This window comes from Malus domestica, chromosome 10 (assembly GCF_042453785.1).
Source record: "Malus domestica chromosome 10, GDT2T_hap1".
NCBI lineage: Eukaryota > Viridiplantae > Streptophyta > Magnoliopsida > Rosales > Rosaceae > Malus > Malus domestica.
The window spans coordinates 2604500-2676588 of NC_091670.1; the positions used below are offsets into that span (position 1 = coordinate 2604500).

The 72089-nt window shown below is 36.8% G+C and overlaps 6 protein-coding genes across 9 annotated transcripts in view; 5 read left to right on the plus strand and 1 right to left on the minus strand.

The window, feature by feature from the left end:
* Window positions 1–13513: 13513 nt before the first annotated feature.
* Window positions 13514–16578, plus strand: LOC103410891 (U-box domain-containing protein 28-like). The gene is made up of 2 exons (XM_008349542.4): window positions 13514–14834; window positions 15901–16578. The coding sequence occupies exons 1-2, from the start codon at window positions 13624–13626 to the stop codon at window positions 16001–16003; spliced, it is 1314 nt and encodes a 437-aa protein (XP_008347764.2). The 5' UTR covers window positions 13514–13623; the 3' UTR covers window positions 16004–16578.
* A 264-nt stretch (window positions 16579–16842) lies between these two features.
* LOC103410889 (RNA-binding protein 2-like) lies at window positions 16843–21945 on the plus strand. 2 transcript variants are annotated; one of them, XM_008349538.4, is made up of 7 exons: window positions 16843–17081; window positions 17175–17281; window positions 20150–20259; window positions 20355–20649; window positions 20750–20811; window positions 20969–21050; window positions 21626–21945. In XM_008349538.4, exons 2-7 carry the CDS (start codon window positions 17185–17187, stop codon window positions 21724–21726), a joined length of 747 nt encoding a protein of 248 aa, XP_008347760.1. In that variant the 5' UTR covers window positions 16843–17081; window positions 17175–17184; the 3' UTR covers window positions 21727–21945. The 2 variants fall into 2 exon arrangements, with proteins under 2 accessions (XP_008347760.1, XP_008347759.1); XM_008349537.4 differs by having other exon boundaries at window positions 16899–17081; window positions 17165–17281.
* Window positions 21946–23220: 1275 nt separating this feature from the next.
* LOC103410890 (RNA-binding protein 2-like) lies at window positions 23221–25176 on the plus strand. Of its 2 annotated transcripts, XM_008349539.4 has the most exons (4): window positions 23221–23479; window positions 23930–24225; window positions 24338–24493; window positions 24845–25176. In XM_008349539.4, the coding sequence occupies exons 2-4, from the start codon at window positions 24036–24038 to the stop codon at window positions 24943–24945; spliced, it is 447 nt and encodes a 148-aa protein (XP_008347761.1). In that variant the 5' UTR covers window positions 23221–23479; window positions 23930–24035; the 3' UTR covers window positions 24946–25176. The 2 variants fall into 2 exon arrangements, with proteins under 2 accessions (XP_008347761.1, XP_028965140.1); XM_029109307.2 differs by having other exon boundaries at window positions 23221–24225.
* Window positions 25177–34347: 9171 nt separating this feature from the next.
* LOC139188831 (extensin-like) lies at window positions 34348–35976 on the plus strand. The gene is made up of 2 exons (XM_070806721.1): window positions 34348–35207; window positions 35656–35976. The coding sequence occupies exon 1, from the start codon at window positions 34445–34447 to the stop codon at window positions 35177–35179; it is 735 nt and encodes a 244-aa protein (XP_070662822.1). The 5' UTR covers window positions 34348–34444; the 3' UTR covers window positions 35180–35207; window positions 35656–35976.
* Window positions 35977–50866: 14890 nt separating this feature from the next.
* Window positions 50867–52779, plus strand: LOC103441585 (extensin-3). Of its 2 annotated transcripts, XM_070806723.1 has the most exons (3): window positions 50867–51110; window positions 51162–52172; window positions 52472–52779. In XM_070806723.1, the coding sequence occupies exons 1-2, from the start codon at window positions 50867–50869 to the stop codon at window positions 52142–52144; spliced, it is 1227 nt and encodes a 408-aa protein (XP_070662824.1). In that variant the 3' UTR covers window positions 52145–52172; window positions 52472–52779. The 2 variants fall into 2 exon arrangements, with proteins under 2 accessions (XP_070662824.1, XP_070662823.1); XM_070806722.1 differs by having other exon boundaries at window positions 50867–52172.
* Window positions 52780–60971: 8192 nt separating this feature from the next.
* Window positions 60972–72089, minus strand: part of LOC103410892 (serine/threonine-protein kinase STY8-like) — a 21254-nt gene continuing 10136 nt past the window's right edge. Inside the window, exons 5-16 of the mRNA XM_029109339.2 lie at window positions 67611–67683; window positions 66580–66690; window positions 66042–66092; window positions 65827–65966; window positions 65635–65742; window positions 64862–64935; window positions 63509–63684; window positions 62709–62804; window positions 62289–62369; window positions 62134–62184; window positions 61429–61569; window positions 60972–61334 (exon numbers count right to left, since the gene is read on the minus strand). Coding sequence (XP_028965172.1) covers window positions 61305–61334; window positions 61429–61569; window positions 62134–62184; window positions 62289–62369; window positions 62709–62804; window positions 63509–63684; window positions 64862–64935; window positions 65635–65742; window positions 65827–65966; window positions 66042–66092; window positions 66580–66690; window positions 67611–67683 — 1132 coding nt within the window. The 3' untranslated portion in view covers window positions 60972–61304. The remainder of the gene's footprint in view (window positions 61335–61428; window positions 61570–62133; window positions 62185–62288; window positions 62370–62708; window positions 62805–63508; window positions 63685–64861; window positions 64936–65634; window positions 65743–65826; window positions 65967–66041; window positions 66093–66579; window positions 66691–67610; window positions 67684–72089) is intronic.

Genomic DNA, 72089 nt, shown 5'->3' on the forward strand with positions numbered 1-72089 from the left:
GAAGGAACCAGGGCCTACAACGTTTGAAAGAATGGGGAAATGGTATTTTCATGAATATTTTGTGGCTTGGAACACTTTGATCGCCGTGAACTTCATTTTACTATTGTGGTTGTTGTGGAAGAATCTGCAAGGTCATCCCAAAGATCGAGGAAGACCAAATGGAACTTGAGGACGAGTTTTCTTCGAGAATGGGAGAATGATGCGGGAGCCAAGGCTTAAAAAAACAAAAAAATAAACACAAATTGAAAACTTCTCGTTGGCATCGGAAATTCAAATAATAAAGGCATTGTAATTTATTTTAATGACATAGGAACTTGTTAAGTCATTTTTAGAGAGTTTTTTAGGAAGTTGTGGTCTATTTATACTTCTTTATCTTTAGTTCCTTTAAATATTGATGTATTAGAAGCCATTGCTAGACTTGAATGAATTAAAATATATTTTGCTTTGTGCAATTGAATTGAGTGATTTCTCCTGCCCCAATTAAGCATTTGGCTTGGTCGTATGAGTGAATCCACGATTAGCGACGTGAGCTAGCTTCGTTGCCCCTAGTTGACGAATCTCAGGTTATCTATTCCCCTCTCCTCGATACCCATGGTTCTGTCCTGTATCAAATCAAGTGCGAGATTTCTCCTCTAGATCATTGATTAAGGAGTTCATATTTCTCTGAGCTTATCATTTATAAGAAAGAGATGTTGTAACAAAGTATCCTAAAATGAAATCCTTGGTACCGAAATGATTAGTCACTTCTTCATTCAGTACAGTTTTTTTTTCTTTTCTTTTTTTTTTTTTGCTTCAAAAGGGATCATGGCTTCGCCACGGTAATCTACCTTTTTGAAGGCCAGAAAGACTCACAAAGGCATTTCAGCCTCTCTCTGGCCCATCGTGCTATTCACAAGTGCAAGGAATTGAACCCAAGAGATACCGTGTGAAATACATATCTTAAATTTATCCCCAACCACTAGACCACCCTGTGGTGGTATCATTCAGTATAGTTAATTTGATATTTAATTGATATTTCCAACTCATTTAGTTATATACTTTAGTTTAGATTAAATTTCCAAACCACGTAGTTCTTTTCCCAATTGACTTGATCTGGTCACGGATTAGTAATAGAACTTTGAAATTATTGATAATTATGTGACAGAGAAAATCCTTAAAACAGCCCGCCAGAAGATAAGTGCTAGTTAATAGAGGTAGGAGCAAACATTCATGAAATGAAATGTCAGGTTCATCAGTCTTCTCCCCCACTATAACTAATTGAGCTGTATGTTGATTAATTAAGAAGAATCAAGTAGTTAGGCCCTTCCATCATCTTCACCTACTACTATAAGTTCCAACAATTATAATACTAATCTAATTGGGCCAACAGAAAATTAATATGTAACACCTCATTCACAACGTACCATAACTAATTTAATGTGATATTCTGCATCCAATAGGAAGTTTTCAAATTGAAATCCAACTTGCTTTATATGTATAGGGTGAAAACGTCAAACATGTTTGGTGGGTTTTAAGTCAGATTTGGGTATTTTAAGTTGGGTTAGAAGGTTTATTAGTTTTCAGCCATTAGATTAATGCAACGGGCGCGTAGAGTGGTTAGTTTTCTATTACATTTTTAACTAGTTAGCGCTTGAACACTCTTGCATAATACGTAACAAATATAATGTTTGGTTCAATATCGAGGTTGAGGATGAGAATTATAAATTTTCCAGTTTGAGATATATGGTATTCGAATTAAAAGTTTTCTATCAGAATTAAAACCAGATCAAGGAAACAAGAATATAGTTGATAGCCAACTAGGTTAAGTTGGGCAGTTTTGTGTCTTAGAAGAAACGCCGACTCTCGTTCACATCCATATTGAGTTAAGAAATTAAAGTACAAAATGCCTATGAGTCGAACAAAGGAACGTTGATCTTGGGAAATTTACAACAGGACGAGAACCTGAAATCATCATTTCAAATGTGTAGGTTGTTATATATGTGCATCACATGACCTCTATGATAGCAGTGTTTATCTAGGATGCGTGAGAGTGTGCAACGGGCTAGGGCAGCTTGACCATGCCCAGTTTAATGTCAACCTAGCACAACACATCATGATTTTTTGAGGACTAGGGCAAGCATGGGACACGCCATGGCGTGAGACACGATTTTCGTTGCACGTCTCTGACGCGGGCACGAGCTCATTGTGAGCTGGACTCGTGCGAAACCCTACCTACCTCCAAACTACATGCAACTAAAACGTAGTTTGAATTATATGATATCCAAAATATCAGATTTATAGGTTTACCCTCCCTATAGCTGGATGACATCCCGACTACGGGAGAGGCAAGAATTCATTCCAGGGATTTCAAGTAATTGACCGTGTCAAGGAAGAGTTGGAGAATATTTGCCCCGGTGTAGTGTCATGTGTGGACATTCTCGTGGTGGCTGCGATAGACGCCGTTCTGATATTCACTCTTAAAATAATTAGTTCTCCGCTTCAACTTTATTTTACTTTACTTTCCACACACCATTTCTGGCTTCGTCACTGTTTGGACCTGATTTTACACATCGGCCTAAGCAATCGAGGCCGTTGAGTAAGCATGGTTCTCAACCGTTGGATAAGAAAGTTTAGATATTATTGTTAAGAGATAATATTATGATTTTTAATCATAATAATTATTTTTTTTATAAGTTATCCCGGTTTTTTATGCAAAATAAATGGGATGGAGGCAAGTAGAGTTGTGATGGGGACGTGAGCTTTGAATCATGTTGGTTTGTTTTGCTGGACATGCATGCATGGGATGTAAAGATAATGAAGTGATAGGGGATAAATCCAAACATGCCAAAACGTGTAATTTGCAAAAGAATTGTGCAATATGGAGATTCTATCCTAATGCATGGTTTTTTGGGTTTGGTTTTGTGCACGTGGCATGCGACAATGGAGATGATGGTTTTGCATGGTGATGGCAATATGGGTTTAAAGGTTTCTCATGTTTTTTTAATAAGAAGCCTAGGTGGGTTAGATCTCTAGTGAGATGTGATAAAGCCTAGGTAGGCTTTATTTATCTGAAGGATATGTGCGGCGTATTTGATACGGGATCAGGGTCAATTCCACAAAATAGAGTTGCAGTTGGACTCTACAAAATTATTTGGCCGCGTCACACAACATTTGCTCCTATAAATACAGAGATAGTGGCAACGGAAGAAAGACCCCTGCAAATCAATACAAAATTGCCCTGCGCAAATTCTCACAACTTGTGATTTTTCTTTTTCCTTTTTCGCTGACACATCTTCCGTTGGCGTCAACAGCACTGTGGAAGCAACCGGTGATATCTTAAGTCGGCATAGATAGCTCTGTCACCGTAGAATCAATCGGTCTCGCAGTATCTTCCGTTGGCATCAACAGCACTGCGGCGAGAACGGTTAATTACCTATCCAAGTCTCGGTCGAGAAGGGTTTCTGAACCCTTATTGGTCGATGTCATCTCATCAGCCTTCTCGGCGAAGTGAGGTGTTACACGTTATTACGTTCGGCATATTGAAAGCCGAATTTGATATTGAACTTCGTAAGAATAGTAACCTTGTCTTCAGGTTCGAGAGCCCAAGAGGCCGAGACGTGTTCCTTTCTCGGCCGCAATCGCAAGACGCAGAAGTCAGCCGCGCACCCAACGCAACATCAACAAATTTACTCCTTGGCCGAGCTCGGCCGACGAGTTGGCACGCCCTGCATTCACCGAAGGACGTAGTTAGCTCATTAATTATTCGGCCTGCACGCCACGTAGGCTTTGTAGTTTTTAGGGTCAACATTTTGGCACGCCCAGTGGGACCCAGTGCTAAACTACGAAGTTCACATGATCTATCTCGATCCGGCTTCAAGGGATGAGTGTTATCGCCTATTAAAGGAGCAAAAACAACTTCTCGAAAGTTTGAGAAGAATTTCTGAAAGGCAAAAGGCCGAGGGGCAAATCTCCACTCCGGCCACAACCAATATTCGGCCTAAGAAAAGTGATAATTTGGCCGAAGAACAAAGGCCACTTGTTGTTTCGGTAGAGACTGAAAATATAGTAGGCCTAGAAGAAAAAATTCAAGTCCCTAAGCTATATACAAAAATTGACTTGGAAAAAGATTCGTCAAAAGAATGCTCTAGTGACGAACGAGGCCGAAATATTGGCCTAGCCCGAGAAACTACGCCAATTGATATGATTATTGGCAATAAAGCCGATATGGAGAAATCCTGTTCGGCTAAGTTATTTGAATTAAAAGCCGAAATTATGCTTGGGGGGCTGTTTGGACTCAAATTTACACCATCGGCCCATGTAATCAAGGCCGTTGAGTGAGCATAGTTCTCGACCGTCAGATGGAAAAGTGAAGATATTTTTGTTAAAGGATAATATTATGATTTTTTATCATAATAATTATTTTTTAATGATGAATTATCTTGATTTTTTCCTGGTACAAGATGGATGAGATGTAAATGTAGTTCAATTTGATTTGGGATTCTTGGAGTTAAGACGCGTGGTGGATTGGGAGCATCAGAGCACGTTATTAAGAGTCCTAATACACTACTGCATTGTTGGCAAATGGAAATTGGCAGAGATATTAATGCTTGCATAAAGATGAAGATGTTAAATTGGAGATGGATAGCCACGTGTGAGTGGATTTGGTGGAGCCATGCATGCATATCATTATTTCAAGTCAAGATGCTTATCGGCACTAATTGGTATATGCTAATATGCTATTAATTAGCAAGAGGTGGTTGCATGTTGGTAAGTGATAACAATCTTTTTGCATGAGATTGTTATGAATGAGGACTTTGATGTTGGCGGCAGCTTTACAACACGAGCCGTCAGGATGAGGATGATACTTATAAATACAGAGTCGCAAACAACGGGTAGGACCCCTGCAAATCAATACAAAATTGCCCTGCGCAAATTCTCACAACTTGTGATTTTTCTTTTTTCCTTTTTTCGCTGACACATCTTCCGTTGGCATCAACAGCACTGTGGAAGCAACCGGTGATATCTTAAGTCGGCATAGATAGCTCTGTCACCGTAGAATCAGTCGGTCTCGCAGTATCTTCCGTTGGCATCAACAGCACTGCGGCGAGAACGATTGATTATCTATCCAAGTCTCGATCGAGAAGGATTTCTGAATCCTTGTTGGTCGAGGTCATCTCATCAGCCTTCTCGGCGAAGTGAGGTGTTACAAGTGACTACATTCGGCACGTTGAAAGCCGAATTTGATATTGAGCTTCGTAAAAATGGTAACCTTGTCTTCAGGTTCGAGAGCCCAAGAGGCCGAGACGTGTTCCTTTCTCGGCCGCAATCGCAAGACGCAGAAGTCAGTAGCGCGACCCAACGCAACATCAACAAATTTACTCCTCGGCCGAGCGCGGCCGACGAGTTGGCACGCCCTGCATTCACCGAAGGACGTAGTTAGCTCATTAATTACTCGGCCTGCGCGCCACGTAGGCTTGGTAGTTTCTAGGGTCAACATTTTGGCACGCCCAGTGGGACCCAGTGCTAATACTACGAAGTTCATATGTTATATCAAGATTCCAATCTGGCTCAACGTAGCTGATTGTACGAGCTCCTGGAGGAATTGAAAAAACATAATGAGGAATGCAAAAAATCTTTGGAAGCAGAAAAAGTTCTTCGTGGCCATAAAGAGATGCAAAAGTCATTCGCTTGCATGGTGAAAATAAAAGCTCCTGTTACCCTGCAAGGGCAATGGGTAAATGAAGACAGGGCTCGATTTAATGCCTGGCTAGATGAAGAACGTTTTCCTTACGTTTCTGATTACAGATCAATTCCATTTGAAAAATGGTTAGGTCCAAAGGCCGGGGGGCAATTTTTCGCTCCGGCCACAATCAAAATTCGGCCTCAAAAAATTGTTAAGGCGGCCGAAGAAATACTTAGGCCACCTGTTGTTTCGGTCGAGATTCAAAGTGTGGTAGGCCTAGACGAAAAAGTTGAAGTTTCTGAGCTAAAAATCGACTCAGAAAATGATTCGTCAGAAGAGTGCTCCAATGACGAACAAGACCAATACACGACTTCAAACCATAAAATCACATCGATTGATATGGTAATTGAAGACATAGGTCTAGCCGAAAAAATCACGCCAATTGATCTGATTATTGGTGATAAAGCCGATATGGAGAAATCCCGTTCGGCTAAGTTGCTCGAGTTAAAAGCCGAAATTGGTGAAATAATTATGCCCAGGGGGCATAATACTTGTTCCACACATTCGGCGGCTGAAAATGCAAAATATTTTGCCGAGTCAAAAATATTTGGGAAAAATTCTTTATTCGGCCTAGAGCGAAATCAATTTGAAAATTTTGATGCAAAAAGATCTTGGCTTGGAATAAAACATCGTTGGTCTCCTCCTGATTATGGTTCGGCCACTTTTATTTTCGTTTGCTAAAATATTAAATAAATTATTTTCTTAACTATTCGGCTTTTTAGGCCGATGCATAAACATAAAAAGGGGGTAGTATTGTTTTGACCGATTTGTGTTCGGATTTAAGATTTATTCGGCATATAACATATCATGCAGAAATTAATCATGGCATGAACTGTTCTAGCACGAAGTGTTACAATTTGGCGTCAAAGCAGGAGTTGAATCATGGCATCTGCAATTAGAGTCTCGGCCAAAAGAGTGGTTGCCGAGCCATTCAATGCACCTGGGATTGGTTTGGCCGAATATATATATATAAGAGTTTAGCCGAACTCTCGACTACCTTACAAAAGCCTCGGCCAAAGCTGCATATATATGATTCGGCCAAAACTGTATATATATATATATATATATATAGGAATTGCTTAAGGGGAGGGATCCCCATTTTTTCAAAAAAATGGGGACACACTCCCCACCGTTGGATTTGAATTAAATGAAATCCTGTGGTTGAGATTCTATGGCCTGTGTTTTAATCTCAACCACACAATTTCATTAAAGTCAATCTAACGGTGGGGAGCGTGTCCCCATTTTTTTTGAAAAAATGGGGATCCCTCCCCTTAAGCTCCCTGTATATATATATATATATATATATATATAAAGAAAATGGGGATTCTCGGCCACAACTATATATATATATATATATATATATATATTGGGGGGTTGTTTTTAATGAGGGCATTAGAGACTCGGTGGACGTCAAATCTTGGTCAAATGAGTGGGTCTGAGTTTCAATGGCCATGTGGGGTCGAGGGTTCATGATTTATCTTGGTCATGATAGATGAGTGATATTCAATTGGAGGAATTCAGCACAGTATTTTGCCGAATAAGTTTTTATTCGGCGGTGGTTTCTCCAATAATTCTCGGCCATATGTTTTTCTCGGTCACTCGGAGGTAGTCAGTCATCGGTATTATTATTGGTAAATCAGTATTATTGGATGATCAGACTTGGTGCATACAGCTGAGCTATCAGGGATAAGGCCGAGTAATCAACCGAGCTACCAAGAATTAGTCATTGCTGAGCCTTGCATATAGAATGATGGCTACGAACAATTAATTTCCTTAAATATTCGGCTTATGAGCCGAAGTTCAAGGAAATTGGGGGGCAATGTTTGGACTCAAATTTACACCATCGGCCCATGTAATCAAGGCCGTTGAGTGAGCATAGTTCTCGACCGTCAGATGGAAAAGTGAAGATATTTTTGTTAAAGGATAATATTATGATTTTTTATCATAATAATTATTTTTTAATGATGAATTATCTTGATTTTTTCCTGGTACAAGATGGATGAGATGTAAATGTAGTTCAATTTGATTTGGGATTCTTGGAGTTAAGACGCGTGGTGGATTGGGAGCATCAGAGCACGTTATTAAGAGTCCTAATACACTACTGCATTGTTGGCAAATGGAAATTGGCAGAGATATTAATGCTTGCATAAAGATGAAGATGTTAAATTGGAGATGGATAGCCACGTGTGAGTGGATTTGGTGGAGCCATGCATGCATATCATTATTTCAAGTCAAGATGCTTATCGGCACTAATTGGTATATGCTAATATGCTATTAATTAGCAAGAGGTGGTTACATGTTGGTAAGTGATAACAATCTTTTTGCATGAGATTGTTATGAATGAGGACTTTGATGTTGGCGGCAGCTTTACAACACGAGCCGTCAGGATGAGGATGATACTTATAAATACAGAGTCGCAAACAACGGGTAGGACCCCTGCAAATCAATACAAAATTGCCCTGCGCAAATTCTCACAACTTGTGATTTTTCTTTTTTCCTTTTTTCGCTGACACATCTTCCGTTGGCATCAACAGCACTGTGGAAGCAACCGGTGATATCTTAAGTCGGCATAGATAGCTCTGTCACCGTAGAATCAGTCGGTCTCGCAGTATCTTCCGTTGGCATCAACAGCACTGCGGCGAGAACGATTGATTATCTATCCAAGTCTCGGTCGAGAAGGATTTCTGAATCCTTGTTGGTCGAGGTCATCTCATCAGCCTTCTCGGCGAAGTGAGGTGTTACAAGTGACTACATTCGGCACGTTGAAAGCCGAATTTGATATTGAGCTTCGTAAAAATAGTAACCTTGTCTTCAGGTTCGAGAGCCCAAGAGGCCGAGATGTGTTCCTTTCTCGGCCGCAATCGCAAGACGCAGAAGTCAGTAGCGCGACCCAACGCAACATCAACAAATTTACTCCTCGGCCGAGCGCGGCCGACGAGTTGGCACGCCCCGCATTCACCGAAGGACGTAGTTAGCTCATTAATTACTCGGCCTGCGCGCCACGTAGGCTTGGTAGTTTCTAGGGTCAACAGGGGCATAATAATTGTTCAGCGCATTCGGCAGCTGATAAAAAATCTTTCGTCAAGTCAAACATATTTGGAGATAGTATTTTATTCGGCCTTGCAAAAATTCAAAGTGAAAGTTTTGATACAAAAAGCCTTCGGCTTGGAATAAAACATCGTTGGCCTCCTCCATTTATAGTAGGGCCACTTTTGTTTTCTTTTGCTACAAAATAAGAATAAATTATTTTCTTAACCATTCGGCTTTTTAGGCCGATGCTTAAGAAAATAAAGGGGGCAATAAGATGGTGCGGACTTAGAAAAACAAGAAAAAACAAGATGGTGTACTCGGCAGACAATTTTGGTCAAATAATGGTGTATTTGGCAGACAGTTTTGGTCGAATGAATTTGCGAGAGCATGCATGACAATTGTTCGGCAGACAGTTTTGGTCAAATGAATTTATGGGAGCATGCATGGTTGCGAAGCTTGCTCAATTCAGTTTCGATGTGCGGTTTAATATATATATATATATATATATATATATATATATATATATATATGTCAGAATGACCCATCACATGAAACAGAAAGAGAGACGCATACGGAAAAGACAAAGGAATATTCATGAAGTTATGGTAGGCTTCCATATGGGCTAACATTTTCGTTTGGTGATGTAGTGATCTGTGAATTCCTAACAGCATTATTTGGCCGAATACAAATCTTTGGCCGAATAAAACATAGTTCGGCCGAATAGAATGGGTTATATATATATATATAGGCTCTACAGCCAGTTCTTCTCGGTCTCGGCCCCATTTACTCTCGATCCCAGTATTTTTGACCGATACTAGTGTTTTCTCGACCCCGACAGTTGAGAGTTGGAGTAGTTCACGACACTGGCAGAGGGAGGTTATGACATTGGCAGAACATAGGTGATTTTAATACCGAGAGACAAAATTTGTTTCGGCAATACGACGAAGTGTTGTTGGCTACGAGCAATTAATTTCCTTAACCATTCGGCTTACGAGCCAAAGCTCACGGAAACTGGGGGGCAATGTTTGGACCTGATTTTACACATCGGCCTAAGCAATCGAGGCCGTTGAGTAAGCATGGTTCTCAACCGTTGGATAAGAAAGTTTAGATATTATTGTTAAGAGATAATATTATGATTTTTAATCATAATAATTATTTTTTTTATAAGTTATCCCGGTTTTTTATGCAAAATAAATGGGATGGAGGCAAGTAGAGTTGTGATGGGGACGTGAGCTTTGAATCAGGTTGGTTTGTTTTGCTGGACATGCATACATGGGATGTAAAGATAATGAAGTGATAGGGGATAAATCCAAACATGCCAAAACGTGTAATTTGCAAAAGAATTGTGCAATATGGAGATTCTATCCTAATGCATGGTTTTTTGGGTTTGGTTTTGTGCACGTGGCATGTGACAATGGAGATGATGGTTTTGCATGGTGATGGCAATATGGGTTTAAAGGTTTCTCATGTTTTTTTAATAAGAAGCCTAGGTGGGTTAGATCTCTAGTGAGATGTGATAAAGCCTAGGTGGGTTAGATCTCTAGTGAGATGTGATAAAGCCTAGGTAGGCTTTATTTATCTGAAGGATATGTGCGGCGTATTTGATACGGTATCAGGGTTTATCTGAAGGATATGCGCGGCATATTTGATACGGGATCAAGGTCAATTCCACAAAATAGAGTTGCAGTTGGACTCTACAAAATTATTTGGCCGCGTCACACAACATTTGCTCCTATAAATACAAAGGTAGTGGCAACGGAAGAAAGACCCCTGCAAATCAATACAAAATTGCCCTGCGCAAATTCTCACAACTTGTGATTTTTCTTTTTCCTTTTTCGCTGACACATCTTCCGTTGGCGTCAACAGCACCGTGGAAGCAACCGGTGATATCTTAAGTCGGCATAGATAGCTCTGTCACCGTAGAATCAATCGGTCTCGCAGTATCTTCCGTTAGCATCAACATCACTGCGGCGAGAACGGTTGATTACCTATCCAAGTCTCGGTCGAGAAGGGTTTCTGAACCCTTATTGGTCGAGGTCATCTCATCAGCCTTCTCGGCGAAGTGAGGTGTTACACGTTATTACGTTCGGCATATTGAAAGCCGAATTTGATATTGAACTTCGTAAGAATAGTAACCTTGTCTTCAGGTTCGAGAGCCCAAGAGGCCGAGACGTGTTCCTTTCTCGGCCGCAATCGCAAGATGCAGAAGTCAGCCGCGCACCCAACGCAACATCAACAAATTTACTCCTCGGTCGACGAGTTGGCACGCCCCGCATTCACCGAAGGACGTAGTTAGCTCATTAATTATTCGGCCTGCGCGCCACGTAGGCTTTGTAGTTTTTAGGGTCAACAGTCACATTTCAGGTGTCGGCTAACACTACTTATTTTCGGTGTCCACTTGAATATATGGGTCAGGGTGTGTCATAATGAACGCAGGCGAGCATGGATTCGCAACGGGGGTTCAAAATCAAGTAGATCCGAATTGAATCTCACAAAAACCCGACTGGATTATCATCGGGAAGACTGTAGGCTCTCGAGGATGGGTGGTTTCACCAGAAAATGGTCAAACAAGGCCGGGGACAGGGACGACGCAAAAATGGCATCATTTGGTCCTAGGGTTTCAGAATAAGAGCAGCTAGGCTCCTTGTGGCTTGCGACGCAGCTTGGCGACTCGGCTTACACGCTTCAGGTCGTGGCTCGCGCGGGAGGTTGCAGCAACCCTAATTTTCTTCTTTCTTTCTGTTCTCACACAATCATTAATTCACCACAACAACATATAAGCAAAATAATATTATAATTCGAAAAGCATAAAATTGGGTTCATGCACTATGTTGAAGATTTCATGCAATTAGAGCTGGAAAAAAAATCAAAATTGAAACCGTATTTTAGAAGTTACTTAGATTGTATGATCAAAATTTTGAGCTGTTTTGTAGCAGAAAATAGCCTCTAGATTCATAGCGCAACGTCTAGAGTGTGCTGATAACATTTTGTTTCATATTTTACTAAAAGAAAGGGAAATGGTGTGGTGATAGTGGTGGAGAAAAAGACTCGGAAAAATTGGTGTATGTTCCCTTGTGCCAATGCCTTTATTTATAGTAAACAGAAAGAAGAAGCAAACTTGCTCACCAAAAACACATAGTCTAATAGAAAAAAAAAATCATCTAAATTACATAGAAATCCTAATTCAAATCTACCAAAATTTACCGAATTATACTACATCAATATTAAATGTAACAATATTGACTATGATCCTACAGTTTTATTTGCCAGTGTATGTCTTTTAGCTAGCTTTATAATAACTTATCAATTTGAATTTTTTGTCCCAACAAGTAAGCTAATATATATTAAAAAATTAGTATGTGTACACACACAAGAGAGCCATATAGTCTTTGGTCTTATTGTCTCAAAAGTCAGAAGAGAAGACCCGAAGAACGAGCACTCCTCCATAGTCCACATTTCTCTACGGTCATATTCGGCGGACAAAATTCTATGCTCCAACGTCTTCGCTCTCCTTTTTTTTTTTTTTTTTTTTTTTTTTTTTTTTTTTTTTTTTTTTTTTTTTTTTTTTTTTTTTTTTTTTTTTTTTTTTTTTAGCAAATGATATTATTTATATTAAATGATTGAGATAACATGTCAAATTTCACACGTAACTAGCTATAATAATGTTATTTAAATTCATCTTTGACGAGAATTGAAACTAAGACCTTACTTATAAGTGAAAATTAATATCATTAACTCGTAGTACTAAATAACACTTTAATCTTTAAAATTTACAATCAAACTAGATTTTTTTTCTCCTTTCTATATCCCGTGTTCCAATTTCCACATCCACACTTACAAAGTCGTACACGATGACATAGCACCATACCCATATATGGCATTTGATGTTTCTAGTCCTCGACTAACATGAAACGTACAGTCGATTCTTTCCCTTAGTCCCACTAGTCACATGTGATTCCTATTCTTTTATAAACAACTTTTTTTTATTTATTTTTTTTCAGCCAAAGAAGTTAATTAAAATTTTCAAACTGAAAAATTATTTAATCAATTACAATAGCATAATATTCAAACTGGAATTTTTTTTTTTTTAGAGAATGATTTTCTACTCAAGAGGTGTGGGGATTGAACCATGCCACATAAGGGGTTAGCTCTTAACTAAATATCAAACTCAACTCGAATATAATACATCATCGCGATCCATATGAGCAAAACCTGAGACGACTCACTTGAAAATAGAGATAATTATCACTAAATCATAGTACTAGCTGGTCACTTTAATACAGTACTCACACTTGTAGGCTTTGGCTACACTAGCATCAATTAACTCTTGATATAACGTAATTTTACTTCTTAATATTATTCCCAATTGATTAACAAAACTACTATAACAAAAACAAATAATATAACTAAAATATGGACTTACGAAAAATAAAAGAAAATGATTTTCGTACAATTTTCCTCACTCTACGCATCTCTATTTATTTTAATCTATCGATTCTCATTTATTTCATTTAATTCAAATACTAGAAATAAAGTGGCATTAAGACTAAGAAGGTACAAATCCCATCAGCTCATGGGCATTAGTGGAATTTCGCCCTTCTTTAACTGCATTGTCCCTCCATATGCAAGTTAATTTCACGCGGATACAAACCCAATACTTAACTAAGCAACAACAGGCCCACATTTGACCAACAACTAATTTAGTCGTATTTACATACACACCCCTGTCCCACCACCACCAAGTCAAAACGACGACGTCACCTTCGTCCTCAAAAACTCCTCCAACCTCCACTTCCTTCCAAAACACAACAAACTCAAACCTCTCCGTCTGAGAAACTCTGGAGCACCAAACAATCAACTCGCCACTAAAAATGGGGAGGGAGCGGGACCATCTCTACATCACCGTTCCCAACCTCTTCCGCTGCCCCATCTCCATGGACGTCATGCGCTCCCCCGTCAGCCTCTGCACCGGCGTCACCTACGACCGCGCCAGCATCCAGCACTGGCTCGAATCCGGCCACGACACCTGCCCCGCCACCATGCAGATCCTCCAGTCCAAAGACGTCATCCCCAACCTCACCCTCCGCCGTCTCATCAACCTCTGGGCCCAGTCCCACGGCCCTTCCTCGCCGGCCTCCTCTCCCTCTCTCTCCTCCCAGCACCTCGCCTCCCTCGTTCAATTTCTCCGCAATGAGAACGAGACTGAGAAATTCAGCCAAAATATCGTAAACTCATTGTCGAAGACTGCCGATTTCGCGAGGGTCGGCGAGGAGAACCGGAGGTTTGTGGCGAATTTCGACGGCTTCGTCTCCGCCATTGTGGGGATTCTGAACAGAGAAGGCGTCGAAATCGAAGTTCTCGAATCGGTAATTAAGGTTTTGGATTCGATTTTGCCTCAAAGCGGAGTCAACGAGCAATTGAGCCGATTTATTGCGAAGAGCAACGGCAATTACCTCGCTTCAATTCGATTGGTACTGCAGAAAGGAAGCCTGAGCTCGAAGATCGAATCCGTCAAGGTTTTGGATTCGATCGCGCTCGACGCCGAGTCGAAACGATTAATCGCGGAGAAGGAAGGCTTATTGTCCGTATTCAACGATCTGTTGAGCTTGGAAACGTGTCAGGACCTATACGGCGCCGTTTTCTCATGCTTAGCATCATTGTCCGTGAATCGGTCGATTAAAGCCGAGCTCGTCCGGTTCGGACTAGTCCGAGTTGTAACGTCAACGCTGCTAAAGCCGGACACTAGCACTACCCTTGCGGAGAAGTGTTTGAAGCTGTTATCCACCATTGCCACGTGCGCCGAGGGCCGGTCGGCGATCAGCGGGGAGGAGAAGTGCGCGGAGGCGGTGGCGGAGAGGCTGATGAAGGTGTCGAGGGGGGCGACGGAGGACGGCGTGGCGGTGCTGTGGAGCGTGTGCTGCATGTTGGGGGACAAGAGGGCGAGGGAGAGCGTGGCGGGAGGAAATGTGGTGGCGAAGGTGTTGTTGGTGATGCAGAGTGGGTATGGAGAGGGGCATTTTGTGAGGAGGATGTGTGGGGATTTGGTCAAAGTTTTGAGTGTTGGGTTAGGGTTGGGGTTGAGGTATGACACCAAGACTATACATATCATGCCTTGTTAGAAATTGTTCATGATGATAATCTTGCTCATTTATTTTTTTTTTGGAAATTGTGAATTTGGATAAAAAATTTTATAGAAACAAAAAGGAAAATTCTTTTTAGTTTTGTAGTCATTGATCATCATTATGTGATTGATGTTGTATGATTAGTAGAGATATTTTTGTGTGCTGTGAACATGACCCGGTATATTAAGAATAGTATTACAATTCGTTGGAAACTTTAAAAAAAAAATTCCAAGAAATTGTATGTGCTGTGTTTCCGGAAAAATTTCTTGGGTTTGTGGGGATGTGAATATGCAAAATTATGTTGATAAGATGGCTTAAGTGATTAAAAGAATGAAGAAATAAACAACTTTTTGTTAATCTCATGTTAATCTTCTTTTTTGATTTGTTGTTTCTTTTATTGTTAATTCAGAAAAGTTTCATGATGAATTTGTTTGGACTTTGAAAAAGGATTAGGGACAAGAATCCAATCCATCGTAAAAGGGGCAAGTTTTGATATGATTTGCAAGTTATAACTTGTTAAGTAAGAGAACGTAAGGAGATCTATTGTATACTTGGGTAAATTTAATTGGTCTTAAGTTCAAATTTATTTCTAAGTAATTTTGGAGTAATTGTGATCAAATAGTTGTATGCTTTTTTTTAGAGTGGACTTACAAGTCACAGTTGTATTGCCTCAACTACGTTTTATACCAATAATACAATACCATGCAGAGAAATTTACACATAATGTTGTATATTTGGCATGAGACTATCTTAGTGAAAATGTATCCATGCCATAGAAGTCGTCCTCTCTTTTGTGGGTGAGGTAGTTCTGGGCAATGAACCTGTATGAAAAAATATGAGTTGTTGAGCTATGCACGAGTGTCAAACGTAACATGGCTTATTTTCGTATCCCTGGTAAACAAACTACAAAATCGTTGCTCTTAGAACAGTATGTGTTTAATTTCAAAAACGAGACAAAAATGATTGTAAAGAAAAAACACTAAATAAGGAGACAAATTCAGGCTAGTTTGCGTTCGAATTTTACAGGGTAAGGCAACAACTTGGCTGTAGTAGGCATCTGGTTTGCAAAAATCCAGCAGAAAACAATTGTATGGACAACAAATTGCGATGCTCCGATGCGACTCTCTAACAATGTAAAGCTGTTTTGAAGTGGTGAAGGAACAAGGGTCATGGCGCCAGATAACCGAGTTGTATCAGCAACCATTTTTATGAGCCTGCTGCCTCGGCTTCCATGCTCGATTCTGGTAACTTTGTCATCTACAACTCGGACTCAAATATCATTTGGCAGAGTTTTGATACTCCAACCGATACCATTGTATCTGGCCAGCGATTGCTGGCTAGAAAGAAGCTTGTCTCCAGCATCTCCGACACAAATCATGCAAGCGGAAGATTTAGACCTTCAATGTAGCGTGATGGGAACCTAGAGATGTACCTGGAGTGTCCAATTATATTACAACCTGATTGATCGGTATGCTTACTCAAATAGTGGGACGTACAGGGCTGGAGACAATGAGTCACTCAACGTTGATCACAATGGACAGTTATATCTCCTCAGTTACAATATAAGGAACGCTACGAATCAGAAAGAGCTGTTTGACACACACACGTATGTACCACATGATGATTGACTTTGATTGTATTACTCCAGTTATACTTCCATACTATTTATATTTAATTTTAAATTTTAAATGATTTTTAACCGCACGATATACATGAACGGACATAATTATGGGATCCTCCAAATTCCTGAGAAAAGGACGTCGAACAAGAATCTTTGGTTGCTCCATTGTCTCATTTGACGGACTGAAATAACGGAGCTAACAAACTGTAAGTACAAAGGACGAAAGTGAAAAGAAAAAGGCTAAAGGGAGGTAAGTGATAATTCGATTTAAACTAACGGGACCATGAGTGCAATCTGACTCGCTCCTTAACTTGGAAAAGCCAACCAGGGCGTTCCAAGTGTGATGATGAACACGTGCCGAAACACCATTGGATTCTGGAGGGGAACCAGTGAGGCCTCCCGCAGCAAAGCCACACAAAATGATACACAAGCGATCTGAGTCGTCGGCGAGGATCCTTTTCCGTGAAAAATCGATCGAAGAAGCAAAGGCAGGTCACTGAATAAAGAAATAAAAACACAGAAGCTGAAGCTGTTGCGGGAAAAAGCTTGACCAAATCAGGGTTCCCGAATTCGAATCGCCAACGAGGTTAACCAGATTAGGGTTTTAACAAAATTTTTAAGTTACTTTTACCATGTTGTAATTGCTTAATTTTTTTTGCTGAAATTCAGAAATTTGCAGGAAAACTGAAATGGGGGACGGCCTATGGAACCGCCAGCAGCAGCAGCAGCAGCAGCATCAACTGGGTCCCTCTGGCGGCGTGCATAAACGACCTCGTTCCGACTACGGTAACTCCTCTGTGGCCATTTCTCATAGTTTTTTTCTTTAATTAGATGAAATTGCGATTGCATTCGTTTGCATTATAGATTTAGTTGTCAAACCATTTAATTTCTGACTTCTTGTTTATAATTCGAGCGATATTATAATCTAATCGAAACTATGGGGAGAGGGGGATTCGAACTTGGGTGCAGATGGGGAGCACACTGCTCGAGCCAACTTAGCTAGGCCAAAGTCTGCTTCTTCGTGTTATAAGTGTTTTTACTTTAGTGGTTCTTGATGGGTTTCGGGTTTCAATGTAAATTATGTTTCAAAGTGGTGAAATTTATGTGAAGGGTCAAGGGTATCTAGACAAAGGATTCCAGTTCAGTTGTCTGATGACTCTGCTTGTATGTATCTCCCCTTACTCTAGTAGATATGCAGATTCTGGTTTTGTAGCTAGGTGTCTCTTTTCTTTTCTTTTATAAAAATTACAATAAATGTTTTGCTTCCATAGTTCCATGTGTACTCTTACATCTTCGGGGTCTTCTTGAAGCATATAATATAGTCTTAGCCTATCTGTTCCACTTACTACAATTGCGATCAACACTCATACTCGTATGATTCCATATAATAATGTATCTTCCACGAAAGCTTTACTAAGCATATGATTTCTGTTATTATTTTCTTTGTAACCAGATCACAGTTTTTGGCCTTCATGTTTCCTTCGGTCCATTGTTAATGATATTATTTACTGGATTTCATATTTAGAGCAACTTTTGAATGATTTCCACATTAGCGGTAGTTTTAGAAGTTACTGGTTGTTATTAAGTTATGTTCAAGGGGGGAAAACCTTGTTCGGTGTGTTTGCTAAGACCTGTGTGAAAATGGAAACTACTACAAAATCATTCAGGTTTCCAATTACATTGCAAGGTACTTAAGAATGGATCTTTTCCTGAACCCAACCAAACCCCAAACCTCTGAAATTATCAAGTAGATTCTTTCCTTTTAGTGCGGTCAGTCTTCCAATCTAATACTATTCTTCAATAATTATGGTAATAAGATCCTCCATACATATTTATAATGCAATTATGTTTATATACAAATTGATGCATATTATTGGTATACATTTTGATATAACCAAATTCCCCTTTTTTTTCATTTAGTTATTTGTTTGCTGAGTTGTTCTTGTTATAACTTCTTAGTCACTGATCAAAAGCCTAGACTTGTATATTGTATGTAGATGTTTTGATTGGTATGTTTTCTTTGTACTTTTGAACATTGGTGGCAGTTTTACTTGTTCAAATACCACCTAGTTGTTAGTAGTGATATTGTTCATTCCGCACCTTGGGTCTAACTCTGCACATTAAAGAGTAGGTTTTTACCTTGTTAATTGACGGGGCATACTCTACTTCCACCTCATGCTTCTCAATTGGTTTCTTGATTTAAGTTCTTCCATCTGCTTTTTTATTTTTTATGCCTTTTCTCTTGTTCTATAGTTGTAATATATACAGCTGAATTAGGGTCTATTTGTTAATGTTTTCTCAATGTTGTGCCTTTAAATATAGGTAAATTATGCGCTTGGTGCATTAAGTTTGTTAAACATGGGAAACATATTCTGTAAAATGATCTCAACTTTTGTTCTTCAAGTTAGGAAACAACCATTCCACTATTTATGTTGTTTTCAGGGGGATTGTGAAACATGGTGAGTAGTTAGAAACAAAAAAAGGAACCTTTCAACTGGAATAAATGTTTCTGTCATCCTCAGAGGCTCTGTTGTTGGTCCTCACTTTTCACGTATATCTGCTCTCAAAAACCTATACCAAAAAACCAAACACCCTATCGCCTCTCTCTTCCTTTCTTTCTCCATCTCTCTTTGCCTCCTCATCTCTCCCACTTTCTCTCTACACCCTCAAAACCTGCACTCCAGCCCCACTCCGAACGCCTGACCCATTCATCGAAACCAATATGTGGAACCTCTTCTCAACCTCCCCCGCCCCCGCCCCCGCAATGTTGTCGTCTCGTCTCTGATTTGAAAACATTTGGTTGTGGGTTGTTTTCAATATAATAAGTTGGACGTGAATAATTGTTAGTGATAAATTTGGATGGTAGAGTTTGGTATTATTTCAATTTAAACTGGAGTGGTCAAGAATTTGGTAGAACTTGTAAAATGGAGAAACTGAAGATGGTGAATCAGACTTGGTTTCAGTTTAAACGGGGATAGTTATACCGTACTTGTATGGGATATAGAGCGATGTTGGATGCAGCTTTATTTTATTGTATCGGTTTTGTTTTGGTGTCGGAATGGTTATACTGTACTTGTATCTGTTTCTTTATCTCGTTTTGGTGTTGCTTTATTTTTTTATTGCTTTTAAATCTGAAATGGTTATACTGCACGTGTATTGGATATAGGTCTGATGTTGGATGTTTATTGATATGAATGTTCCATTTAATAGGGCTCTAACTCACAATGGTTTTGGTTAGCTTTGATGCGGGCATGGGATAAATCAATTTCACTATTGTGCCGTTTAAAAGGGCTCTTAACTCACAATGTTTTAATATATTTGTTTGGTTCATTGATACGTCTTGTCAAAATGTGTTTACATTAGTTACGTGTTTGAACTTTGATTATAATATTTAGTTGAAAATAGTTTTTCAAAATATTGCTGCCTAATACAAATTCAGTAATTTAATTTTTTTCTCATACTAGCACTGAACACATTTTCACTGTTTTTGTTTTTAGAAACATTTTTTCAAACTATTCTACCAGATGCATTATCTAATGTTAAATTACAAGAATGTTATATCATTTTCATTTTCTGAAAGGTTTTTATGCAGATGGTTTTGTAAAACATCACCTGATAGGCTCTTACTTTTCTGTATTGTCAACCTGTCTTCAGGTCAAGAGATGCATGGTTATTTTGCGCGAGAGGATGATCTTGGTGGTCCTAGGACTGTAAAGGATAACAGATCAATCGGATCAGCATATGACCGTTATCTTCAGAATGCGGTGACTTTCTTAAGCATTTGAAACTATGCCTATTATTATTTGTGTTACATCTCTCTGTTTCTGTACTAAAACATTTGTCCTACTTGCTTCTAAAGGAAATGGCTTCGTACACTTCTGGAGAAGCGAGTACTTTTGGTGGAGCTGGAATGGGAAGGGCTGTTGGTGGTGGAATGACAGGTCCTCCAATGGCTGATCATTCTATGAGGGGCCGTCCTGGAGCTATGTCTTCTGATGTACTAACAAATGGTCGAAATATGAATCTTGCTAATCAGCTCCCAGTTGATTCAATGCCTAGGCCTGGACGTGAAACAGTTCCTTTACCTCTGGATGCATCCAGCACTTTATATGTTGAAGGACTTCCTCCTGACAGCACAAGGAGGGAAGTAGCTCGTATCCTTTATGATGCTTAAGAATTATTGCATATTGCTTTCCAATCTTATTGTTTAACTCAATAGTTTTTCCATCGCTCCTCCTTTACATAACTCTTAAGATATCTTTCGTCCTTTTGTGGGATACAAAGCAGTGAGGCTTGTGAGCAAAGAGTCCAAACACGTATGTGGGGGTGGATTATTGTAAACAATTACTTTTCTTAGTCATTCTGTTTTTCTTGATCACTCTGACTTGAGATTGTCGTTGTGCTACTTGGTTCGACTCTTGGGAAGTTTATAATCTTTCTTCACACTAATATTCCGGTTTGTCCATAATGCAGCGTGGCGGGGATCCTCTTATTCTTTGTTTTGTGGATTTTGAAAATCCAGCCTGTGCAGCAACTGCTCTGAGTGCCTTGCAAGGTGATTGCTTTTTATTGTCATCAACCTTGGTGACTATCAGTGTCAAAGAAAGCTTAATTCTTTCTTTCTGTTTTTATTTGTTTCCTTTATAGCTTCACAAGTGTTATTTTCTATCATACCTTATTCAATCATGTAAAGGGTAAATTTATGTTAAAATTCTTCCATGCATAGTAGGTGTAAAGAGGTTGAGGCAGTTCATAAAAATGTTATAGATGGCTTCTTGTGATTTAATATTGGAGTTCATAATATCTCTACACTACATATCGTGTAGAACTAGCTGGATTGCTCATTATTTTCCCATGTTTGTTGTTTTTGAAAAGCTGGAAGATGCTGACATTTGTGTTGCTGGAAGATGCTGACATTCATGTAATTCCATGCATAGTGTTTTAGTATGTGTAAAGACGTTGAGGCAGTTGAAAAAAAAAATGTTATAGATGGTTTCTTGTGATTTAAGATTGAAGTCCATAATATCTCTACACTCCCGATTGTGTAGAACTAGTATTGCTCATTATATTTTCCCGTGCTCGCGGTTTTTGAAACGCTGGAAGATGCTTACATTTGTGTTGCGTTTGCAGGTTATGAAATGGATGAACATGCTCCTGATTCTAATTACTTGCGGCTGCAGTTTTCTCGGTTCCCTGGTCCTAGGTCTGGACCTGGCCGTAACAAGAGGTGATAGGCATTAGGTGATGAGAAATATCTGTTTTTGATGTAATCAAGATTGCATTTGCTTTTAATACATTCCATATATATATATATATATATATATATATATGTATTGCTCAGGCTTGGGCACACACCAACTGTAAGCACTTCTGATGCACATTGTTGTTTCGAGGTAGTGAATCAGAAACAGTTTTATAGTTGTGCAATTAAACAGAGATCTGATTTTGCACGTCCATGGTCTACAAAATTTGTAAGTGTTTTTAGAAGTGGCAAGTTTCTCAGGCACAAACCCTTTAAAAACTAGTGTGTTTTTTTAGCATGGATTTGCAGGCTTCTGTTACATATATCATATGGTAAGTGATTTCCGCTCGCTTTTTCTCCTTGTACAACTCCTTTTTTCCTAGTTTAAGGGTTGGATAAATCAAATCAAAGGAGAATAAGTGGAAAGAAACATAAGGTGAATGCAGGAGGAGAAAATGGGAACGTGCCGATGACTACCGATCAAACTCGTCTTTTCTTGTAACTTCCAACTGCATGGAGAAAAGCAAGACACTGCGTGATGAGAATGGGCATTGCATGGTGTCATGTCTTGTGGTGTTAGAAATTTGATCCGAGTCCTTCCCATTTGGACTACAGTTAAGGACAGGCTCTACTATGTCCTCCCAATGCTAAGCACTAGGTAGTGGGCTGCCGACTAGTCTATGTGCCACTGTACATATCACATGGGCTTTCAACCCATAATCCTATCCTGCTAGAGCTTCCCCCTACCCTTCTTGAAATTAGTATACCGTCAGGTATGTTGCTGTCTCTCATATCACGTGACTAATGATTCGTTTGGAATTACTTCTTTCAGAAACACTTATACTACAAGTGTTTTTATTGTAGACACGTTAAATCTTTACAAACAATCCAAGTGTTCATTGAAAAATATTTGAAAGTGCTTCTTGAAAAAGCATTTGGCAAGTGCTCCTCTAAAGATAGTTTATACGAGTCAAAAGAATTTCTAATATTTTATCTTTATGCCAATCGCAACAGAACACATTTAGCTTTTCCAGAATCAATCCTAAACTAGTTCTAAGCAAAGAAAGGGCAATATAACATAAGGACAACGAAGAATCTCTCTAACATTAAAGGTTATGTTTGTTCGGTCACTAGACTCAAACAAAAGAGAAAAGTAGAAGTGGGCAATAAATTGGTTTTCGATTACCATCAAATTGGCACAACATTCGGCATTGTTTCGCAAAAGACTGCTTTTTTTTCTTAGCATTAGTTTTACACACACTCTAGTGTGTGGTAAAAACAAGCTAGGGTTTGGTTGGAGAACAAGTCTGAGCAGTTACATGCCATGTGGGCTGGAGGGTTTCGTTTGGTGCCATTACTCTTTTTTCTTGTTCTATCATCCTTGTCGAACTGGAAGAGAAAAAGGAGGGGAAAAGGGAGTTTAGGGCAAAAAGGATACTGAGTTTATAAACCAGGAAATGTCTAAGCAATTTGTTTGTGCCAACGTGACTGTTATCTAAATATAGCGTACTTGTGGTATAAAAGAAAAAGGCAAAAAGGGTAACTGTAAATAGTTGTTGTACTTAAGTGTAAATTGTCCCACAACTTGTCCAGGGACCAGTGCATATAAGTTGTAGCTGCAAGTGCAAGGAGCAACCTCTGGATTAGATAGACGGATGGACTTGGTTTGGTATGATTCCAAGTCGTCGTTGATGTTTCTTCTTCTTTGTGGCCCAGCCACCCAGGACTATAGTCCTTATTTGGTAGGTATTTATTGCAAGGCTAACTATAGGATTGGAGATAGACAAAGGGAGATGGGACATGGAGAATGGTTTGCCAAGTTTGTTTAGAATGGATCGGGATCAATGCCCGTTGGATCCCTAGTAATTGAATATTTAGTTAAAGATTCAACGTCTATGAATCTCGGTCTATGTTATGAACTGTTTTTACAATTTTCGTTCATTGTGTATCACGTAATATGCATAATGTTAGACAATCCACTTGTTTTATTTGAGACAACTGTATTTGATGCACTTCCTAATTTCTGTTTTCTGACTTGCTTCAATCTACATTCTCTTGATATTTTTTTTTCCATTTTACTCGGTTTTATGATAGTGAGAACATTCAACATGGCCTCTTCTTCCTCAAGTTGCTTCTTTGTGATACGTATATCTGTTTTTGTACTAAAACATGTATCCTACTTGCTTTTAAAGGAAATGCCTTCGTACACTTTTGGAGAAGCGAGTACTTTTGGTGGAGCTGGAATGGGAAAGGCTGTTGGTGGTGAAATGACAGGTCCTCCAATGGCATGATCATTCTATGAGGGCCAGTCCTGGAGCTATGTCTTCTGATCTATTAACATATGGTCGAAATATGAATCTTATTAATCAGCTCCCAGTTGATGCAATGCCTAGGCGTGGACGTGAAACAGTTCCTTTACCTCTGGATGCATCCAGCACTTTATATGTTGAAGGACTTCCTCCTGACAGCACAATGAGGGAAGTAGCTCGTATCCTTTATGATCCTTCTATGATGCCTAAGAATTATTGCATATTGCTTTCCAATCTTATTGTTTTACTCAATAATTTTTCAATCGCTCATCCTTTACATTACTCTTTAAGATATCTTTCGTCATTTTGTGGGATACAAAGCAGTGAGGCTTGTGAACGAAGAGTCAGGTTTGTCCATAATGCAGCGTGGCGGGGATCCTCTTATTCTTTGTTTTGTGGATTTTGAAAATCCAACCCATGCAGCAACTGCTCTGAGTGCCTTGCAAGGTCATTGCCTTTTTCTTTTCATCAACCTTGGTGACTATCAGTGTCAAAGAAAGCTTAATTCTTCGTTCTGTTTTTATTTGTCTCTTTAAAGGTTTGTAAATTTTTTTTCTATCGACCTTATTCAACCATGTAAATGGAAAATTTATGTTAAAATTCTTCCATGCATAGTAGGTACAAAGTGGTTGAGATAGTTCACAAAAATGTTATGGATGGCTTCTTGTGATTTAATATTGGAGTCCATAATATCTCTACACTCCAGATCGCGTAGAACTAACTAGATTGCTCATTATTTTCCCGAGCTTGTTGTTTTTGAAACGCTGGACGATGCTGACATTTGTGTTGCGTTCGCAGGTTATGAAATGGATGAACAGGCTCCTGATTCTAATTACTTGCGGCTGCAGTTTTATCAGTTCCCGGATCCCAGGTCAAGACCTGGCCGTAACAAGGGGTGATAGGCATTAGGTGATGAGAAACATCCGTGTTGATGTAATCAAGATTGCATTTGCTCTTATACATTATATATATTGCTCAGGCTTGGGCACACACTAATTGTAAGCACTTCTGATGCACATTGTTGTTCTAGGTAGTGAAATCAGAAACAGTTTTATAGTTGTGTTGAACGATCTGATTTTGCACGTCCATGGTCTACAATTTACTCAAGGAATGTTTTAATTCTGAATTGAGATTGTACTGTGCATAGACTACCGCAAAATTAGTACAGAGATAGTTTCCCTATAGATTGTTTTCATATACTAGAGGACTTCCATGGCCAGGGTATCTTGCCACCATATTGTCCCCGTACATTTTCCCTCCATATTAGTTATATATTTATCTGGACATTCTAACCTAATGAAGTCCTACAATCATCATAACTCATTTTACTTAGCTCATGCTCCTTACAATATTTGATGAACTCACATAAGAAACTCATAGAAATTTGTTCCCAGTCATTACCTTTGGACTGCAGTTGAAGCTTATGATACATCCTCCCAATGCTAAGCACTAGCTAGTGGGTTGTCGACTAATCTATGCCACCGTACACATCGCAGGGGCTTTGAACTCTGTCTCAATTATTGTAAAGACGTTAGCCTCTTCAATGAAAGAACCCATAGTCCTATGCTGCTAGAGCTCCCCCCACCCTTCTTGGAATTAATATAGTGTTAGGACATATCGCTCTATTTCTCACATCACGTGACTAATGATTTCTTTGAAGTTACTTCTTTAGGAAACACTTATACTACAAGTGCTTTTATTATATAGAATCTTTATAAGCAATCCAAGTGTTCATTGAAAACGTATTTGAAAGTGCTTCTTGAAAAAGCATTTGGCAAGTGCTTCTTGAAAAAGCATTTGGCAAGTGCTTCTATAAAAGAGCTTATTGGGTCAAAAGAATTTCTAAGTTTTTTTTTCTGCCAAGCACAACAGAATACACATTTTAGCTTTTTCCAGAACCAATCCCAGACAAGTTCTAAGCAAAGAAAGGGCGATACAGCCTGAAGACAACGGAGAATTTCCCTGATGTTAAAGGTTTTGTTTGTTCGGTCACTAGACCCAAAAAAATAGAAAACTTGAAGTGGGCAATGAATTGGTTTTCGATTTCCATTAAATTGGCACAACATTCGGCATTGTTATGCAAAAATATAATTTTTTCTTAACATTAGTTTTACACACACTCTAGTCTGTGGTATAAAATGAGCTAGGGTTTGGTTGGAGAACAAGTCTACGTGGTATCATCACTGACATTACATGCCATGTGGGCTGGAGGGTTTCATTTGGTGCCATTACTCCTTTTTCTGTTCTATAATCATTTTGGAACTGGAAGAGAAAGTGGAGGGGAAAAGGTAGTTTAGGGCAAAAATTTTCCAATCAATTTTTTGGCAGTGTGACTGTTTTCGAAATATAGAGTAGTTGTGGCAAAAAAGAAAAAGGAAAGGGGTAATTGTACATACACATTGTTCCAAAGGGTCAGTTGTCCCACAACTTGTCAAGGGACCAGAGTATTAAGTTGTAGCTGCAAGTGCAAGGAGAAAGTTGTGAATTAGATAGACCATGGATTTGGTTTGGTTTAATACCAAGTCGTCGTTTCTTCTTCTATGTGGCCCAGCCGCCCAGGACTTTAGTCCTTATTTGGCAGGTACTTATTACAAGGTTAGATAAAGGGAGATGATACATGGAGAACGGTTTGCCAAGTTTGTTAGAGTGGATCCGGATCCATGAGTGTTGGATCTCTAGTAATTGAATCTTTAGTTAAAGATTCAATGTCTCAACGATCTATGCTATACATTTGTCTTTACAATTTTCATTCATTGTGTATCACATAATATTCTTGACCCTCTTATATGTGACTTCGGCCGACTTCTACACCCGATATCGTTGTGTAATAACTTGATGAGATAGCCAATGCTTAGGTCATCTTCAATGGAGATGGCTAAAGGTCAAAAAGCTAAAAAATAGTATGATTTGTTCAAAAACTCATCTCCAACCAATGTCAGAGCTATAATTATATGGAGCCCACCATGCCATTATTTGGCTAGTGCCCCTTTCTTAGCCCCTTTTTGGGGCCTAGCTCCTCGATTATGCCATCTGCAATGAAGAGGGCTAAATGTCTAAAAGCCAAAAAATGACATGATTTACCCAAAAACTCATCTCCAACCAATAGCTAGGTTATAATTCTATGGATTCAACAGTTAGATTTGGAAACATCCAATGTTAGTTTAATTAAATTAAAGTATAAACTTAAAACTAATAAATTATTAGGGAGCCTATGTTTTAGCCCTTTCGGTTGGAGATGGTATATGAGTATGGCCGACACTATTCATTTAAAAATAATTTTTTTGTTGGGTTATAATTTTGGATGAGGCTATGTCTAGCCCTTTTGGTTGGAGATGACCTTACAATGATTAATTCAAATTCAATGGTTAAATTTGAAAATATCCAACAAAACATCCAACAGTAGTTTAATTAAATTAATCAATAATTTTAAGTATAAACTCAGAACTAATAAATTATTGAGGGAGTTATGTTTAGCCTTTTCGGTTGGAAATGATATATGAGTATGGCCTAATACTGTTTATTAAAAAAAAAATCTTTAGTTATCTCTGCTAATCAATAAAACACTCATTGTCAACCAAAATCCTATGAAATTACCAGTTTAACCTTCTAATTAAAACAAAACATGAATAAGAAATATGGGGCGGAAATTTAATTTTACACAAACAAAATTTGTTGTTTTTTTTTTTCAAAACTTCATCTATATATAATTCTAACATATCTCTAATTATAAAATAAATAAAAAATAAAAATAAAAACTTCCTACTCCCACATTCTCTATCACTCCCTTCCTCTCTTCTTTTATTTTAAAACAAAAAAAAAAATTTCACATACTTTATATATGCCCATATGCTAGTAATTATAAACGAAACTATATTTAACTATTTCGTTGAAAATGACCGTACGAGTATGTAAATTTTGAAATGTGAGTTGTCGTTCACTACGCAAGCAAAGATCGAAAGCCTTCATGTACCGAGGGGTCCCACTCCTTGAATCAGAATAAAAGTGCTTTGAAAAAGTCCCTTTAATTATGTCCAAGTTTGGATAAAATTTGTCCATGCATGGCATGCACTCACTGACTGATCTCGTCGTCCTGAAGGGTAAGAGAGGTAAATTCCAGAATAACCCACGAGGCACTGTATGAAGCCTGTCAATTACATCAACTCATCAAGCTTTCAATCTTTTCATGGCATGCCTAACTTCTGTGAAATATGCTCAACATTTAACATTTTGTAAACCAAAAAGAGAGTAAGAGAGAGATGATTGAAGTAATAAAGTAAAAGCGAAATGCATGCATTGATAAAAGGAAATTTTAACAAAAAAAATTTCGGTACTGTTTACTTTAACAAAAAATTATATTTTTACATTAAAAAGTCAATTCTAATACTATTCATTTTACCCTTTATTTGTTCTTTATTGTTAAAAATCAAATTTTTCAATCCATTTTTATTAGTTTTCCTTTGATAAAAGGAGAAAGATGCATGGAGAACTGGTTTTTTATTTTATTATTATTTTTTTTACAAACAATAATATTAGAGTGGATTAAGTTATTAGCTGTTAGCGAGAAGAGGATCAATAATAATCAAACTAGCACCCGGATGTATAAGCATAATTGTTTTCTAAAATTGCAATAAAACGTCACTTTCCATATATATATATATAAAAAAAAAAAACTTATTGTTCCTTGTATGATGGATTGCAATCTCAATATCGTTCTTAATGGAACGGCCACAATTAGTTGTTCAGGACACAAACAATATTTAATGTCTTTATATTTAGGAAATTGGCTCTGTTAGCCTTATTACAAACCCAACAATTAAAAATGCTCCCAAATTATAATCTCTAGTAGCCCTCTTTTCCTTAAATACCACCGACTTAAAAGATGAACTGTTATTCTATGTCTCAACGTTGGATCTCGATGGCATCCACAAGGGCCTCTCAACTCCCTCCTGACTGTATCTCGACTGAATCACGACGGCATCTCAACGGTACAGAGCTGAATTACCCTTATATTTATGAGTTGATCATACACTCCAATTAAATAAAAATAATTATAATTATATCAAAATTATTAATTAATTAGTCAGTCTCACGTATATATAATTAACTCATCAAACACATAAACAAAAAAGTTCTTGTATGTATGCTATACTTTGATTTGTCTCAACAAGAAATGACTCACTCATCTTTTTCTCTATGTCCATTAAATTTATGGAGGGAAACATATTGAGATCTCAAAATTTTTATTCTCATACAACGCACTTTGAGACAGGTAATAACTACAAAATCAAAATATAAAGATAATAAAGTCTTGTACTGTTTTAGATTAGCTAAAACATTGGTATACATATTAACTTACCAAAAAAAAGATGTTGAATTTGCTACACCTGGAATTTGTAGCAGATTTGTCATTTTATAAAGGGATTTAACTTTAATCCTTGAAAAAGATTGAAATTTAATAAAAATTTAGTGTTAGATTACATATTGATTATAGTCCCTTGATGTGTCCTTAATTCAAATTAATTAATGTGTAGTTTATTCAATGTCTCCCATTAAATATTTGAATATATGAAAATGAAAATTATAATGAAATATAATTAAGACATCAAAATTAGGAAGAAAAAGAGAAATAATTAAAACATCAAAATATAATTAATAATGAAGTGATTAATACATTAAAAATTAAAATTAAATTTTGATCTTATTCATGTTTTTAATCTAAAAATTATTTTTGTCAAAAATTAGAATGAAGTTTCCTTTTGTAAATTATAACGATGAAAAATGACGCGTTGCACGTAAAAAACAACATCTATATTTTCTCTTTTGTTTAATATGCCACCAACATATACCCATCACGTTTGAAATTTTGTGGAAGTCCCTCTCTCACATTAATAAAGTCTGGTTTGTGTTGGACGACCGTCCAAGAGACGACCCAAAAATCTTCCACAAACCAACAAACATTCAGACCAGACATGTATATGTACGCATGGACCGAGCGGCATAGTCAGAATTTTTAAATAATTGAATCGTAACATCAATTAAAAAAAGTTTTAGGCCACTGTCAATTTTTGTTAACATATGTTAAAAGTTTATGCTAACATATGTCGACAACAACGATAATTTGTAGAGGTTTGTCGATGATGATGCAGGATATTGTGGAGTAATATTGAGAACTCCTAAGGCTTTTCAACTAAAGTATTTCATATAAGAAAAGAGAAAAGAAAAACAAAAATGATAGAAGAAAATAGAAGAAGTAAGAGGATGAGGTTGTATTTTAGTATGCCTTAGCTGTTTATAATGGTCAAATACAATATACAAACAAATATACAAGAGGTTTTTGAAGTTGTTGAGATCAAAGACAACCAATAACCCCATACTGGTTCCGCCACTGCAGGGGCCGGATAGGGATATGGCTAAAATATAAATCTATTAATTGTGTTTTGGGACTTCGTCTAACAACTTGGCTCTCTCTTGACTTGGATGCCATGGATGGCTCATGCAGTTTACTAAAACTAGTATTATACAATTTTCAGAGACTATAAGTATAATCTATCAGGAAAATTTGATTTCCATGCTTTCCCTTTCACGTCGGTGACTTGGAGGTAATATTGTTTCTTGTCCGAAGATGAAATACAATAAAAAGGCTTGCATGATTATATATATATATTGTTCGGGCAGGAAATCTCGCTGGGAGGGGTCCCTAGCTCGAGCACATAGCTCCCCAATGAGTTAGCACTTTGGTTGGTTGTCGGGCTCCTGCTTGTTGAGATGCTGCAAGAGGAGGACAAAGTTAGTTCTGAAAAGTGCCTTTGTGGGACCTGAGGTGTAGGCCTTGAGGCTCACAATCAAAACTAACTAAGTGCTTAGGCGTGCCACTGCCATCTCAGTATGGCAGATGTAGAACACGTGTGTTTAAACCGATCACTTGCGCCCCAAGTTATTCTGATTTTTTGTTTATCAAATGATTGTCATAGATGTGTTAAGTCTACATTAAGTTCTTTTCTATGCCTTGAGATCAATGACTTTTAGTTGGTTATCTAGTATGCTTAAAGGGTGGGGGTCCATATCTGATCAAGTCATCAGTTTAATTCACATTTAGTCTTCTTATGACAGTAAAACCACTAAGTGAACCAGATCTGAGAACTGATGGGATTTTGGTTTATCAAAATACTGGAAATGACTTAAATATATATTGAATACATCATAACACCAGATCTATAATCTTAAAGACAAAACAAAGAAAGTCGGGCAAGATTTCAGCTTGTCAGGCAAGGTTTAAACGTCTTGCTGTCTCTTCTCTTTGTATTTACAGGGGGTTGAGTGCTAAAGCAGGATGAGTGGTGAACAAGTTTATATAAGAGAATCGATACTACAACATTTATAAAATGTAGCAGAGCTTTTACACTAGACAAAAGACGTCTCTTTAAGGGGGTCTAAGGCTAAAAGGGTGCAGAATTTAGACAAAGCACAGCTTTCTGGATATTTGTTTGACTGAGAGGCAAATTGTATGTTTGTTTGTTTGATTGGTTGAGTTTCCTTGTTTTTGGGCCCTCTTCCCCCTTTTATAGGCGAATTAACCCGACTGTACTACTGTTTCTGCTCTTACTCGAAAGCAACTGAAGGGTAGTGAATCATCAACATTTTTACATGTTCTGCCATTCAGAAAGTTGGGCTGGGAGTGTGTGGATTTCCATCGGTTGTCACTTCTCTTGTAAGCACCTAGCCTTTGCATTAAATGGGGAGCCGTCATATTGTCTTGAGATGGGTATCTGGGCTTAACTTTGGGCTTCGGGCAAAATCTCCTTTATTGAGCTCTTTTGGGTTTTCTTCCCTTGAAGTCCAAAGTTAAATATTAACCCAAACATATATATTACACTATATAGTCTAAACATCATGAAATACCCCAACCCTAAACCTAATGGATTTTATGAAGCCGGTGGTTTGGGTACATTAATCTAACCTAATTGCCCTACCACGTTCTAAACACAAAATTTGTTACAAAATATGATGATTACATTTATTGTCTCAAGCGGTAGAGTAGTTAACCTCACAGCGACGATCATCTTCCTCCCCAAATTCGGGTGTTTTTGTACTAAAAATGGTCTATATATAAATTTATAAAAGAACTTTACAATAAGTTTATTGAAATTGGCTCAGTATCTACGGAATCTCAACATCCGTACGTTAGAAAATGGATTAGAGCTCCTAGGAAATAAAATAGAATATATGATGATCCCTTTAAAGGGCCTTAGTGTGGGGAAGACTTTTCGCGGGGAATATAAGAAGACGAAGAGGAAAACTAAAAACTTAGAACTTCAAGGAGAGGGGCTGGGCAGGGAGAATAGTAAAAAACCGGAACCCAGAAGACGCGCGATGAAAAAGAAAACATTGTATTTTTCTTCGAAGTTTTTTCACATTTTCTTCTCGCGGCCTTACAGCCAAGTAGCATTTTCCGACCCCAAAAAACGATTGAAGGAAATAACCAAATTAAGGTAAATAAATTTTCTATAGCAACTTGGCAAACAAAAACATACTAGAAGAAAACAAAGGAAAATACAAAGAAATTAGGGAAAAATTAAGGAAGTATGGGAAACAAAATAAATTTAATACAGGACCAATTCTCAATGAGTATCTACTACAACGGTGCAAATGTATAATATGTTCAGGAAATAAACTTTTGGCGAAAATGTGCTGCAAAATTGACCAATTTTGCTTCATACTCACACTCAAATTTTTTAAGAATTAATATCTGTAGAGTTTAGACCAAAAATAAAATAAAAAACAAAACAAAACCAAAATGCGACTCCACTTTCTTGGTACTCTACTCAGCTCTCCACCTCCTTCCATTCTTACAAGCTTCTAGATTTAGATTTGTCTCAAATCACATGCCAACTAACCTGCCCAACTCAATTTTTATTTTTATTTTTGGAAATTCCAGTGCCTCTACTTTTGGTTTTCTAAATCTTACTTACTCCCATTATAATTGGAATTTTATATATTTATATAGATGCTTTGTCAAGATATGAGAGACATAGTAGTGATTCAAAAAAGATCATTAGGAGCCAAAGATATTTAGTATTTTAAATTGGTGTGACCACATTGCACATATAGGTAAGGTTTTTAACAGTTAAAAACTTTTTTGGTCATTGTGCTATGTTTAAAATTTATTTTGGTCACTGTATTTTATTTTCTGCTAATTTAGTTATTGTGTTATCACAAGTTAGCAATTCTAGTTCTTCTCAATCAAATGTTAAAAAAAATGCACGTGCAGGGGCAACTATGTATTTTCTCCTCAACTTCGCACTGGCTTAAAAACTCTGACCAGTTTGGTTCGTTTCACACAAGGAAGTGAAAATACTTCATTGTCTCTGCACCTGCATGTCACGTGCATTTTTTTAATGTCTGACTTGTGGTGGTGCAGTGACCAAATTGACAGAAAATAAAACGCAGTGATCAAAATAAATTTTAGAAATAAACACAACGACAAAAAAAATTTAATTTAATCCATTTTTAACAGTCCAGCCAGCTACCATGAAAGCTGACTGTCATAATTCAAAGGGTTTCCAAATGAAAAGGGTTAATATCACTTTAATTAGTTGATATAAAACTAAAACAAAAGTATTACTGGTTGAGAACCTTCCTTTCATGTTCTGTTCCGCAGACATTAGTTGCATTATGAGAGAGAGAGAGAGAGAGAGAGAGAGAGTATATCTCGCAGCCGGCTGATCCCTATGTACAGAAAGAATCATAGAAAGTTAGGCAACTACACACATTTTTCAAAGATGTCGATCATGAAAAATATTTGATAACAAATTCAGGGAGAACTTCCTGCTTAAATTATTAACCTAGAAATAAAGTTCGATCTCTTGCTAGCTAACCTTTCTGCTACGTACCCTTATTGCATTAAACTAAGCCTTATTAAAGTAAAAATGGTCACACCCTTAGCCCTTTAGGTGATACGTTCAGGGAAATGGTTAATGATTTTTACAAGCTCTTGTTTATTTTTATTTTTTAATATTTTCAGATATTTTTACAATCTTTTACTGCGCAGTAATAGAGTGTAAAAATTATATCTATGTATTTATTTATTTATTAATATCTATGTTTACAATGAACCTTTCCATGAAACAAGATATAAAAATAAAAATAAAAAGGAGAAGGGCATAAATTAACAAAATTCGGTCAAAGGCCGCATTGGTCCAAACATTAATTGATAATCTATTCGAATAGGTGGCCCCATTAGCATTATTTTAACAGTAATCTTGTTTTTCACTAAGATAATTGATAATTGCCAAGTGAAAATTGACATGAGTACCATGGTGAAGGGGACCAAAGCTATATAAAGGGTGAGGAGGCTTTAGCGTCAGAGGCAGAAAACCAAAAACCCATTCTTAACAAAGGATGGGAAAAATGGTGCCTTCACAAGTGACATCTCTTGTGGTCACTCTCCTAGTGGCAATAGTCTCTCTCACATTGCCTTCAGAAACTTCAGCTAACTACCCTTACACCTCTCCACCACCACCGGCCTCTCCTCCCTACCATTACAAGTCACCACCGCCTCCTTCTCCTTCTCCTCCAGTACACTACTCACCACCTAAGCATCCCTACCACCCTAAGTCACCACCACCTCCTGTGTACGCACCACCTAAGCACCCCTACCACTACAAGTCTCCACCACCACCAAAGAAGCCTTACCATTACAAGTCTCCACCACCTCCTTATCCTACTCCTTCTAAATACTCACCACCTAAGCACCCCTACCACTACAAGTCACCACCGCCACCACCAAAGAAGCCTTACCATTACAAGTCCCCACCACCTCCTTCTCCTACTCCCCCTAAATACTCACCACCTAAGCACCCCTACCACTACAAGTCACCACCACCACCCAAGAAGCCTTACCACTACAAGTCTCCACCACCACCACCTCCTCCAGTTCCCACACCATCTCCACCCAAGAAACCTTACCACTACACGTCTCCCCCACCACCCCCTCCAGTCTACAAGTCTCCTCCACCACCAGTTTACTCACCACCACCACCACCTAAGAAACCTTACAAGCCACCAACTCCTCCAGCAGTTCACCCACCACACGGTTACATCTATTCCTCACCCCCACCTCCTCACCACTACTAGATATTGAAAGCTTAATTGCACCAAGCTGGTAAGCTTCTCCATTCTATGTTATTATTCATTAATTAGTTAGTACTACTGTTGTCAATTTGGAAATCACCATACAACCAAATGCACACTCTGACAAAATAACATTCTCCTATAAATTCTAATTGACTAGTGTTTATTTCCTTTTTTGGCCAATAATCCTTATTGGTATATGCGTAATGTATTAGAAAAACTAACGAAAAGTCCAAAAAAACTTTAGTTTTAATGAAAAATGACAAATAAAGGTGTAGTGAATAGTATCAGGAAAAGGTAAAAATATGGTTTTTCGTTAAAAGTTATAGTACTGGAAGTGTTTCGTTAAAATTCCTTAATGTATTTCCAACATATCGTTATTACTCAATTAATATATTTTTTCTTGATATTAAGTAGTCGTGTGTAACAAATAGACCAATGACAGATACCTAACAAATAACAATAACATGTCTTTGCAGGTAAGGGAAGAAGAAAGGTCAGAATAAAGAAAGGAGCTGTTGAAGTCGAACAGCGCGCCTTATCACCACACAAAGAAGAAGAGAAAGAAAAAACGAGTCTCCAGACTCTCCACGCAGCTGCTGATGTAAAGTGTTTTATATATGCGATATCCGATAGAGATTCATGTTTTCCTTTCCTTGTATATTAGACAGTTGTAGCGCACTCATGTTCCATGTATTTTATTTCCTGTTTCTCCAAAGAGATGTTATATGTATGTTGTTTGTTTCAACCTTCCAATGGAGAGGTGATCATCATAATAATAAAAAAAATACATTCCCCAACTTTTACTTAGTTTCTCACATATCTAATATGTTTTACTCTATTAATTAAATTTCCAAAAATGTTATAGAAATCACGTATACTACATTGGTGTACCATTTATTCTCACAAGTAATGTATACATGTTACGTCTTAATGAGTTTATCTTATTGAATACTGATTGACTTGCTTACATTATATGGTAATAATGTGGTTTAAATATGTGGCATCGTCCTTAACATCACTCTAAATTTCCTGGTAATAATATATGCGAGCGGTGTTAACAAATCAAAGGATGAGAAAGAAGAAAAACTATTTGCAAATTCTTATTCTTAATATTTCATAAACACAAAATAAGAAGACTATGAATTGTTAAAATGCCTACTAAGTGATCTATTTTGTCAAATCATGTTAGTATTGTATTATTTTCTTCAATTAAGTGATCTATTTTTTTTCAATTTGTTTTCCATATTTCATGGCTTAAATTTGTGATTACTTTTTTAACATAAATGTCAAATACTTTTTCTAAAAGTTAAGGTTGTCTATTATTTATCCGTTGCTGGAAAAAAAGTTAAAGTGGTGATCTTATTGATAAAACTTAGTCCACTACACTATATATACAATTGTCTTCCAGTAGACCATCGTGGATTAAAAATCAAAAGGATTATCGAAACCCCCAAAAAATCTCACTAGTAGAAAGATTGTTCAAATTCTACAATGAACCACAAGAAGTCTAACTCACTAGGTCATTGCTGATTGACTATCATTTTATAGTGATCTGAGACCAATTTTTTTTTCTTCCAAATAAGTCATTACTAGGTTAAAGCAACGTTTTAAGTTTTAACTTAAATAGTTGTCTCAACAACGCTAGGGTTTGGAATTAGTAGTTTAGGTGACGACGGAGCTCTTTCTTTTCTTTATGTTATCCAAACTCTTTTTCTTTTGTCTTTTTTCTTATCAAGAAAATGTAGGTCTCTCTCCAATTTATGGATAACCAATCACAAACAAGTTCTAAGCAAAGAAAGGGTGATATAGTTTGAAGACAACGAAGAATTTCCCTAACGTTAAAGGTTTTGTTTGTTCGGTCACTAAACCCAAAAAAAATAAATAGAAAATTGAAGTGGGCAATGAATTGGTTTTCGATTTCCATTAAATTGGCACAACATTCGGCATTGTTATGCAAAAAGATACTTTTTCTTATCATTAGTTTTACACACACTCTAGTCTGTGGTATAAAATGAGCTAGGTTTGGTTGGAGAACAAGTCTAAGTGGTATCATCACTTACATTACCTGCCATGTGGGCTGGAGGGTTTCATTTGGTGCCATTACTCCTTTTTCTGTTCTATAATCCTTTTGGAACTGGAAGAGAAAGTGGAGGGGAAAAGGTAGTTTAGGCCAAAAAGGATATTAAGTTTATAAACCAGTAAAATGTCCAAGCAATTTTTTGGCAATGTGACTGTTTTCGAAATATAGAGTAGTTGTGGCAAAAAAGAAAAAGGAAAGGGGTAATTGTGCATACACATTGTACCAAAGTGTAAATTGACCCACAACTTGTCAAGGGACCAGAGCATTAAGTTTAGCTGCAAGTGCAAGGAGAAAGTTCTGGATTAGATAGACAATGGATTTGGTTTGGTTTAATTCCAAGTCATCGTTGGTGTTTCGTCTTCTATGTGGCCCAGCCGCCCAGGGAAAAGGATCATCGCCGGATTGTTTTCCTGGGGATCCCATGATCCCGACCGTTCATCGTACATCGTGCCAGAAATCATTTAAAATTTAAAATAAAATAAAAATAATACCTAATGAAAACTGACCGCACGATATACGATAAATAGTCGGGATCACGAAATCCCCAGCTGCCCATGACTATAGTCCTTATTTGGCAGGTACTTATTGCAAGGTTAACTATGAGATTGGAGATGGATAAAGGGAGATCGTACATGGAGAACGGTTTGCAAAGTTTGTTTAGAGTGGATCCGGATCCATGACCGTTGGATCTCTAGTAATTGAATCTTTAGTTAAAGATTCAATGTCTCAATATCTATGCTATACATTTGTCTATACGATTTTCATTCATTGTGTATTACGTAATATTCTTGACCCTCTTATATGTGACTTCGGCCGACTTCTATCCCCAATATTGTTGTGTAATAACTTGATGAACTAGCCAATGCTTACGCCATTTTCAATGGAGAGGGCTAAATGTAAAAAAATTAAAAAATAGTTTGATTTGTTCAAAAACTCATTTCCAACCAATGTATGAGTTATAATTCCCACTATGCCATTATTTGGCTGGTGCCCCATTCTTAGCCCATTTTTTGAGGCCCAACTCCTCAGTTATACCATCTACAATAGAGAGGGCTAAATGTCTAAAAGCTAAAAAATTGCTAGATTTACTCAAAAACTCATCTCCAACTGATGACTTGGCTATAATTCTATGGATTCAACGGTTAGATTTGGAAACATCCAATGGTTAGTTATTTAAATTAACCAATAAATTAAAGTATAAACTTAAAACTAATAAATTATTAGGGAGGCTATGTTTTAGCTCATTCGGTTGGAGATGGTATATGAGTATGACCTGACACTATTCATTTAAAAATAATTTTTTGTTGGGCTATATTATTGGACGGGGCTATGTCTAGTCCCTTTGGTTGGATATGACCTTATAATAATTAATTCAAATTCAATAGTTAAATTTGAAAATATCCAACAAAACATTCAACAGTAGTTTAATTAGTTAATCAATAATTTTAAGTATAAACTCATAACTAATAAATTATTGAGAGAGTTATGTTTAGTCTTTTCGATTGAAAATAGTATAATAGGATGGCCTGATACTGTTTATTAAAAAAAATTTTATTTGATTATAATTATGAATGAAGTTATTTTTAGCTATTTAGGTTGGAGATGACAGTACAAGTATGCAAATTTTTGAAATGTGAGTTGTCCGTTCACTACGGAAACAAAGATCGAAACCCTTCATGTACCGAGGGTTCCACTCCTTGAATCAGAACAAAAGTGCTTTGAAAAAATCCCTTTAATTATGTCCAAGTTTGGATAAAATTTGTGCATGCATGGGCATGCACTCACTGACTGATCTCGTTGTCTTGAAGGGTAAGAGAGGCAAATTCCAGAATAACCCACGAGGCACTGTATGCAGCATGTCAATTACATCAACTCATCAAGCGTTCAATCTCTTCATGGCATCTCAAAGCATATGCCTAACTTCTTTGAAATATGCTCAACATTTAACATTTTGTAATCCAAAAAGAGAGTAAGATACAGATGATTGAGGGAAAAAAAAGTAAGTGCGAGATGCATGCATTGATAAAAAGGAGAAAGATGCATGGAGAACTGGTTTTTTTAATTTTTTTTTACTTTTTTTTTTTTACAAACAATAGAGATGATTGAGGTAAAAAAGTAAGAGCGAGATGCATGCATTGATAAAAAGGAGAAACATGCATGGAGAACGGTTTTTTATTTTTTATTTTTATTTTTTTACAAACAATAATATTAGAGTGGATTAAGTTATTAGTTGTTAGGAGAGAGAATGATCAATAAGAATCAAACTAGCATCAGGATGTATAAGATAATTGTTTTTTGAAATTGCAGTAAAACGTCACATGCCATAATAAAAAAAAAAAAAAAAACTTATTGTTCCTTGTATGATATGGATTGCAATCTCAATATCGTTCTTAATGGAACGGCCACAATTAGTTGTTCAGGACATAAACAATATGTATTGTCTTTATATTTAGGAAATTGGCTCTGTTAGCCTTATTACAAACCCAACAATTAAAAATACTCCCAAATTATAATCTCTATTAGCCCTCTTTTCCTTAAATACCACTAACTTGAAAGATGAACTGTTATTCTATGTCTCGACGTTGGATCTCGATGGCATCCAAAAGGGCCTCTCAACTCCCTTCCGACTGTATCTCGACTGAATCACGACGGCATCTCAACGGCACAGAACTGAATTACCCTTATATTTATGAGTTGATCAGACACTCCAATTAAATAAAAATAACTATAATTATGTCAAAATTATTTAGTCAGTCTCACGTATATATAATTAATTCATCAAACACATAAACAAAAAAGTTCTTGTATGTATGCTATACTTTGATTTGTCTCAACAAGAAATGACTCAGTCATCTTTTTATCTATGTCCATTGAGTTTATGGAGGGCAACATATTGAGATCTCAAAAATCTTATTCTCATACAACACACTTTTTTTTTTGAACAAACGATATTATCTACACTAAGGGAAAATGGGTGGCCTAAACCTCACAATGGGCTAGCAATAATGTGGTTCAAATTCACATTTGGCGAGAATCAAACCTAAGACCTCTCACTGACAAGTGAAGAAGAATATCACTAGACCGTAGTCCTAAAAAAAATATAGATCTTATAGTCTTGCAGTGTTTTAGATTAGCTAAAACGTTGGTATCCATATTAACTTACCAAAAAAAATATGTTGAATTTGCTACACCTGGAATTTGTAGCAGATTTGTCATTTTATAAAGGGGTTTTTAACTCATTTAAAAAAAAAGAAGGGGTTTTTAACTTTAATTCTTAAAAAAAATTGAAATTTAATAAAAATCGGATGTTAGATTACATATTAATTATTGTCCTTTAATGTGTTATTAACTCAAATTAATTAATGTGTATTTTATTCAATATCTCACATTAAATATTTGAATTTATGAAAATGAAAATTATAATAAAATATAATTAATATATCAAAATTAGAAAGAAAAAGAGAAATAATTAAAACATCAAAATATAATTAATAAATGAAGTAATTAACATATCAAGAGACTAAAATTAGATTTTAATTTTACTCATGTTTTTAATTTAAAGTTATTTTTATCAAAAATTAAAATGAAGTTTCCTATTTTGTAAATTACAACGATGAAAAATGACGCGTTGCACGTAAGAAACAACATCTATATTTTCTCTTTTGTTTAATATGCCATCAAACATATCCATCACATTTTAAATTTTGTGGAAGTCCCTCTCTCACATTGATAAAGTCTGGTTTGTGTTGGACAGCTGTCCAACAGACAACCCAAAAATCTTCCAAAAACCAACAAACATTTCTGACCAGTCATGCATACGTATGCATGGACCCAATGGCATATAATCAAAAATTTTAAATAATGGGATCGTAATGTCAACTTAAAAAAAAGTTTCATTAAGCTATTTCATCGAACATTTAGTAAGCAATTGTCAATTCTTGTCAACAATGCCAAAAGTTTATGTTAAAATATATCAACTACGATAATTTGTAGAGGCTTGTCGAGAGTGATGTAGGATACTACGAAGTAATATTGAGAACTCTTAAAGCTTTTCAACTAAAGTATTTTATATAAAAAGAGAGAAAAGAAAAACAAATATGATAGAAGAAAATAGAAGAAGTAAGAAGATGAGGTTGTAAGTTAGTTTGCTTTAGCTATTTATAATGGTCAAATAAAATATACAAACAAATATACATGAGATTTTTAAAGTTGTTGAGATCAAGGATAATCAATGATCCCATTCTAGTTTTGCCATTGCATGGGCCGGATAGGGATATGGCTAAAATATAATTCTATTAATTGCGTTTTGGGACTTTGTCTAACAACTTGGCTCTCTCTTGACTTGGATGCCATGGATGGCTCATGCAGTTTACTAAAACTAGTAATGTACAATTTTCAGAGACTATTAATTATCATCTATCAGGAAAATTTGATTTCCATGCTTGCCCTTTCACGTCGGTGACTTGGAGATAATATTGTTTCTTGTCCGGAGATGAAATAAAATAAAAAGACTTGCACGATCATACTGCATTATATATATTACACTATATAGTCTATGTTGGGAGTTATATATTAGTTAAAGTATAAATAGTAGTCTGTTATCCTATATTGATGAAGTGCATATGTAATACAAATTGTAATTCCTATATATACTCCATTTTGGAGATTAATGAATATATGAGAAATTCTCAAATATTATCATATATATTTTTGGTATTTACCATGTTTAGTTTAATATAGCATCAAAGCAGTTCGCTCTTGGTGACCTGTGTGCTTTAATTTTGTGCCCCACATTTGTCATGATTTCCTTCGTCTTGAAAAAAAAAAAGGAAAGTAAATAGTGTTGCACTACAGTACAAACAGTGCGTAAACAGTGGTATGCTACAGTGTTCATGAACAATATTTTGCTACAGTGCCATTAACAGTGATCTACTACATCACTTGAACAGTGATGTGCTACAGTATTATGGTAAATTGTTTTCATTCCGCTGCCTATCTTTTGTGCCTTTATTGTTTGTGATTTAATTCAATGGCTCAGTATAATCATAATGTTGTTATGCATCTTGGTGGAACAAATAAATGGATAATTGATACTGGGACCACTAATCATGTGACTAGTGACCCTAGAATGTTTGATGAGTTATGTGACTATATTCTTGATCCGTATATTACTAGTGCAAATGGAGCACATTCCCCCGTGAATGTTGAAGGCATTATCTCTCTTACTTCGACCTTATCACTGGTCCATACTTTACTTGTTCCTGATGTTAAGTGCAATCTTTTGTCGGTAGAAAAACTACTTGATACTTTATATTGTTTTGCTCACTTCTACCCTACGTATTGTTATTTTCAAGACATTCAAACTCAGAAAGTAATTGGTCATGGTAAAAGAATAGAGGGTTGTACATCTTGACTATGGAGGATACTGTTGTTTCCGGTTCAAATAATCATCAAGTTTTAAGTGCTAAAGTGGATGACATACATCAAATTTGGTTGTGGCATTGGCGATTAGGACGTCTATCATTCAGTTATATGAAGCATCTATTTCCTGCTTTGTTTCGCATTTGTAGTGATTCATAATTCAAGTGTGAAGCATGTGTCATGGCTAAGAGTCATCGTGCTTCCTTTCCCATAAGTGATTCTAAAGCTACTTTGCCATTTGATTTAATACATTCTGATGTGTGAGGTCCGGCAAATGTTACTTCTAATGAATTTCGTTGGTTTGTTACTTTTATTGATGATTGTACTCGATTAACTTAGGTGTTATTGATGAAGAATAAGAGTGATGTTCATTTGCTTCTTCAAGAATTTTGTGCAATGGTGTATACTCAGTTTCAGACCAAAGTTAAGGTTTTCAGGTTTGATAATAGAGGAGAATATGTGAATCACACTTTGACATGCTTTTTTCGTGATCAGGGTATTATTCACCAGACGACTACTTTGTTTACACCCCAACAAAATGGTGTGTCAGAACAGAAGAATCGTCAAATAATGGAGGTTGCTCACTCATTGATGTTGGATAAATGTGTTCCTAATCATTTATGGGGTCATGTTGTTTTGGCTGTTGTATATTTGATAAATCGTGTTCTAAGTAGGGTTCTTGATTTTCAGACACCACTTGATGTGTTACAAAAGCATGTTTATCTTGTTTCTGTATCAAAACTTCCTCCGAAGGTGTTTGGGTGTATTGCGTATGTGTATGTCTACTCTTATCAGCGGAGTAAACTTGATGCATGTGTTCTTCGATGTGTATTTAGTAGGTATGCTAACAATCAGAAAGGCTATAAGTGTTATCATCCTCCGACTCATAAAACTTATATTACCATGGATGTCACTTTCCACGAGGAAGTTTCGTATTTTGTGAAGCCATCTTCCGACTCTCCACTTCAGGGGAAAAAAGGGAGTGAAGTGCATATTTGAAGAGATGGTATGGATGATGTGTTACAGGCAGAGTTGGGGATAGAACCTATTATGTTGCGTGATACTGATCAGTCGGTTATAGATAGTGATCTGTCACCTATTATTCCTAAAACTATTTTTACTGACGACAGATTAGATGTGCCCAACGAGTTGCTTGTCAGTATGTCTGACGAATTACTTTCTGATGACCGATTGCTTGCTTCTGGTATGTCTAACGAGCTGCCTGATGATGGTTAGTTCAGTGATGGTTCATCCAGTGATGATTCTTTTAACAATTTGGTACAAGATAATGACATACATGAGTTAAATTCTGACGATTCTTCTATTTATTAGTTGCCTCCACGAGCTAATCGTGGAAAACCTAAGGTACAATATGAGCCTGATATGCATGCCAAATCCAAATATCCTATCAACAATTATGTGTTTACTCATCGTTTGTCCAAACCATTTTCATCTTACATATGTCAGCTATCTAGTGTATCAATTCCAACAAAATTGCACGATGCCTTGTCTGACCCTAAGTGGGTTAATGCCATGAGAGTTGAGATGGAAGCCTTGGAAAAGAATTCTACTTGGGATTTGGTTCATTTACCAAATGGGAAGAAAGCTGTTGGATGTAGATAGGTGTTCACTATTAAGCACAAAGCAGATGGTTCTATTGACCGGTATAAAGCCATATTAGTTGCTAAGGATTATACTCAAACCTATAGGGTGGACTATCAGGAGATTTTTGTTCTTGTTGCCAAACTTAATACTGTGTGTGTTCTTCTGTCCTTAGTAGCAAACCAGGATTGGCCTCTGTTGCAGTTTGATGTTAAGAATGATTTCCTTCATGGTGATCTCAAGGAGGAAATTTATATGGATCTCCCACTTAGTATTAGAACATCTCCTGAAAAATGTGTTGTATGCAAGTTGCAAAAAGCTTTGTATAGTTTGAAACAATCTCTTAGAGTGTGGTTTTGGAGGTTTACAAGTTCAATGAAGAAGTTTGGGTATGTCCAGAGTCATTCAAATCATACTTTGTTTCTAAATTGTTTCTAAAGCCACAAAATGGTAAGCTAACTGCATTGATTATTTATGTTGATGACATGTTAGTGACTAGTGATGATCAAAAGGAGATACAACGCCTTAAAAAAGTACCTAGCTAGTGAATTTGAGATGAAAGAATTGGGTGAATTGAAGTATTTTCTTGGAATCGAGGTTGCACAATCCAAGCATGGTATTTTTCTGTCTCAACAGAAGTATGTTCTTGATTTGTTAGTTGAAACAAATCTGTTAGATTGCAAACTTATTGATACTCTGATTGAGCAAAATCATCATCTGGGCTTATTTCCGAATCAAGTTCCTACTCATAAGGAACGGTATCAGAGGCTTGTGGGGAAATTAATTTATTTGTCTCACACTTGCCCTGACATTGCTTATGCAGTTAGTGTAGTAAGTCAGTTTATGCACTCACCTAGTGAAGCTCATATGGATGAAATAGTCCGTATTTTGAGGTGCTTGAAGATGGCTCCTGGCAGAGGCTTGGTTTTCTCCAAGAATGGTCATTTGAATGTCGAAGGGTATACAGATGCAGATTGGACAAGTTCTATCACTGATTGGCGGGTGGTAATCTAGTTACTTGGAGAAGTAGAAACAAAAAATGGTGGCTAGGTCAAGTGCTGAAGCTGAGTTTCGTGGTATGTCTCATGGTGTATGTGAGTTGTTGTGGTTAAAAAAATTGTTGAGAGATCTTGGATTTAAACCCAATGGTGCTATGAAACTCCATTGTGATAACAAGGCTGCTATTGAGATTGCTCATAATCCAGTGCAACATAATCAAACAAAACATGTGGAGATTGATCAACATTTCATCAAGGAAAATTTGGATGCTGGAATTATTATGTTTCCGTTTGTGAGATCTGAAGATCAACTCGCTGATGTACTTACTAAGACTGTGTCTAATAGTGTGTTTTCCAACTCGCTTGACAAGTTGGGCATGCATGACATCTTTGCTCCAACTTGAGGGGGAATTTTACGAGTTATATATTAGTTAAAGTGTAAATAGTAGTCTGTTGTCCTACATTGATGAAGTACATATGTAATACTAATTGTAACTCCTATATATACTCCACTTTGGAGATTAATAAATATATAAGAAATTCCCAAATATTGTCATATAAATTTTTGGTATTTATCATGTTTAGTTTAATAGTCTAAACATCAGGAAATACACCAACCCTAAACCTAATGGATTTTATGAAGCCGCTGGTTTGGGTACACATTAATCTAACCTAATTGCTCTACCACATTCTAAACACAAAATTTGTTATAAATAGGATGATTAAATTTATTTTCTCAAGCGGTAGAGTAGTGAACCTCACAGCGACGACAATCTTCCACCCCCAAATTCGGGTTTTTTTGTACTAAAATGGTCTTTTATGTATAAGAACTTTACGATAAGTTTATTAAAATTGGCTCTGTATCTACGAAATCTCAACATCCATACGTTACAAAATGGATTAGAACTCCTAGGAAATAAAATAGAACATATGATGATCCCTTTAAAGGGCCTTATAATGGGGAAGACTTCTCACAGAATATAAGAAGACGAAGAGGAAAACTAAAAACTTAGAACTTCAAGGAGATGGACTGGAGCAGGGAGAATGGCAAAGAACCGGAACCCAGAAGACCCGCAACGAAAAAGAAAACACTGTACTTTTTTTAGACATTTTTTCACATTTCTTCTCGGCCTTACAGCCAAGTAGCATTTTCCGACCCCAAATAAAGATAGAAGGAAAAAACCAAATTAAGGTAAATAAATTTTCTATAGCAACTTGGCAAACAAAAACATACTAGAAGAAAACAAGGAAAATACAAAGAAATTAAGGAAGTATGGGAAACAAAATAAATTTAATACGGGACCAACGACAACGGTGCAAATGTATATTGTTCAGGAAATAAACTTTTAGCGAAAATGTGCTGCAAAATTGACCAATTTTGCTTCATATTCACACTCAATTTTTTTAAGAATTAATATCTGTAGAGTTTAGACCAAAAATAAAATAAAAAACAAAACCAAAATGCTACTCCACTTTCTTGGTACTTAACTCAGCTCTCCACCTCCTTCCAATCTTACAAGCTTCTAGATTTAGATTTGTCTCAAATCACATGCCAACTAACCTGCCCAGCTCAATTTTATTTTTTCTTTGGAAATTCCAGTGCGTCTCTACTTTTGTTTTTCTAAATCTTACTTACTCCCATTATAATTGGAATTTTATATATTTATATGGATGCTTTGTCAAGATATGAGAGAAATAGTAGTGATTCAAAAAGATGATTAGGAGCCAAAAATATTTATTATTTTAGATTGGTGTTTATGTTTTTGAACAGTTAAAAACTTTTTTGGTCATTGTGTTTATGTTTAAAATTTATTTTGGTCACTGTATTTTATTTTCTGCTAATTTAGTTACTGTGTTATCACAAGTTAGCAATCTTAGTCCTTCTCAATCAAACGTTAAAAAAAACGCACATGACATGCAAGTGCAGGGGTAACTATGTAAGTGAAAATATATCTTTGCCCCTGCACGAAACTGTCACGTGCATTTTTTTGGCGGTTGACTTATGGTAACGCAGTGACCAATTTGGCAGAAAATAAAACACAATGACCAAAATAAATTTTAGAAATACACACAGCGACCAAAAACGTTTTAATTTAACCCATTTTTAACAGTCCAGCCAGCTACCATGAAAGCTACAACATGAAAGCTGACTGTCAAAATTTTGTTTAAAAATTCATACACAATAATCGTCATAAGAACGTGCAATAGGTACTTTGAATTCTTAAATATACTGCATGGTTACCCTTTCCTTTTGTTTTATACAGAGAAATCTTGACAGGCAGTCAAAAGCAAAATTATGTTCTTCTAGTGATATCTGTGTGCTAAAAAGGAAGTACGTAGCTACGTTCAGTCTTCACCTAACACTCCTATTTGCACCTAAAAGATGTGGATAACAAAGATTTTGACCAAAATCACATTGACAAGTACTTGCCAAAGGATCACGGAACCTATGATTGTAAAAGATATACGTGTTGGGCCTGACCGACGTTAATTAGTTGTTCATATTGATTTGAGAAATTTGATTGAATGAGGATTAACAAATCACAATTGCTAAAATATTAAAATGTATTAACTGCGACATATTGGTTAAATAATTATTGCACATCGAAAAAATATTGACGAGTAATTATGAATTTTTATTTTCATTATTTCAAACATTTTTATATTAGAAAAGCTAAAGAAAATGATTTAAAAACTTTGAATTTTAATGATACGTACAAAATGAAAGGTAAAATAAATAGTACCAGAATTAACTTTTTGTTTAAATTTTATTTTCTATTTGGCATCAACTTTTGGTTTAAATATACTATATAACCCTCACAAAAGAAAAAGCATGGTGTACTAGTAGCTAAAAGACATAAAAAAAGGTTAATCTTAATTTATTATTCTAAAGTTTCTTAGTTTTCAATATTTGGTATATAAAGTTTTTTTTATTCTAGAGTTGTACATAAAGTTATAATTTTGGGATACTTTCATACATCCATTAAGGTTGCTGTTAAATTTATCATTAACTGATGATATGACATTTATGTTGACAATGACACGTAGATATTAAAAATTAAAAATTAAATTAATAAAATAATAAAAATTAAAAAAAAAAAAAAATTGGGCGTCTTCACCCTCACCCCTTCTGACCCCCCTCCCTTCTCTCCTCTGCACCCACGCTTCCCCCTCCCTCTTCGACTCCACCCAACGCTGCACTCCGAGGATTGTTGCCATCCTTTCAAGCCCAATTTCGCCCCCAAATAGGCCCGGGCAGTACTTGGCCATAAACTTCAAGTCGTAGACCCTCTCGAACAAACGACCTGCCATCTTTGCGAACTCAGTGGGGGAGCTGAGGATGGTCTTCCTCGTCACCAGCTTCATTACATAGGCCGAGTCGTAGAGGCCGTGGAAGCTCACCCATACGAGCTGCCCCCTGTGCACCCTTAAAATCTCAACGAAACCCTCCACAAAAATATCCGAATCAATGCCGAACTTCCCAAATTTCTCGAGATCCAAGCCATTCGCTTTGAGGAGGGCAATGGATTCTGGAACATGGGGGTCGGTTTCCTCGTCAAAACCCCGAAAGTTGAACTCCCAGGTGCCGCCGACGTTGCCGCGGTCGTCGAACAGGGTGATACCCACTTGGATGAGATTGAGAGAATCGACATTAAGGGCGATATCTTGGTAACGGAGGCCCTTGGAAGTGCCTCTGGGGGTGTTGCGGAGGAACCCCGGAAATTCGGTGTCGAACGAGACGATCGGAAAACGGCAGAGACACCGATCGACGGAGGGAAGGGGAAAGGTGGGTGCAAAGGAGAGAACGGGAGTGGGGTCGGAAGGGGTGAGGAAGAAGATGCCCAAATTTTTTTATTTATTTAATTTTTTTAGTTTTTATTATTTTATTTTTTAATATGCACGTGTCATCATGTCATTGTCCACGTGGATAACACATCATTAGTTAACAGTAAATTTAAAGGCAACCTTAATGAATGTATAAAATTGTTCCAAAATTATAACTTTATGTACCACTCTGAGATGAAAAAAACTTTATTTACCAAATATTGAAAACAAAAAAACTTTAAGATAATAAACTAATATTAATCCTAAAAAACTACTAAAGGAAAGGGTGAAAGAAAAAATTATTAGTTTGTGCTGTTCTCATGGTAATAGTGGTTTTTGTATTGTACGATCATGTGTTACATTTTATGCATTATTATGTGGATGAATGAATAAGTTAATTACATCGCATGTCATAGGGTGAATATTACATTAAAAAATTCTTCATTCTTGTTATTCGTCAAATTAATGGTTGTGCATTTGTATGAGGACCTAGATCTGTTGAGGATGCAGATCTTCACTCGTTGAAGGCCATCCCTATCTATCTACTACTACTCTTTGGAAAATAATTGACTACAGATGATTGTACAAAAAAATAATTAATATTATCTGAACAGCTCACCATGCATGTTCAGTAAAGTAAAGCGGATTTGTTTATTCATTGTCTAGTTCAAACTTGGGGAGCATTTTCTCATTCTTGCGGTGATCAGAATAATGTGATTTAAGTCCAGTTAAACATGCTTAATTATGCATTTAAGCATCTTTTATTTATTTGCTTTCATTATTTTTTCCTTCTTAATGTGTTGTTATTGTTTGGAACAACAAGTAAGACAAATCTAGCCAGTTAGCATTCACCGCATCACCGCATAATGAAAGATTATTCATATTTGGAAATGAATAATTAATTAAAAAACTGTATTATTAAGGCAAATGGGCACTTAATATTTGTATCTTAAACCTTCCGAGTCGGATATTCGAGTAAATTAGTTAAAAAGCTATGCAAAATGTGAATGTGACAGACTACGTAGTAAAGTTTGGGTTAAGAGAGAGAGAGAGAGAGAGAGAGAGTATTTCGCAGCCGGCTGGTCCCTATGTACGGGAAGAATCATAGAAAGTTAGGTAACTACACACATTTTTCAAAGATGTCGATCATGAAAAATATTTGATAACAAATTCAGGGAGGACATACTGCTTAAATTATTAACCTAGAAATAAAGTTCGATCTCTTGCTTTAACTTTTCTGCTACGTAGTCTTATTGCATTAAACAAAGCCTTATTAAAGTAAAGATGGTCACACCCTTAGCCCTTTAGGTGATACGTTCAGGGAAATGGTTAATGTTTTTACAAGCTCTTGTTTATTTTTATTTTTTAATATTTTCAGATATTTTTACAATCTTTTACTGCGCAGTAATAGAGTGTAAAAATCATATCTATGTATTTATTTATTATTAACTATGTTTACAATGAACCTTCTATTCCATGAAACAAGATATAAAAATAAAAATAAAAAGGAGAAGGGCATAAATTAACAAAATTCGGTCAAAGGCCGCATTGGTCCAAACATTAATTGATAATCTATGACAAATAGTCTGGCCCCATTAGCATTATTTTAACAGTAATATTGTTTTTTTACTAAGATAATTAATAATTGCCAAGTGAAATTTGGCATGAGTACCATTGTGAAGGGTAAAAACCAAAGCTATATAAAGGGTGAGGAGGCTTAGCTTCAGAGGCAGACAACCAAAAACCCATTCTTAACGAAGGATGGGAAAAATGGTGCCTTCACAAGTGACCTCTCTTGTGGTCACTCTCCTAGTGGCAATAGTCTCTCTCACATTGCCTTCAGAAACTTCAGCTAACTACCCTTACACCTCTCCACCACCACCGGCCTCTCCTCCCTACCATTACAAGTCACCACCGCCTCCTTCTCCTTCTCCTCCAGTGCACTACTCACCACCTAAGCATCCCTACCACCCTAAGTCACCACCACCTCCTGTGTACGCACCACCTAAGCATCCCTACCACCCTAAGTCACCACCACCTCCTGTGTACCCACCACCTAAGCATCCCTACCACCCCAAGTCACCACCACCATCACCAAAGCCTTACCACTACAAATCCCCACCACCACCTCCTGCTCCAGTGCACTCACCACCCCCACCTAAGGAGCCATACCACTACAAGTCCCCACCACCACCACCCAAGAAGCCCTACCACTACAAATCTCCCCCACCACCTCCTCCTCCAGTTCACTCACCACCACCACCCAAGGAGCCTTACCACTACAAATCTCCACCACCACCACCCAAGAAACCTTACTATTACAAGTCTCCTCCACCACCACCAAAGAAGCCTTACCACTACATGTCTCCTCCCCCACCGGTGTACTCACCACCTCCACCAGTGCACTCACACCCACCACCAAAAAAGCCTTACCATTACAAATCTCCTCCCCCGCCAGAATATTCACCAGCTCCACCAGTGCACTCAACCCCACCACCAAAGAAGCCCTACCATTACAAATCCCCACCACCACCACCACCACACAAGAAGCCTTATTACCCTGTTCACTCACCACCTCCACCTAAGAAGCCTTACCACTACAAATCCCCACCACCACCTTCTCCTACTCCTCCTAAATACTCACCACCTAAGCACCCCTACCACTACAAGTCTCCACCACCACCACCAAAGAAGCCTTACCATTACAAGTCCCCACCACCTCCTTCTCCTACTCCCCCTAAATACTCACCACCTAAGCACCCCTACCACTACAAGTCACCACCACCACCACCCAAGAAGCCTTACCACTACAAGTCTCCACCACCACCACCTCCTCCAGTTCCCACACCATCTCCACCCAAGAAACCTTACCACTACAAGTCTCCCCCACCACCCCCTCCAGTCTACAAGTCTCCTCCACCACCAGTTTACTCACCACCACCACCACCTAAGAAACCTTACAAGCCACCAACTCCTCCAGCAGTTCACCCACCACACGGTTACATCTATTCCTCACCCCCACCTCCTCACCACTACTAGATATTGAAAGTTTAATTGCATCAAGCTGGTAAGCTTCTCCATTCTATGCTATTATTCATTAATTAGTTAGTACTACTGTTGTCAATTTGGAAATCACCATACAACCAAATGCACACTCTGACGAAATAACATATAAATTCTAATTGAATAGTCTTTATTTCCATTTTTGGCTAATAATCCTTATTAGCATATGGATAATGTATTTCCAACATATCGTTATTAACTTATTACTCAATTAATATTTCTTTTTCTTTAAATTCAGTAGCCGTGTGTAACAAATAGACCAATGGCAGAGACCCAACAAATAACAATAATATGTCTTTGCAGGTAAGGGAAGAAGAAAGGTCAGAATAAAGAGGGGCTGTTGAAGTCGAACAGCGCGCCTTATTACCACACAAAGAAGAAGAGAGAGAAAAAAACGAGTCTCCACGCAGCTGCTGATGTGACGTGTTTTATGTATGCGATATTCGATAGAGGTTCATATTTTCCTTGGAATATTAGACAGTTGTAGGGCACTCATGTTCCATGTATTTTATTTCCTGTTTCTCAAAAGAGATGGTATATGTATGTTGTTTGTTTCAACCTTCTAATGGAGAGGTGATCATCATAATAATAAAATAAATACATTCCCCAAATTTTACTTAATTTCTCATATATCTGATATGTTTTACTCTCTTAATTAAAGTTCCTAATAATGTTATAAAAACCACGTATATCACATTGGTGTACCATTTATTCTCACAAGTAATGTCACGTCAATTAATGAGTTTATCTCATTGAATAGTAATTGACTTGCTTACATTATATGGTAATAATGTGGTGTAAATATGTCGCATCGTCCTTAACATCACTCTAAATTTCTTGGTAATAATATATGCGAGCAGTGTTAACAAATCAAAGGATGAGAAAGAAGAAAAACTATTTGCAAATTCTTATTCTTAATATTTCATAAACACAAAATAAAGAAGACTATGAATTGTTCAAATGCATACTAAGTGATCTATTTTGGCAAATCATCTTAGTATTGTATTATTTTCTTCAATTAAGTGATCTATTTTTTTTCAATTTGTTTTCCATATTTCATGGCTTAAATTTGTGATTACTTTTTCAACATAAATGTCAAATACTTTTTCTAAAAGTTAATGTTGTCTATTATTTATCCGTTGCTGGGAAAAAAAGTTAAAGTGGTAATCTTATTGATAAAACTTAGTTCACTACACTATATATACAATTGTCTTCCGGTAGACCATCATGGATAAAAAATCAAAAGGATTATCGAAACCCCAAAAAATTCTCACTAGTAGAAAGATTGTTCAAATTCTACAATGAACCACAAGAAGTCTAACTCACTTGGTCATTGCTGATTGACTATCATTACTAGGTTAAAGCAACATTTTAAGTTTTAACCTAAATAGGATCTCAACAAGCTAGGGTTTGAGATTAGTGTTTTAGGTGACGACAGAGCTCTTTCCTTTCTTTATGTTATCCAAACTCTTTTTCTTTTTTCATTTTTATCAAGAAACTGTAGGTCTCAATCAAATTTATGGATTATGGATTTTAGTTATGTATTCTTAGTGTGGAAATTTGACTATAAAATACGTTGACACTTGTCCTTTAAACTAATGCAACCGAACAAACTTGTAGTTAACAATTTTATTAAGAGAGATTATATTCACACACTTCAAATTACTTATGTCACACCTTTCTAATTTTTTAATATTTTCTACACACCACTAACACTTGAAAGAAAAAATATTAAAAAAATTAAAAGAGTGTGGGGCAAGTAATTTGGGGTGTGTGAATATAATCTCTCTTTCATTAAATCATAACATGGTGGAGTGAGTAAGTGATGAGGAAAGACAATTACGTCGCTCATATGCAAATGAGTGGACAAACCTTCCAATGGATGCAACGGTGGTCATGAATTATGATTGTGTGTAGGGTTTCGAGTTACCGACGTTGACTGTCATGCAAATTGAGTACGTAGCCACTTACACTTAATGGCAGAGGTCGATGATTTGCGCTACGGAAAATGGTTTGATTTGCTTATACCAATTACCAAACAAAGCAAATATATTCGTCCTTTTGGTTTGGTTGTCAACTGTCAAGTATGCGTTAGAATTTTTTAATTTGGGTTAAATAAAATAAAAAAACAATACTCAAAACTTTTTGGGGATGAGATCTGAGAAATTTAATTTTTTCCCTTCATATATTAGGGATGAAAGTTGACTTAATCACACACAATGGATCATACCAACAATAATTTAGTATCGAATTCATCATTCATGAAAATCATATTTGAGCCTAAATAAAAATAAGCATGTTATGGGGTCAATCTACTTTTATTTACAGAAAGTTGCACGACTCAGGCCCACCAACTTCAAAGCCTAATTCAAGATCATATCACAAAGCTTGGGCGACCTTTTTGTCCCCCTCCTAGCTATTCGAGGGCTTGGGTAGATCTCTCTATGAAGTGCGTCCACCACGCAGATGACCAGACCCGGGAATATCTCGCCTCCTTAAATGTTGATGTACGCATCATCTAACATGCTAATGTCACCATTGCAATTATGAAAACGGCCATGAAATACAGTTTAAGGCCACCAACCAGAAATTATAGTCAATGTCAACTCACCGATCTACCCATGCTCCATCTTAGCCATGAGATCGAGGTTGCTCTTGCTTCATTGCCTATAAATAGAGTGGGAAACCTTCAAACTTAGGACCTTCGTCTGATCCAATCTCTACAATTATATAAAACCTCGATTGATTCTTCAATCAACCCAACTTCTTTCAAAGTACAATCCAATTGCTCTTCAACTACAATCACAAAGCCTTCGTTAAAAGCAAACATTGCCTATGTCCCTGAGATCTTAAACTTTTACAGCTTTTCCAACCCGTGGTATGATTCGGTTGATGTGTCAATCCAACCACCCTGATTTCCTCTTAGAGGCACATGTTTTGGACTAAGTCCAATTTGATACCAGAGACCTCAGTGGACTCCTCTAGCATTATCTATCCCTTCATGGCCTAAATCTTGTAAGAGTTTTTACAGCTTTCTTTACAATTTTACTCAATTTTCATTTCAAGTCATGTAGCTCGGCCCATCGGCCAAGATTTTACTTTTATATAATGCTTGTAATGTTGACTTCATTATGAAATAATTACATTTTGTTCATCACATTATTTTCCATTTTCCTTTTTCATGTTTTAGGCAAAAACACAAAAAAGTTACATTGAATTTTAAGTCCTCATTCACTCAAGGCATAGAAAAAAACTTAAACGAACTAGCGTCTCATTCAATGCACAACAATTGGTTAAGAAGTCAGATCTTTGCGCAACTTTCACACACATCCAAATACAAAGATTGTCTGTTGACAGCCTCCAACAATAGCACACCCATTCTCTCATTTTCTCGAGCCACCTCGTGACATTGATATAAAAAATAACACTCGGGGAAAATAAAAGTTACAGTAGTAGTGAAAGAAATTTAGTTGTTGTAATAACTGAATTTTGAAGGGCATATTAAGTAATAAAAATTATGAGCAGATAGTATTTGCCCCATTTGGCCTAGTGTCGACCAAAAATGTACCTTCACCTAGAAAAGGATTGTAGAAAGTGAAGTTAGTTCAATAATTGTCCTCTTTTTTGTTTTCTTTTTCGATATTTTAAGTGCTATATTGAGACTTTGGGGGCTTTTTTTTCCCAAAGCTCTGGCCTATTCCGCGAAGAACTGAGATTGAATGGAGACTTTATCATTCTCACTAATATTATAAGAAAAATTGCACAATACCATTGTATTATTAATTTGAGACAATGGTATTAATTATAGACATTACAATAGTGTCAAGAATAATGCAAATAACTCATTCTCCTTTGTTTATTAGGTCGAATTTCACTAGCTACAAATAAGTTTAGCGGGGTGTAAGGATGGAGACTTTATCATTCTCACTTATAAATCATCATATATTTAGGTGTGGGGTAAGGGGTTGGGGTAGATTAGGTCCCAGGTTCGAGGCCTGGTGGGGTGGGGTGGGGTTGAAAAAAAAAATCATATATTTAGGTGTGGGTTTGGAAGGTAGACTTGATTCCGCGGTGTTTTGAGGAGGAGGAGGGCAATCTTATTCTTGGTTTACCAATAAGTTTAGCAGGGTGTAAGGATAGAGTCATATGGCACTATTCAAGAAAAGTTGCAAAACCACTAAAACTTTATTTTAAGAGTCAAATCTACTAAATTCTTCTCCAAGAGACTTGATAAAGGACTCTATATAATAGCAAGTTGCTCTTTAAATTTATAAGTAATGCCTAATGGGGCTTTTAAGAAAATATTAATATTTAAAAAAAAAGTATTAATTTTTGTTTTAGACATTGTATAAGGAAAATGATAAGCATACATCCTTTTTAGCCTCGATCAACACTTATATTTAATCTTGTTCATTATTTTTGTTTGATTTATACAATGCGATGGTCAAAAAAATAAATAAAAAATATGTTTGAGAAGTTAAAAATGATGTGTGAAAATCACCTGCCAATAAACAAATCTATTATTAAAACTAATACAAACTTTAAAACTAAAACTCATGATCAATTAAGAAACGCTCAAGTCAAATTCATAATAGCCATAAAACATAAAACACCTAAATTTACTATGCCAATTCAATCAACAATCGTATTATAAATATGTTAAATCCTTACATGAATGGAATTGTTAGCCCATCAATCCAAGTAATTGAATGATCTTTGGAGATTTACTTAAGAGCAGTATTAATATGAATTATGAACTTATGAGAGAGAAATAATCTATTATTCTTTTCTCTATTAGGCTATATTATATTTATTTTGTTATTGAAGAAATTATATATTGTATAATATTTCCATGGGGTGCAAAAACATCGGGGCGCCTTTTTTTAGTTGGGGACCTTGTGCAATGTCTTATATTCCTCCCCTTCAATCCGGCACTGACAGGAAGGGAGAGAACGATTTAAAAAATGAACGGGTTGAATTTGAATTGATAATAATTAGTAAATTATTTAAACTTTGTTAAATAGAAAATATTGTTGAAAATGAAAAGTTAAACTGAGTAATTAAAATAGTTTTTTTGACACTTTTCACTTGCTTGTTTAACAAAAATTTAGAGCTTGTCTTTGAGATACTCTTACTCCTTTATTTAAAGGACTCGGCTTTTCTATTATAGCTGTCGTATTCAATATTGTTGCAATTAATGAACTTAAATCATTTCGTTATGACCAAATTAAGATAATCATGGACATGTAGATTAGGTAGCTAATTCTGATTTTGACTCGATCACATCAAGGTTATCGTAATTAATGTCGGTTAATTTAATATGCGTCTCTGATCTGATTACATTACCATGGTACGTAAACATGTGTATCCATCTGCAAGACTCAAGATTTATAATTTTGTTTTGTTTACTGTTTTTACGAAGATATTTATGATTTGATTTTATAATAAATTTTTTTTTAAAAAAAAAATCAGAGCAAAACTGCATCATGGCCAACAATCCAGCCAGATTCAGTTCAACTATAATTTTGGCCAATTTTTCAAAGCTGATGGATGTTAGTAGATTTGTGTGGGGAACACTGAAAAGGCTAGATTATGAAATACCAGAAAAGTATTGACATTTCAATTGCTTAAACCAACCATGATGAAGAGTTCTATGAATTATTTTTCAAAATTTGATTAAATTGTGTCATCCAGATTAACGAACATTGTTTCATTGAAATTAGTTCATCAAGATTGCGTAACTGGGATAGCTTTCACACTGTATTAACATACAAAGAGGCTCTACTTCGTTAGAGTGTTCAAACTGTACACGTAATTTGACTGCCGTACACATTTTTCTTATATCTCTCCAATCAACTTTATTTTTCCTTTTGAATAAATTAAAGATAAAGAAAGAAAACCATTTTGCCTTAAATGGCAAGAGATTGATGAAAATCTACTCTAAAGAAGGGACAGGATATATATAAATTAAAATTCATCATGTACAAAGTAAGCGTAGGACATTTTCATCATTTTACTTTGTCGTGCCCATAATTCTTTGCTCTATATATTTTATCTTTGTTGGTGGTCGATGCTTTGGTTGGCTGTCAATTGCGACGGACTGTCGTAAAAATTGTCGGCAACCAACCATGTGTTCTTGCATGCCCGATGTTCTCGCCACCTCACGTGGAAATTTCCAATGGAATGGAGGGCCAAATTTCAGTTTTTATATCAATTTGTTTATGTTAAAATTTTCTTGTAATATAAGTCAATGGTTGAATTTGCAGTAGAAACAAACAAAATATGTGGACGAATTTGATAAAGTACAAGAAAAAAAAAACTGCAACTTAAGTAGATGACGTGATTCTTCACCCGGACAACAAGGAAGAAGACATGAAATCGGGAACACTGGATGACGAAGTACACAAATTAAACTTATCTAATCCATTTTAATAAATTGTTACAGGGTGGCCAGTGGTCGGGAATAAATCACAGACTCGCATTTCAGATACCTCACGAACTTGATTTTTGTTACTAACAAATCACATGAAGGTGACCAAGAGAAGGTTGAAATGTCATTGTGAGACGTCTTTCTTACCCTCGAAAGATGAACTACCGTAATGAAGCCACCAACTCATCTTTTTAAAGGAAAGAAAATCTAAGCCGTCCTAATACATGTTGTCACTCATGGGAATTAGAGAAGAAATATTCGTTAGCCACTTACAGTTGGATGCTTATTATATTAACTAGTTACAAAGTCAAAGGTTTTTCATTGAATGGAATCATAAGATGTAAACATCTAGGATTAATATTTGGAAAATAATTAAACTCAATCCCACCGCGTAGTTCTGTAACAAGTTTATATGTCTAATAGAGTTTATAGATCTAATAGTTAGTTAAGAGTATTCATTCTTACTCTTGAAGTTTTTTTGTTGACACTCTCTCTTTTAACCATTTCTTGTAATCATTACAAGAATTTGGATTCTTTTAATCCTAGGAGTGCAATACTAATTCTTAATCTTTGTGTTAACCATAATATCATGACACATATCACCAAGTATGATCAGCAACTAGGAGAACGAGAGAAGATGCGTGACTTAAGAAAATTGATGTGATTTTGGATTTTTTTTTACTTTATGCACGCCCGCTCTTTAAAAAAAAAGAAAAAAGATATGTGAAAGGTGAAAAACAGTTGTTTCCGACAAACATAATTCACTTTCTATATGTGTACTTTGTATTTTTTTTCATCAAGTAAGGAAATGGTGAAAAGAAAAATGTACATTAATCGTATCATATGATATATTGTTCTTCTCAAGACAACTAAGAAGCTAAACTTAATGTCAGAGATTAAGACGTTTTGTTGGCTTGTCATTCAAGGAAAGCTTAATACATATAATATAGAGTTGGGAAGGTTAATTTGTCCGTATCTTGTGTAAAACATGATCTGGATTTCAAACCCCCTAGACTTTTTGTTGTCCTACTCACGCAGCCCATTCCCAAGTTCCAACCCTCCCAACAACCCTATCCAGGAAGGCCAGCGCAGATGTTAAGGCTGTGACCAGGGTTGTAATACCATCTCCAATGGATAAGTCAAATCATAAGTGGAATGTCGCATAATTAAATTTAAAAGTAAAAAAGAAGTTCCAACCGATAGTTTTTCCGGATCCTGAAAGAGTGGATAACCGTGACTTATCACCACTTGTCTTATTTTTCGAAGAAAAAAAAATGTCAATCCTATGTGAATTAACATGAGTTTTTGGTATCAAAATTGACATGAAAAATGTGTTGGCAATTAATTCTTTAGTGATTTTATTGTGCGGGTTTTATTAATGGACCAATTCTAAAGCTTAAAAATTATTTTAATTGATTTCTTTTTCATAATGAACCTACGGATATTAATTATAAATTTGACATTACCACATCAATCGTTAAAATTAACATTTGACATTCATTTTTTGACTTTTCCATTGAAGATGTTCCAATTAGCTTCAAATGCCTTCGAGTTGAACTCATGTTTGGGTCGTTTTAGGCATGTTCAATCTCTACTTGCAAGTAAAAGGAGTCGGGCACGAACATAATATTCAGTTCGATACAAAGATGAGATAGAATTTTAGTATGATCAAAAGCTCGTAAAACTCTTAACATCCCATATCATTTTATATTGGACATGCAATCATTTGAAAGTATAGAGCTATGCTTAAGCACAAATTATATCATTTGAACCAAGCACCTGGTACTTGGCGCGACTCATCAACGCAGCTCTTGCATTTTGTCCTTTGATTTCTTCAATATAAAACCATAAATAAATAGAAATGTGCAAGATAAGACGAGTCTGATAAGATTTCAATAGAAGTGTTCCATACGAACACTGTGCCAAGCACTTTTCAGCTGTTGGATCGACGGAATTTTACCACTGCTAGGCTAACAATATAATTTCCGTTCGATCTCTTTCATAAACGAAACACTAAAACATGAATCGATTTATCAATCACCCGATTAACATACTCCAAGAAACAGGAAAACAATCAGTCACAAATTACTCGCAAATCGCAATTAAAACGAAAGAAATTGAGAAATCCGGACTAGGCTACAAGCACGTCAAGTCAAGATCGGCAAAACATTTAATAAAACACCAAATCTGTCATATTTTCTGACCTTCCAAATATTCAAGTCCATAACAGAATGAACAAGCTGAAAACAGCAGATGAAATATGCACAAAGGGATACACCAAACGTACCTCCATCGCGAGAAAGATACACTGCGTTTTGTGATCGCATCTACACCAAGCGCTTCGTCCGACAAAACCATCACTACACATATAGGTATAGAAAATATCTAGCATAGCGTCTTCATCTCATTTCTCAAACAGACAATATTATACAATGACATTCAACTGGGTGTTTGCTTCGATGAGTTCTACAACAGACAGGAAATCAGATCATCAAGCACTAATCACTAATGACATCGTCTCTTGAGCAATCTCTCTAATTTTCTCTTTCCTTGAGTGTACAGTATAACCTCTATATTCATATGAGAAACAAACGAAAAAAACAAAGCCTCATCCATATCCCAAACACCTAAAAATGAGCCGGTCAGAATGTTGCAAAAAGAGAAGTTTCGGGTATTTCAGAAATTTTCTGAGTCGTGTCATAACTCTCAAGTGCCATTGGAGGGTTCTGAAATTTCCTGAGATTTCATGCATTTAGTTCAGTGTGGGGCTGAGAGCCTGATAGAACAAGGGAGAACCAAACATCAAGAAAGACGAGAGAGAGTGTCCTACCTGGACTTCTTGGAGGAGAGATTCAAGTTGAGCTGTTATATCGGAGAAGGAAGGCCGATTGGAAGGAACTGAATCCCAGCAACTCTGCATTAATTCCAAAACCTTGGGGTGTCCATTATTCGGAATTTCCGGTCTCAGCCCCTGGGAAATAGAATGTCAAACAAAACATAACTATTTAGGCACAAAAGAATTTGGATAAAATACTACGCTGAGTGAACAGCCAAACCAGTTGGTATGTACCATTGTACATGATTTCAGAGGCATAATTTATACTTATTTATATTATAAGCAACAAAAATGTCATCAGAAGATACAGAAATTTGTTATTCACTAAGTTTTACCCTTTTCTTGCGTTTATAAAATATATGCCTGCTTTGTAACAGCTTTTTTTAGTTTGAATGGGAGGATATTCAGACCACAGGGTTACAAACATAAACTCAGGCACGTCATCAATTCAAACTTTAATTCGACATGTAGAATTGTCAACATCTGTAAGATACACACATGGCAGGCAACAGGACGAAACACCATAGAGGAAAATTTATAATCAAGTTGCATGAACTGTGGATTAACAGGATTTCTTAAGCAGCAAATACAATGCGGGCTATAGAAAACACGTCTTCATTCATCAATATTCAATACACAGACGAACAGATATAAATAATACATATGTATTATAAATGGATATACGAATAAACAATAAACCTGTCTAACTCCCAAGGCAGCTTGCAATGGAGTCATGGTATCATATGGAACCTGCAATACAAAATCATACGAGTTTGAAAATAAATAAATAAAAAAATCTTAAGAAGTTTGATAATGTCCACATCCAAAATTCCCAATACACAGAGGAAGCATACTTTGGCTGTTACTAGCTCCCAAAGTACAATTGCGAAACTGAACACATCTGCTTTCTGATCATATGGTTGATGGTTGATAACCTTGCAAAATACAAGAAACCAATAAGATATTGAAATAAGAATGTAAATCAATGTCGTCAAACTACGGTGCATCTGCTATGGTAATGACGCAGTAACAAAACCAGAATGTTGACATCCAAAATGCAATTAACAAAACAGGAAATTCAATGAACCATAGCCTGCTTGCCAAAACAAAGGGATATTGATAATTGTTTATGATAAACTAATCAATCCATAGATCACAACAAAGGACCAATTTGTGAACCAAGTCCAACGGTTTAAGAGTTGACAATAATTTTCACGAAGAGACAAAGCAGGAAAAAAAAAGCAGAGGAAAATATTGAACCAGAAGAATCGGACCTCAGGTGCCATCCATCGATAGGTTCCAGTCTCTGCTGTCATTACTCCCTCTTGATTCTGAAACCGAGCAACACCAAAATCTGCCACCTTTACAACCTGAAGGCAAACAAGAAAATGATTTTCAACTGTAAAAGAAAAGAAAAACCTATTTGTTTTTCCTAAACAGAAAAATAGAATAGCCAGGATGTGAGAGGAGATTTCAACCATTTATACTTGGAAATCTAACCAGGAAACAGTTTACCCATTATCATAAACAAATAATGCTGTGTTTAGCTTTGAACTTTACTTATAGTTATTAAAAAATATAAATATACTTGTCGAAAGTAGAATTGCATTACCCCACATCTTTAAACACAAATCTAACTTCATCATTCATGACATCCTGAAAGTATCAAATTCACCATCGACAAAAACTCAGAAGACATCAATTCCAGTATGTCCATGAGAATTTTGGTCGAATTGAACTTTTGACATGCAGATATACTTCTCCCATAATCAAACTTCATACCTCAAAGCACAACGCACAATTACCCCATACAAAACAATAGACGGTTTGGTTACTCAAGTCCAATAACTACAACTTATATCAACTAAAGCAGCAATAGATCCACTGAAGACATTAGCCCTTTTAAAAAAATTACAAACAAATCTATTGAACTTTATCGTTTTCCTGTCGCCTAAGTTAAGCTGTATATGTACAATGACAAATTAAATCAATAGAGTTATCATGAATATGCGTAGGTTACATTTTGCAGAAAGTGAAGCTGCCAAACAAGCAAACAATAACCTTTAATTCTTACATTGTTAGTGTCCATTAGCAGATTTGCCGTCTTTAGATCCCTATGAATTATGTTATTATGATGCAAATACTCCATTCCTTTACAGACATCAATTGCAAACTTTAGCAGTTCTGAAAGCTTCAAGATGTTATGATTCTTATGCAAATAATCGTAAAGACTTCCACCGGGCATATACTCTGCAAAAAATAAAAAACAAATGAATTTTCATAATTATGGTAATAGTACAATACAGCAACAAGTCGGCACTGGACTAATTATACTCATCTCAAACTACAAACAGATCTAAACAGTAAAGTTTTACATAAAGAAATCAAGATGAAATCAACAATAAAGCTCTAACCATAAAAAGATACCCTGCCAAATACTATCCCAAAATTCTCAAGAAACAACATCCAAAGGTAATCCCAAAACAAAATCTATCCCACGAATGATTACATCCTTCAACTCCTAACCTACATGAAGCTTCATAATACGCACCAAGTTGCCAAAGGCTGGCTGATTGACAAATTACATATAATAGGGAATTCCAATATGCACGACATCCAAACAGCTTAGAGGAATTTAAAATATATAACACACAAGTAAAATCTTCCTAAATGCTGCATACTCAGAGAAGAAGTACTAGCGCATCCAAAACTTAAAAGAGTATAAATAATGTGTAAGTATGTTCCAACAACAACAACAAGGCATTTTCCCACTAAGTAGGGTAGGCTATATGAATCCTAGAACGCCATTGCGCTCGGTTCTGTGTCACATCTTCTGTTAGATCCAAGTACTCTTAAGTCTTTTCTTATAGTCTGTTCCAAAGCCTTCCTAGGTCTTACTCTACCCCTTCGGCCTTAAACCTCTGTCCTGTAATCGCATCTAGTGTAAGTATGTTCCAAGAAAGATATTTTTAGTTCCATTAATACTTCTCCTGATCCTAATAAAAATTTTCAAAAAGATAGAATGAAAACTTTGGTTGGCTACACCTATATTGGTGGAAACCATCCGATGTCATTGATTTTTTGTAGAATGATATCCTTTGGTCCATAAAAGATATTTTATGAGATCCGTTTTGGCGAATGGTAAAAGGGGATAGCTTTTAAGAAGGGAAATGTGAGTGTGTTGGGGTGGATTTTCTCCCTTTTTATGTTCCTTGTAAAAGAATATACTATGCTTCACTAACAAAATTAAAAAGTAAAAAAGAAAACTTATAAACAATCTGATGCTTATTCTTACTTTTCTTAGTTGCACTGCTTCTAAAAACATCTCCACATGTAAGATTCTGATACAGAATGAACAAAACCTCGAAAGAAGCTAACTTAACAAATATAGTAAATGTTGGAGGCAACCAACAGGAGAGTTCCATACCTGTCACTATGCACAAATGTGGAGACTTTGTACATGCACCGATAAAGCGCACAACATTACTATGATGGACCTCTCTGCAATCATAAAACAAATATAATATATATCAGTATTGCTTAATAGCAATACGCATGCCAACATAACCTATAAAATGGAACAACAGTTTTCTTTTCCCTTGAATAAGAGACAATTTATTAGTAAAGAATAAGATACAGAGAAGACACTATGAAAAACTAGAAACAGCAAAAGGTGGAACCTAGCCATGAATTTTAACTGCCTAGATGTGTGAAATGCAGCATGGGCTAGCTGCATTTTACTTAACTATCAGAAAATTCATTCACTTTATGGGTTTCAAGAATAGTTACAGCTAATATACCACAAAATGAAAGACTAGCTGCATTAAATGTGATTTTTTAAATGACACAATAAGACATGTTTCTTGGTTCCATTTGTAATTACATTTGGCATATTCTTCCAAAGCCTCGTCGAAATAAAGACCAGCAACCTGGATATTCAACCAGCAATCCTGGATATTCAACCAGCAAATCCAGAAAACGTGAAGCATTCTCTTGTCATTCCCAGAGATTATAGGAATTGTTCTTGTACAGGCTAGTATAGAAGTTCATTATGGAGGATGTTGGAAAATAATGGAAAAATCTTTAAAAGTTTACAAGTGGAGAAGAGCTCTCAATAGAAATGATAAGAGTGATTTCATATGAACTCCCCAGCAGGGACCAGCCTAGATTAAAAGAAGATAAAGATAGAAAATTATTCACCTTAAAATTGCCACTTCTTGAGCAAACTCATCCTCTAGAGCATCATTCAAATGTTCAGATCTCAAAATCTTAACAGCAACATCTTGACCAAGATAAATTCCACGATACCTGAGAATGAACAGTAATATAAAGTTAAGCAGCAGAGAAGACTATAAACGAATAAAGGAATGCCAAAAATAAAACATATCTTACAAATCTCCACATGACCCAGATGCAATTCTGTCTCCGATCATTAATAATCTTCGGTCTATTTCCCAGAGTCCTGTCTTTTCTTTCACCGATAATTCTTTCTCCACAGCCGAATGAGAATGTGAAGATCTTGACCATGACCCCTAAATTACCAAACAACAGATACGTATTACTATCTTATAATTCTTCGATTATTTTAGCATTGTGACGCAATATACCTCACTTCTAGCAATTGCCTTTTCCATAGCTTCATACAGACCATCTGTATCCTGACCACAACATTGCAAAGTCAGCAACATTTGAACTCAGCACAGTTGTCATAAAATTAATATAATCACAATTCCCCTTAATGTATTCTGAAGACATTTTCTTGGAGGAACTGTAGCTTTTTCGACTTGTCCAATTTGATAAAACCCAATATTTATAACAAACATATTGGGATGCATTAGATCCAATAATTGTAGCAATGCCATATTACAGCCCAGAGATAAACACTGACTAAAAAGCGTTCATCCATGCATAAAAAGAGAAAGCACATAAACAGCTTGCAGTATAGCAAAATCCATAGCCAACAAAAATAAGCATATTGTAGTAGCAATGTACCACATATTTTAAGAAAGGCCATCCAACGTTTCGTGTATTGGAAATTACTCATTTATAATATAATAACATGCAAAATTTCAAGATTCAAAACTCTGACAGTAGAAAGTAATCTGTGAATGACGATAAACACATTATATAGTAAAAGAAAACTACCTCAACAGGCCATCCATCTACCACAAATACATCTAAAGAGTAGCCATCGCTCGTCGAGAAGACATGTGCTTCACGGATGTTAAGTTCCAAATCCGAAAGCAAGGAAGAAAGCTACAGAATGATGACATAAGTTAGAAAGATGCGACCACAGTATGGTTACACTTCTGCAGTTATCTTGGATTCTACAACATAAACAATGCATATAATATGTATCAAATGTACTGAATAGTCCATTGCTACCTTTAAATTCATTTTCCAATTGAATTTGAAGGCTATAGATTTTCAACTTTATATTAATGAAAGAAATCATAATGAAAAAGAACTCTTCCAATACAACGTCTTCTCACAATTATATTTAATACCCAAGCTTACTGCATTGAGGTGCCAGCGTGTGAGGTCTAGACACTAGAGTTGACACAAAACATCAGATGGAGAACCATAAAACATGAATGACGGACCATCACAGTGTCACATGAAAACAAAGATAGTTGCTTGAGTTATAAACATTAGGTATTGAACACACATTCATATTAGTGAGTACCAAGAGAACTGCTTAAGTGGAGACAGAGTATTACAGGATAATGAAGCTATCAAATGATGTCAAATTTCAATACCCTTTAACATTGAAGAAATTATGTACATGTGGACACTAAAACTACAGAAATACTATCACTTGATGCTATTCAATCAGATGATCCTTTTGATTATTAATTGAAAAAAGGAATGCTGAATCCAACTTCATGATCCAGAATGTAAGTGCAATATCAGATAAGTTTGTCCACTATCCTATCATACTAATCTTATATGACCCCTTTGAGATATAACTCGTTGAACAGTTGAACTTAGTTTACCAAATAGACCTTCAGCTTTAATTTGCAAACACGTAAGGGAACAATCAGCAGATTTTCGGGCTTCAAACTCTGATTTCTTTTCAGATTCTAAGAATATTTTGAAACTGAGATCGAGGTAAACTCCAGGTGGTAATACCAAACTTGACAACAAACGAATAAATTAAACCTTCTCAGTCATACCTGGCTAAGAAGCTTAGGCTTGTCAATAGTTGAAAATATTACTTCATGAATGGGAACATGTGGTATATCTTGCCTGCGTTATACAGCCCAATGGTCAATATCATTTCTGCATAATTATACATGTTTTTTCTTTAAATGAGAAACAAAGTTTTACTAAAGATACTCAAAAACACAGTACAAGACTCTGAACAAACTGGTCCACCAACAAAATGATTCAACTAATGAAAAACAAATCTGAATTACACCTATGACAATGTAATGGAACTTTCAAAATTACCCTATAAGAGCTTCCCAATCTAATAAGATGTTAGAAATTGGTAGATCCCTAAAGGGTGGAGAAAAACAAGCTGATAAGCATAAATGTGATCTCTCAAATATACGGGCACAGTTCATATAAAAACTGCACAATTAAAATATAAAGTATATGAAAAAGACCCGGATAAAGGAGGAGGGGGAGGGCGTCAGGTAGTCGACAGCCGGCACTCCATGATCACGTCGAATCCTTATGAAAATGAATCCAGAACAAAATCGCGCTAAAGCTAGGGCGTCACCCGTAAGTGGCGCGCTGTGTGGCCTGAGCACAGTGATAAGTGAGCAAGGGTCGCTGTATCTCCATCGGCACCCGGATGCAGTGTTAAATGAGCAAGGGGGCCATAGAAACTTCTTTTCGAACGACTCCACTCAAAGTTGTTTGGGAGCATATGCTCCTATCAACTTTACCCGGGACACACAAAAGAAGTACTTTGATCCTATTAGACGGGGGAGGGTGAAGAAGCTAGGACAGAAGGGTAGAGTTCAAGAGAGCAAAATGCGTTTAGGAACGTGGAATATAGGAACCTTAACGGGAAAATCTATGGAAGTAGTGGAAGTTATGGTGAGGAGAAGGATAAATATTATGTGCCTACAAGAAACTAAGTGGGTTGGTAGTAAGGCAAAGGATCTAGAAAACTCAGGGTTTAAACTTTGGTATTCGGGCACAAATAGAACGAGAAACGGTGTTGGCATCATCGTGGACAAGACCTTGGTACAAGATGTTGTAGATGTCAAGAGGGTAGGAGATAGAATCATGGCAATCAAGATTGTAATAGGACAAGAACTTATCAATGTGATTAGTGCGTACGCACCTCAAGTAGGGTTGGATACGAGTTCGAAGGAGAAATTTTGGGAAGATCTTGGAGACTTGGTGCAAGGAATTGCTCAGACGGAGAAGTTATTTATAGGAGGAGATTTAAATGGACACGTGGGCAGGGAGACAGGCAACTATGGAGGTTTTCATGGTGGCCATGGTTTTGGGGAGAGAAACGAGGATGGGGAAGCTATCTTGGATTTTGCAATGGCATATGATCTCTTCTTAGCCAACACCTTCTTTAAGAAGAGAGAAGAACATGTGATCACCTACAAGAGTGGGTCGTCAAAAACACAAATAGATTTTCTTCTAATGAGGAAAGGGGATCGTATAACTTGTAAGGATTGCAAAGTTATACCAGGAGAGAGCGTGGCTAATCAACATCGCTTGTTGGTGATGGATGTACATATCAAAAGAGTAAGACAAAAGAACAAGACTTGGAAGTGCCCAAGGACTAGATGGTGGAATCTAAAAGAAGAAAAACAAGCCATTTTCAAAGAGAAGGTAATCACCCAATGTGTGTGGGATAGAGAGGGGGAAGCTAGCCAAATGTGGGATTCCATGGCTAGTTGTATCCGAAAAGTAGCAAAAGAGGTATTAGGAGAGTCCAAGGGCTTTGCCCCACACCAAAAGGAATCTTGGTGGTGGAATGAGGAGGTACAAACAAAGGTGAAGGCTAAGAAGGAATGTTGTAAAGCCTTATACAAGGAGAGGACTGATGAAAATGGTGAAAGGTATAGAAAAGCGAAGCAAGAGGCGAAGAAAGCTGTCAGAGAAGCTAAGTTAGCAGCTTACGACGATATGTATAAACGACTAGATACCAAAGAAGGAGAGTTGGATATCTATAAACTATCTAGAGCAAGGGAAAAGAAGACAAGGGACCTAAACCAAGTGAGGTGCATCAAGGATGAGGATGGAAAGGTTCTTGCTACAGAGAACGCGGTTAAAGACAGATGGAGAGGTTATTTTCATAATCTTTTCAATGAAGGACATGAAATGAGTGCTTCTTTAGGGGAGTTGAGTAACTCAGAAGAGTGTAGAAACTACTCTTTTTATCGTCGAATCCGGAAGGAAGAAGTGGTTGTAGCTTTGAAGAAGATGAAGCATAAAAAAGCAATAGGCCCAGACGATATACCAATCGAAGTGTGGAAACTTTTGGGAGAGACAGGTATAACATGGCTCACTGACCTTTTCAATAGGATTTTGAAAACGAAGAAGATGCCAAATGAGTGGCGAATGAGCACTTTGGTGCCTATCTACAAGAATAAGGGCGACGTACAAAATTGCATGAACTATAGGGGTATTAAGCTAATGAGTCATACAATGAAGCTTTGGGAGAGAGTCATTGAGCATAGATTGAGGCAAGAGACACGGGTTTCGGACAACCAATTCGGGTTCATGCCAGGGCGCTCAACCATGGAGGCAATCTATCTCTTACGAAGATTGATGGAAATATATAGAGATGGGAAAAAGGATTTACACATGGTCTTTATAGATTTGGAAAAAGCGTATGATAGGGTCCCAAGAGACATTCTTTGGAGGATTTTAGAGAAGAAAGGAGTACGAGTAGCATATATCCAAGCTATAAAGGATATGTATGAAGGAGCAAAGACTGCCGTAAGAACTCATGAAGGACAAACCGAAAGCTTTCCCATAACTGTAGGATTACATCAAGGCTCATCCTTAAGTCCTTACCTTTTTGCGTTGGTAATGGATGAGTTAACACGACATATTCAAGATGATATTCCTTGGTGTATGCTTTTCGCAGACGATATAGTGTTGATAGATGAAACTCAGGAAGGGGTAAATGCAAAGCTTAACCTTTGGAGAGAAGTGTTGGAATCTAAAGGTCTTCGCCTAAGTCGATCAAAGACAGAATATATGGAGTGCAAGTTCAGTGCAAATGGAGGCCAAAACGAGTTAGGGGTGAGGATCGGAGATCAAGAAATACCAAAGAGCGACCGTTTTCGTTACCTAGGATCTATCTTGCAAAAGAACGGAGAATTAGATGGAGATCTCAACCATAGAATACAAGCTGGATGGATGAAGTGGAAGAGTGCATCCGGCGTGTTGTGTGACCGCCGTATGCCACTGAAGCTCAAGGGAAAATTTTATAGGACGGCAATAAGGCCGGCGATGCTGTATGGCACAGAATGTTGGGCGGTGAAACATCAACACGTACACAAAATGGGTGTAGCGGAGATGAGGATGCTTCGTTGGATGTGTGGGCACACGAGAAAGGATAAGATTAGGAATGAGGATATCCGGGGTAAAGTAGGAGTAGCCGAAATTGAAGGAAAGATGAGAGAAAATCGGTTACGGTGGTTTGGACATGTGCAAAGAAGGCCTACTGACGTTCCGATTAGAAGATGCGACTATGGGACAGAGGTTCAGGGCCGAAGGGGTAGAGGAAGACCTAGGAAAACTTTGGAAGAGACTCTAAGAAAAGACTTAGAGTACTTGGATCTAACGAAGGACATGACACAGGATCGAGCACAATGGCGTTCTAAGATTCATATAGCCGATCCCACTCAGTGACTTGGATTTTCCAAGTCTCCAACCGAGAAGTTTTCCTCACTCGGGAAATTAAGGGAACACTACCCCAACCTACATGCTCCACTCAGAAAACTTCAACATACAAGCTTTAACAAAAGAAAATTCAAAGAACTTAGCGTAGAAGGCTTTGGTGTATTTAACACAATACGTTGAAATGAAGGAAAGCTTATTTATTGATATCCCCGATAAGCTACAAATATGTACATATACATGAGTCAAAATAAGCACACAAGAGGGAGCCTTCACAAAGGTTGCTTAGGAGAAGTCTCAGCAGTCGGTAGAGCCCCAGAAAGAGAAGGCACCGGAGGGGGATCATTTGGAGCCTCAGTACTGGACAGAACCCTAGAAGGAGGAGGCATCAGAGGTTGATCATTTGGAGCTTCATTACGCGGTACAGCCCCAGAAGACGAAGGCAATAAATGCCTTTGGAACAAACCCACAAATCTCTGATGATCAAGTAAAACCTGACCATCAGTTTCCTTCATCTGGTCAAGCTTCCTCTTCATGTTTGTAGCATAGTCATGTGCGAGCCGGTGCAACTGTTTATTCTCATGCTTGAGCCCTCTAATCTCCTGTTTGAGACTCATCACTTCAGCCGCCAATGATTCAACTTGGCGGGTTCGAGCAAATAGGCGTTGGGCCATATTAGACACAGAACCTGCACACTGAACACTGAGAGCCAGCGAATCCTTAACAGCTAACTCATCAGACCGTTTGGAAAGTAGTCTGTTATCTTTGGGAGTGAGAAGGTTCCTGGCCACCACCGCAGCGGTCATATCATTCTTCATCACGGAATC

Bases quoted from the DNA above. Each gene is read 5' to 3' on its own strand.
- LOC139188831 (XM_070806721.1), top strand. From the start codon at position 34,445: ATGGGAAAAATGGTGCCTTCACAAGTGACATCTCTTGTGGTCACTCTC.
- LOC103410890 (XM_029109307.2), top strand. From the start codon at position 24,036: ATGAGGGCCAGTCCTGGAGCTATGTCTTCTGATCTATTAACATATGGT. The intron at 24,226-24,337 runs GTATCCTTTATG...TTACTCTTTAAG, and splicing joins CACAATGAGGGAAGTAGCTC to ATATCTTTCGTCATTTTGTG. The intron at 24,494-24,844 runs GTCATTGCCTTT...TTGCGTTCGCAG, and splicing joins TGCTCTGAGTGCCTTGCAAG to GTTATGAAATGGATGAACAG.
- LOC103441585 (XM_070806722.1), top strand. From the start codon at position 50,867: ATGGGAAAAATGGTGCCTTCACAAGTGACCTCTCTTGTGGTCACTCTC.
- LOC103410889 (XM_008349538.4), top strand. From the start codon at position 17,185: ATGGGGGACGGCCTATGGAACCGCCAGCAGCAGCAGCAGCAGCAGCAT. The intron at 20,260-20,354 runs GTGACTTTCTTA...TTGCTTCTAAAG, and splicing joins ACCGTTATCTTCAGAATGCG to GAAATGGCTTCGTACACTTC. The intron at 20,812-20,968 runs GTATGTGGGGGT...TCCATAATGCAG, and splicing joins TGAGCAAAGAGTCCAAACAC to CGTGGCGGGGATCCTCTTAT.
- LOC103410891 (XM_008349542.4), top strand. From the start codon at position 13,624: ATGGGGAGGGAGCGGGACCATCTCTACATCACCGTTCCCAACCTCTTC. The intron at 14,835-15,900 runs GTATGACACCAA...CGAATTTTACAG, and splicing joins GGGTTAGGGTTGGGGTTGAG to GGTAAGGCAACAACTTGGCT.